General features: G+C 29.4%; 3 protein-coding genes, 1 long non-coding RNA gene and 1 other non-coding gene across 8 annotated transcripts; 2 read left to right on the top strand and 3 right to left on the bottom strand.

The window, feature by feature from the left end:
* Window positions 1-12,784: 12,784 nt before the first annotated feature.
* On the bottom strand, window positions 12,785-23,848 carry LOC112790455 (tryptophan aminotransferase-related protein 2). 2 transcript variants are annotated; one of them, XM_025832866.2, is made up of 5 exons: window positions 23,446-23,848; window positions 16,913-17,216; window positions 14,684-14,964; window positions 13,718-14,016; window positions 12,785-13,280 (listed from the first exon to the last, which is right to left on the bottom strand). In XM_025832866.2, the coding sequence occupies exons 1-5, from the start codon at window positions 23,715-23,717 to the stop codon at window positions 13,093-13,095; spliced, it is 1,344 nt and encodes a 447-aa protein (XP_025688651.1). In that variant the 5' UTR covers window positions 23,718-23,848; the 3' UTR covers window positions 12,785-13,092. The 2 variants fall into 2 exon arrangements, with proteins under 2 accessions (XP_025688651.1, XP_025688652.1); XM_025832867.3 differs by having other exon boundaries at window positions 12,785-13,300.
* Window positions 23,849-29,083: 5,235 nt separating this feature from the next.
* LOC112790456 (galactinol--sucrose galactosyltransferase) lies at window positions 29,084-37,341 on the bottom strand. 2 transcript variants are annotated; one of them, XM_025832869.3, is made up of 7 exons: window positions 36,884-37,341; window positions 35,217-35,560; window positions 34,073-34,671; window positions 32,856-33,033; window positions 32,284-32,651; window positions 31,186-31,321; window positions 29,084-29,353 (listed from the first exon to the last, which is right to left on the bottom strand). In XM_025832869.3, the coding sequence occupies exons 1-7, from the start codon at window positions 37,204-37,206 to the stop codon at window positions 29,304-29,306; spliced, it is 1,998 nt and encodes a 665-aa protein (XP_025688654.1). In that variant the 5' UTR covers window positions 37,207-37,341; the 3' UTR covers window positions 29,084-29,303. The 2 variants fall into 2 exon arrangements, with proteins under 2 accessions (XP_025688654.1, XP_025688653.1); XM_025832868.3 differs by lacking the exon at window positions 29,084-29,353 and having other exon boundaries at window positions 30,401-31,321.
* A 4,162-nt stretch (window positions 37,342-41,503) lies between these two features.
* Window positions 41,504-47,916, bottom strand: LOC112790457 (pentatricopeptide repeat-containing protein At4g21065). Of its 2 annotated transcripts, none has more exons than XM_025832873.3 (4): window positions 45,878-47,916; window positions 45,030-45,234; window positions 44,347-44,601; window positions 41,504-41,918 (listed from the first exon to the last, which is right to left on the bottom strand). In XM_025832873.3, exon 1 carries the CDS (start codon window positions 47,836-47,838, stop codon window positions 46,111-46,113), a length of 1,728 nt encoding a protein of 575 aa, XP_025688658.1. In that variant the 5' UTR covers window positions 47,839-47,916; the 3' UTR covers window positions 41,504-41,918; window positions 44,347-44,601; window positions 45,030-45,234; window positions 45,878-46,110. The 2 variants fall into 2 exon arrangements, with proteins under 2 accessions (XP_025688658.1, XP_025688656.1); XM_025832871.3 differs by lacking the exon at window positions 41,504-41,918 and adding an exon at window positions 42,767-43,166.
* On the top strand, window positions 47,775-51,123 carry LOC140183785 (uncharacterized). Its single transcript, XR_011879889.1, has 2 exons — window positions 47,775-47,911; window positions 50,728-51,123. It is a non-coding gene; the product is annotated as an uncharacterized lncRNA (long non-coding RNA).
* Window positions 51,124-69,435: 18,312 nt separating this feature from the next.
* LOC112794021 (small nucleolar RNA R71) lies at window positions 69,436-69,543 on the top strand. Its single transcript, XR_003198703.1, has one exon. It is a non-coding gene; the product is annotated as a small nucleolar RNA R71 (small nucleolar RNA).
* Window positions 69,544-72,089: the final 2,546 nt, after the last annotated feature.

Consider the following 72,089-nt stretch of genomic DNA (forward strand, 5'->3'; position numbering starts at 1 on the left):
AATAATTTTTATGAAAAAAAAAAGAGCATATATCTATATAATAATTTATATATATCAATAATATATAATTATAATAATAAGGTTACTTGATTCTAAAGCCTAACTCTACGGGTTAGACACTTTGTAGTCCATGCTTGCCCTATATATATTCCTGCCTTTTCATTCCCACGCTATGGTCTTATTATGGACCACCCTGTAATTTTATCCTTTTTAATTTTTATTAATTTTTTTAACTTAGTTATTATCCCATTTGTTATGGCTTTCTTCAAAACCACTGAGTTCAATATTGTTTTTGCTTTCTCAATTACCTGAGTTGGTAATAATAATAGTGAAATTTCCTTTAGCTTAAATAAACCTTATAATAATAGTTCTAAAATAGCTTTTTATTATTTTTTTTCATATACAAAAAGTCATACATTTCTATTCATAACTATTGAATAACAAGTATAAACAATTATTTTTTAATTAATTAATATTAATCAATTATTTCATTATTTATTTATTTATTTATTAATTTAGAATTTAAAATCTAGAATTTATAATTTAAAATTAAAAAAAATTGATTAATATCTTTTGCTGATGTCTAAGATAACATAAAAAAAATCAAATGTACAAATGTTTAAGTAATTTTAACCGTTGATTTAATTAATATATATTTTATAATTGAGATCAACAGTTACTGAAACATTGATATTTTAGATATACTTAAAATTCGTCGAATAATATGAGCTAGTTGATATATATGGAGTATGAGTGTGAGTATGAGGGAGATATTGATGATGACGAGGTTAGTGATTGTTGGAGAAAATGTCACAATCAAGGACACAGAAGAAGAAGAAGATATTGAGATTGAGTTAGAGTTGAAAGTGCAAGTTTGGGACTCAGAAGTCTCAATCTTTCTCATGTGGATACAGTAGTTGGCATTGTAAAAAGTCATAGTCTTTTACATCAAAAAATCTCTTTGGGTATTGGGGATAATGGATCATATCATCAACTCAACTAACAGCAAAATTCAGCAGTGTTTTCTCTGAACTTGTGTCTCTTTCTCTCTCTTTCAATTTCCAATTACTTAGCTTCCTTTGAATTGTAGTTTTCATCATCTTTTTTTTTTAATTAAAAATAAATAATAATCTCAAGTTTTTTCCCGTGAGACTGAGACTTATTAGATCCACCACTCTCTGATTCAGGTTAATTTTATTTATTTATTTATTTACAATTAAAATAAAATGTGTGATGAGGAACAGTCACTATCTCATTGGATTCAATACCCTAAAGCAGTAGTAGTTCATGCTTAGGGTTTCAGCTTTTATTATAATATTTCTTTATTTTAATTATTTTTTTTTTGTCTCTCTTCCAATTAGAAGTACTCTAGAGCAATAGCAATAGCAATCTCTATCTTTGAAACTGTTGCTATCAACAAACAACATTGCAGTGTGTCAAACAGTGAGATATATAGATACATACATACATAGATAGATACACAAAACCCTTTCCCTTCTCTCTATCTCTTTCTCTTTTCATAAACTATGCAGCTACATTCACATATCTACCTACTTGCATAATAATAATAATAATAATAATAATAATAATAATAATAATAATAATAATAATAATAATAATAATAATAATTATTATTATTATTATTATTATTATTATTATTATTATAATAAGACAAATTTTTTAGTGTCTATAAATTTGGTGTGAAAATTGCGGAACTTATCTTTTTATAATAAATTTTAAATATTTAAAAATAATTTATTTTTATATTTTTTAAATTAAATATTATATTTTCTCTCTGTTTAATAAATTAGATAAATATATATTCGCACCATAGCATGCACAGTTAATAATAATAAATACTGGACTAATATTTTTTTAACAATCAAGTATGCGTTACCTATTTTATTAATTAAAAAATAATTTAAATACATAATTAATTAGTAACAACTGTATTTTTATACAGACTTAAAAAATATTTAGTATATGAATAATATTTTTTGTAATAATAATAATAAATATTGTGTAGCTTTCTTATTATTAATTTTGAGAAATAAACGTATTATGAGTAAATATTAAATATAGTTTGGGGATTTGAGAGGTGAAGCAATGAGATTCCTAGAAGTTTCAGTAGCAGAATTGAATTCAAAATCCAAGAAGAAAAATTATATAATATAATAGGGTTAGGGTTTAAATGAAATAAATAAAAGCAAAGGAATTGAAGCATTTACTTGCAAGTTCAGCAGCATTTGCGCAAAAAAAGGAAAAAAAAAAACTTTGATCTGAAAGTCTATTCCAAAAGCAAGCTGTCATTTCAATACATTCTTCAAATGTATGTTGAAGTTAAACAGTTTTTGTTGTATGTTGTTGTTTAATTTATTTTGGGAAAGAGAAGCAAGAAAACATTGTTCTTCAGATCATCAAATTATCCTTATTTTCTTCGTGTAAAATAAATTAAATAATAAATATTTTGACTACTTTAATTTTGTCAGCGCACACACATAGCATCACTGCCACTCTGAACAAACAGAGATCAATAAATCAGAAACATCCTCCTCAGTGATATTGATGCAAACACTAAAGCTTAAATTGTTGGCTAATTTTTTTTATATGAAAAAAATATTAGTATTTTTGTTAAAAATTGAATAATTTAGTGTAATTACGTATGGGTGAATTTTATAGGTAGAGAGTCAATACATAAGGTGTGTGTTGGACATATATCATCATTATAGTAATATGCAAAAATACATATTGAACACATATTAATATTCTAGTCAACACACAGAATATGTTAACATCTTTTCTACGTATCCTAAATACTATAATACACTTTAAATATCAATATTAAACCAAAATACTATCTTCATTTCCGTATTAAAAGTAATTTCTATAAATTGTTTGTCTTTGTCATACAAAGTTCTTTTTTTTTTAATATGTTTCGGTTAAGTATAATTCTTACAAATAGTAATCTACACTTTTTATGTGATATTTTTCCGTTTTAAACTAAGTATTTTACCTTTTATTCTTAAATAATTCTTATGGTATTCGACTAAAAATTAATTTGTCATAAATTTAACTTTAGATTTGTTTAAAAATGTTTCATTGATTAATGAATTGCTTTATATATAAAATTAAATTTAAATTTTCGAAACTTATTTAATAAAAAAAAATTGAATTACGTATTGAAAAATTAAGTATTTTTGTTTTTTTAATTCTTTATATTTATTGAAATATATATATCTTGATAAGATAAAATTAATTATCAAGATACGCTAATTGTTTAAAAAATTTAAGAAGTGGAAAATTAAGCCGCACTTAACTTTTCTTGAAGAAAAATACTTAGATTCCTATACAACAACAATAACAAAAAAATATACTAAGATTCCTAAACCTTCTTCGGCATGGTTATTAAAGACTTTTTTGAATAAAAAACTGATTGAACTCAACTAGAATTTATAATATATAAATAAATTGAATACTCTAATCGAAAGTGATTACAATTATAGCCAGTTGAATAAAAATGATAAATATAAAATCTAAAACTAATTTTAAAACTAAACAAATCAATTTAAGTATTAAACTTAAATTTTTATGACAACAAAACTTATTATACATCAAGAAAAACCTGCATTTGAAGTAGAATCCTTTTAACATTGTCATCAAACCCTAATAACCAAAAAAAAAAATTAAATGAGACTTGAGTTAAGGATTAGTGGTAACAATAGGTAGGGTAGTAGAGTATAATTTTGACTCAATGCTAATTTTATCTGGGAGTTAAAAATAATACAACCTTTTATTCACGGGTATTCAACTCTATTTGCAGATTTTTATAAGAAAAACACTGCTGTAAAGATTTATTTTATACAAATTATGTTTCTATAGTTAAAAATAGCTGCACAGGTATATCAACAATGACATACACTAATATTATTAAATAATAATTTGTATGGTTTAAAATAAAATTTGTATTCTCTGTATGAATTTATATCTTTACTCTATAATTGACTTTTTTATAAATATACTATATTATTATATAACCTAATAAATAGGTAAATTAAAAATTTAATATCAATAATACAATCATCTCACAAATAACATAATTGTCTCATAAATAATATAATTATTAAATATTTAATTTTATATAAATTTTTTGTTTAAATTAATAACACAAACACAAATAAAATCATTATAAATTTATGTAGTATTTTATTTACTGCAACAACCCCATTATTAGTCCTATAACTTAAGATACAATATCATTATTATCATTTATAGTTTAATTATTAATTGATAATCTTAATTAAATATGTAAATTAAAAAAAATAATAAATGAATACTCGTATGGTGTAGATGGTATCGTATGTTATGGTATGTGGGGGGATGAGGTGAGGCAGCTTTTGTGTGGACCTCGAGATGAGCAATGGGCTTGACTTTATCTTTCTTGGAATTTTTTGGTGAACCAAATCTCTTCCATCATCACAATATCTCCCCTTATTTCCGTCTAGTCCCTTTTAATTGCCTATGCCTCCCGTGTTAATTATATAGAAATAAAAAGAAAATATTTAGTTTGGTATTCAAAGTTACATTCGAGTGTCAATTTAGTTTTTAAAATTTCAATTGTCTCAGTTTAATTCTTAATTTTTTTAAATTTAATCACGCTAGTTTCTGTGGTAGTTTTCGTCACATAGTCAATTGAAATAATTGAAACTTTAATGACTAAATTAAGGCTCGAATATAATTTCAGAGATCAAACTGAGTATTTTTTCGAAAATAAATGGCCGATAAAGGATGATTTTTGTAACAATGAATAAAAATACTTTTTGTGACACTTCTTCACTGTTACTAATAATTTATATGGAAATAAATGAAAAAAATTGATGTACATAATGATCAGAGAATGAATATAAATGAGCAAGTAACAAGTAGTGTAATGAATCATAATAAAGCTAAGAGAGAGATATATACATTATTATTTTTGTGTGATGGCTCTAGCTAGCTATATGAACTGTTAAGGGTCAGGGAAAAGTGAGAATAGCAATCAGATTTTGTTGTTGTTTCTCTGAATGAATGCAATAGTTATATATACAATTTTCAGAATAATCCATCAAAATTAAACCCATCATCAATAAGCTATCTTCAAACGTGGAAAAGAAGAAAGGAGGCAGGTGAAAAATGGCAGAAAGGACAAAGAAGCTAAGAGAAGATGCATGTGAAGGTGATGGAGAGTGTTGGGGGGGTCCTATCCCCTCTTCCCCTATTCAAACAAGCCCCCACACCCAAATTCTTTATGTCCTAATAATATCATGTGGTCTACAACACTTGTATCTTCTCTTCTTGTATCATTGAGAAGAAAAAATAGTGAACATTATTCAACTTCTTCTTATTTGTTCTAAAATCAATACTAGAAAATACCAACTTACCGACAAATTTTTTTAGTGACGGAATTTAGTTGTCGGAATTATCAACGAAATTTGCGACGGATTTTTTGTCGGAAAAAACGAAAAAATTCGTACACTAAATATTCTTAATATTTGTACGAAAATACGGGTTATTATTAATTAATAAAATAAGAAAAATATGTGTTGATTGTTAATAAAATATAATGTCATTAAAATAGTATTTATTATAAAAAAATGTACACGTAATAAAATTAGTTATTTTTTAATTAAATCTTAGTATAACTTTATTTAGACTATTAATTTTTTAATATTAAATAATGAAATTGTGTGTATTTTTTTTTATGAAAAAAAATTAAGTGAATTATTCCAAGGTATTCAACACACCACAATTAAAAACACAGGATAAGTAAGATAGATAGATTCTCAAATTTAATGAATGAGCAAAAATAACAATAGAAAGGATCCAAACATTTGTTTGCCTTTGACTGAAGGTCAAAAAGCAAATTATTTTTTGATGTTGAAATATCATTATGTATGTATAATTGATCCATGTTGAAATATATCAACAGTGAAAATAAGAAGCCAAAGAGGTAGCAAGCAATGTACTTTGGTTATTGGGGTGGTGTGAATATAAATGAATATTGTGGTCAACAGAGACAAAGGAGTGTATTGTGAAGCTAATAGTATTTCTAGACAGTCATTGAGACAAGTATACGTGCACATATGATGTGTCAACCTCATTTGAGTCTACCAAAAATATTCCAACTTTCAATCAATATTCAAACTCTTTCAAACACTAGTAGTGATGTAATCCAACCTCACCATTCAACATTCAACATCACCATATAGCCATATAATAACTTTAATAGTTTAATTTTGGTGTACCGATAGTTTAAAACAATTTATATAATTGTATAATTATATTTATTTTTTTAGTGACAGTTATTTATGAGGTTCATGTAAAAAATAGTTATTATTATTAATATAACTTTATGTGATTAAAATATATATAAAATTATTTTATACTGATAATATATTAAAATTAAATTCATAAATTTTAATCCTATAACATGCACGTAATTAATTAAACATATATATAGTAAGAGAAGAATTTTAAATATTTTAAAAATATTGGTATTCTAATAATTTTAATTATTAACTTTAATTTTATATATATTTAACAATTAAAATCTACGGATAAAATTATTGAAATATTAATACTATTAGGATCGGATATCTAAAATTTTTCAATAGTATATACTTACAAGTTTTTCTTTTTAAATATTAATTTAATTTAGATGAATTAATAATATATAAAAATGAAACCACATACAAGAGAAGAAAGGGGGTAATGGCCTCCCCAACCATCAATTATTAATTTTAGAAAAAAAAATATTTTTTTAATAAAATTATTAATTTAATTATAATAATTATAGGACTATTAATTCTTTATATATATATATATATATAACTAGGGATAATTCTTATGTATTCCCTCAAACATGTATACAGTTGCTCAGGTTAAATAGTTGACTGAATAAAGAAAAGAACAACTAGGAATATAATATTAACAAGTGATACAAAAATTGTTATATATGGGGGCATAAGAAAAAGATAGACCTAACAAATTCTTAGTAAAGTTACAATTAATTATTATAATTTATTTCATATGCATCAATCTTTAGATCATTCTAAACTTAGTGGGACAAGTGCGCTGCCTCTAAGAATCAAGCAAACCATGCTTATGTCAGTGCATCGAATCTAACATAATTAATAAAATTAAATGAAATTAAGAGTTAATTAGTTCATTTAGGAATCATATGCACAAGATATATATTAATTAATCTTCAAACATCATTGCCCATATCTAGTGATATCTACTCTTTTTTCCTTACATCTTTTGAGTATATAGTATTATTAATAATTAATTATTAATTATAAAATAATATTCTCTTAAAAAATTGAATTCTAATTGATAGGGTTCAGATTTAGGTATACGTTGCCACATGCACAAGTTCTATAAAGTTTTTAATTTGAAGTGTCTGAAGAGCACGGGTTACTTTATCTAATCTTTCTTTAATTACGACCTTAATTAATTACGATTATTATTTTAATCTAAAAGTTATTAACCTACAAGATTTCCAATAATGATGATGGCCATGATGGCAGCCACTACTACTACTACTTCTGTTCTAAACAAGAAAATTAATTAAACCTATGATTAAGGGTCAAAGAGATGCCCTCATTCCATTCTTTTCCTTTTAATTTAGTTTCCCTTTTATCAAGATGAATCATTCTTTCGTTGCTTACGCATATATGCTTCCCTTTTTCATTCCTCTATCTCTTTTTTTCTTTTTTCCTTTTTAAATGTATATATTATCAAGAACAATGTTAAATGACTAATAAGTATTTTTTACTAATATTTGACTAATTTATTTTAAATATTAAAGACTAAAGATTAAATTTTAAATTTTAATAATATAAAAAGACAGAAATTCATGTGCAGTCGACTTTACATGAAGTTTATAATTGAGAGCCGTTAGATAATTTGACTGATTTGACTAAATTTTTATCTAACAGTTTTCAGCTATCAACTCTACGTGAAGTCAATTGCAGCTAAATTTTCATCATATAAAAATAAGATATTAATCTAAAATATTAACTAATAATGATAAAAAATATTGGCTCCTAATATACATTTTTGTATTATATATCAATAGCACCCTTTGAAACTTTAAAGGGTATGCAATTTCTTATGCAAGGATATTATTGTTAATTGAATCATGTAACGGATCGGATATAATTACAAGAGTTATTCCAACTTCCTATAGGAATATATGTACCTTAATATTTTTTTTATAAAGATTAGTTTTATTTTTAGAAATGATTTTTGAAGCGAAGTAGAATCATTCAATATATGCATATCATATTAATGTTTATTAAATATTCGTTCCCTGTCTACTAAATAACTATATATATATATATATATATATATATATTTTAAAATATTCAACCATTAAAATAATCAAATTTATTATAGTAGAATAATCAAATATGTAATAGATACAAAATAAAACTTATTTATAATAATATAATAATTTTTTTATAAAATATTAAATACATATTTTATATATAATAATTGATTAATATCTGATTTTTTGTATATCTATAACATGACTGATGACAAAGTTAATTTATTACTAGCCAAATCCGATCAGGTGAATTTTATTGAATAATATTAAGATAAGATTGGTTAATATTTAAATTTAACTTAATTTGCTAGAAGAATTTATCTCATATATATATATATATATATATAGAACAACCAATACTATCATTTGTTAACATCTGATGAGATGTTAAAAATTGGACTTAAAAAGGGTGTAATAAATTAAATTCCGAAACTATTTGAAAATAGAATCATGATAACTTTTTTTGAATGGAGTGAATTAATTACTCGACCAATTGAAATTGATTATAAAATCATGATCATTTTTATAAATATATAATGGACAATTCTCAACTTTTAATATTTTCTCTTTTAAGTAAAATTTTTGGGTCTTCTGGAAGGATTCTGATGCATGGGATTAAAGCATGCTTCTCTATTTGAGAAGATATATATATATATATATATATATATATATATATATATATATATATATATATATATATATATATATATATATATATATATTAAATTATTAATTAATTATATATAACAGTAACTGAAATTGAAAAAGGTGGAATATCTTTTAATTTTATGTAGTAAATTAAACTGTGTGCATGAGCCACAGTTTTTTTCTGACTTGAGCGGAAAGAGCATACCAACATGGCAATGGCATCAACCAATTAAGGTCCCTCACAATATAAATTTTGCGCTTTCGGTCATTAATTTCGTCATCATCACTTCAATTATTGCTCCAAAAATCTAATTAATTAATAAGATAATATTCAATTTGATCTTTGAATTCATACGCGAGCCTCAATTTAGTTTTTGAAATTTTAATTATCTTTGTTTAGTCTCCGAAATTTATAAACATGTTTTATATTAGTCTTTGAAACCATTTTTAGTATAAAAACGTTAATAGAGTGCTGTTGTAGACTATCACATATCACGTTAAGACTTGTAAAATGATACAAACATGCAGTTTTGGTTTTGATATTTAAATAGCTTAAAAATGGTATTACTTATTTTGTTAGGTAAAATTTTAATAAACACCATTTAAGATATTGTTTTTGGGTTATTTGAGTACCAAAACCAAAACAACATTATTTTACAAAGTTTAGTATGGCATCCGGCTGTCACGACAGTATTCCGTTAATGTTTGTACGTTAAAAATTGTTTTAAGGACTAACATAAATTATGTTCACAAAGTTTGGAGACTAAATAGAAACAATTGAAACTTTAGAGACTAAATTGAGACTCACACATAAATTAAGGGACCAAATTAAATATTATCTCTTAATTAATCGAGAAAGTTTGGAAAAAAAAAGTTCAGGGAGCAACCAAAACATTCCTTCTTTTACATTAATTAATATAATTAACTATATTTAGTTTTTATCCTCTCACGTCTCTTTTGATTTTTTATACTAAAATTGATTTTAATAATAGTTATATTTAATATTAAAATATTTGATTGTATTAGAAATATATAATGTATTATTCTATTAGCAATCAATGTATTTTCTATAAATAATATTATTTCACTAAATATAAAATTTGTATTCCTGAAGATCATATGCAACTTTGTGATAGAAAATTTTTCTTATAATATTAAAATTCCTGAAGCCATATGCTATTTTTATAAGAAATTAAAATTGCTTATTCATCTCTATTTTATAAGTGTTCAATTCTTATTAACGATGTAATAATTTCTTTTTATAAATATTGTCATATCTTTTAAATTATCTCACATGTGCCTCAATAGATCATGATTTTAAATTATTTTAATATTTTTAGTTAATATTCATATGTATATTTATTTATGATAATACTAGAGAAATAAAAAAATAGTCGTAACTTATCTTATTTAACATTTATTAATTGTCATGACAATTTAATGAATGCTAATTAAGATAAGTTATGGTTATTTTTGGCTTTTTTTTGTTATTAAACATTTTTTATTTATTGATGAATAAATGTCCTTTTCGGCCCCTAACCATTTGTCCAATAGACTTTTCACTCTAAAAAAAATCTAAAAATTTAAATCGGTCCCTATCTACTTTGATATATGTATGTTCTAGTCTCTGATTAGGAACCGAAAAAGACATTTACTCAAAGTAGATAGGGACTGGAACGTACATATATTAAAGTAGATATTAGATAGGGACCGATTTGGATTTTTAAATTTCTTAGGGAGTAGAAAGTCCATTAGACAAATGTTTAGAGACTGAAAAAGATATTTACTCTTTATTTATTGATTTTAATCTGATATGTTAATAATTATATTTAATAATTTTTTTCATATTTCATTTTTTTTATTTTATAATATATAATTTGTATGTAAAAATATGAATTGTGTATAGTATAAGTTATTAAAATATATTTAATTTAACATCTATAATTTTATATGTATAATATTTATAATTTTAAAAATATAATTCTATAATCTACAAATTGAAATTAATTTATTATAATTTATTATTATCTTTTTATATTGCAAGTCATAAACCAACATTTTTTATGTTTTTTATTTTCAATAAATTGAGATTAATCGACTTTTATATTTTGAATTTTTTTTACATAGTATATTGTGGTGATTTGAAAATATTTTTAGGGTTAATAATATCAAGATTTAATCTTTCATTTGAAATAAAGATTAAATAATTATAGATGTAATAAGTTAATAATGAGAGAGAGAGATTTTTTGGATTTAATTCTCATAAAAATAAAATTGATTTTTGGTGTATTAAATAAAAAATATATTTATAAAAATAAATTAATTGTGTCAATTAATTAAAAAGAGTGATTTCCATTCTAATCCATTATAAGTGAGAATGTTATTAATGTGATTTTTGGCCATATAGCATGGCTCATTAAAAATCAACTTGAGTCGATCAAGTGATCAATTTACTTGTCTGTTTAAATAAATGTTAAAAAAATTTCATTTTATTTATACAGCAACCTATTGACAAATAACACATTTTTAAATAAAACTCAAATTTACACCAAATTAAACTTTTAACTTGTCAAAATTAAGAAATACTATATAAAGAAAGGGGCTAATATATCATATTAAAGTAGAAGCCAGGTAAGTAGTAGCTAATAGCAGCACCCATATATGTATGTAATCAACATAAGGAGACAATTAAGCTTAAATTAAGTCTTAAGTTTTTAACTAGTGAAATATCTTTACAACTCTTGGAGATATTTATGTAAATGGTCATTCGGTAATTGGATCCAAATATTTTTGCTGGTTTGGGTCGAGCTCTTGCACTCTTTTGTTTGATTTTTGGGCCTCATATTCTTTGAATTATTTAGATGCAGAATTTAGGATAAAAAAAATAAAGTTATAAGTTAATAATCTTAGGTTGGCCTAATAATTAATTTATTAATCTAATAATTAAATTGTCTCTATATTAATAGCGTAGAGTTTGCACTTTGCAGGTAGTTTCATTGTAAAAGGCACACATTGTCTTTTTTTTTTTAGTTTGTATCAGGTATCTATTATGTTAAAAGTCCAATAATTAATTCTTCAAGTTCTGATAGAAGCACAAAATGAATGACTCTTCTAAACAAACAAACTCTATTATCATTTTCTAGTGAGTATTGAACTCGAGAAAAATGGTTAAAGAACACAGACCTTCATTCATTTGTGCCAGCTTGCATTGCTGCACACGTTTTCTAACTAATGTTGAATTATGATTCATATGGGATAAATTAAGCATACACAAATTCATAAGCATTAATACTGTCAATAGGGCTAATCTCGTAGGGCTTTGAATCCTAATTCATAGGGCCAAGCGCCAAGATAATATCACAATAAAATGCCTTACAACCAAAAGGGCCAACTTTTCAAAAAGCCCATAGAGCTAAAAATCCACATGGACCAAACGATCTAGGGCTAATCTATGGGCCACCTTTCTTTTTTTTTTAAACAAAAAAAAATTAAATTTACTTCCCAATTAATTGTCTAGTGTGATTTTTGAGAAATTGAGAATAATAAAAATACGATGAGATTTTCTATATTAATAATAAAAAATAAATTAAGTTGGGTTAGTTTAGTGATTAGCTCACTAGTCCGCTTAAGTAAGTATCGGAGATTTAAATTCCGCTGGTCAACGACAAACCCTTAAATAGAACTCAGTACCACGACAAATTAGTCCTTAACCTGTCGGGTGGGGAGATACTATGAAAACCAAAATAATAATAAAATGTGTCCTTTGACTTTATTCTAATTGTGATGAAAACTTCATTAATAAAATTAGAATCGGTATGTTTCTCAAGAGAAAACAAGATCAAATTAATTAGTTCACCTAAGCGTGAAAACTGAAAACCCTATTGTTCTATATGTAACAGACAATTCCCCTACATTAATTAAGTCCTAAACATCTTAACCATCATACAAACATATTATCATCATGATTTGGTGCGCAAGTATCTCTTTCCACAAAGCATACATTAACTATATAATGTCGAAACTAACTAATATATTATACATTATACATTGTGTTAATTAAGGTGCAAGTACTACCACTATCGAAAGTTTATAGTAGAGAGTCTGTGTAGAAAGTGCATAAAATTTTCATCTGTATCCAACATGCTGATTCTTACATATTGTTGGCTAACTCCAAAGTGTGTTCCACTTCTTGTCAATATGTTGTATCCTCTAAGAAAGCTTTCGCAGTCTTCTACATTTTTTTCACATTTTAGCCACACAAATGCTGTGAACAAACGTTTCACCCTATCAGTACATCAAAATAAAATTCAATGTATAATAATAATAACTTAATTATTTTGCACTATGTTGTATTTTAAGAAGAATTTTGAGAATATTTGTTTAGAAAGTGCTGGAAATTTGTATCTAATGAAATTTTTGTTTCAAGATAGTAACACAAATATATTAATTAGGTTATATTTTGAGAATTTAATTTTAGTATACTGTCAGTATAAAACAATTTTATACGTACATCCAATCACATGATTAAACGAGTATGTAAAATATTTTACACTGTCAATACATCAAAATTAAACTTATATTTTGATATCGTTTCCAATAGAAACGAAAACAAAAAGTTTTTTTTTTATCCCAAAGGCGAAAATTCTTGGTATTTTGGCATCACTAATGTATGAACACATAATTCTAGTTTATTATTATTACCTGGATGAGGCACCAAGTTTTGATTAAAGAAGGTGCAAAAAGAAGGAGAGAATGTAGGGACACTGAAGAATCCATTACTACGCTGAACTGCTTCTCTGAGTTGTTTCCATCTGTCTGTCATGATTTTGTGGCTGAACTGGAAAAAGGACTCGCCACCGCCTTGTAGTTTGCAGCTGTCGGAAACTGCCCTCAGAACCTTGGCGGCCCTAAGCTGTGAGTCCTTAGAGACTCCTATGGTATTGAGCTCTATGAATTTGGTCATTTTCTTTGCTACTTCTTTGTCTTTCACAAGAGCCCACCTACAAATCCCCAACTACAAATCTTAGTGTAAATTCAAATCTTTCACAAGGACATACCATACTACTAATATGATCATTAGTGTTCAAATCTTTTAGATATTTGCAAAAGATTAATGCGTTTTTTAAAAATTTAATTGATTAAATAGGCTTTTAGGCCAATTCTCTCAGAATTATGCACAACTATCATGGCCGTCACATGATTGAGTAATCTTATGGTGACACTCGCACGAAGTTTGATAGTGATACAAACATGGTGTGTAAAAAGAAAACAGGAACATAGCCATCATATCGTTGAATAATCATATTAACAATTCTAAGACTCAGATATATTAATTAGATAGGTCTTTTTATTGATCTACTTGATTATGCACACGAATTGAAGACCAACAGAAAGACCTATCAAATTACAATGTTTATTAGAATAGTAAAAGTTTAGATATAGTTAATTTGATGTGAAATTGATAGATCAGAACCATTAGATGACAATTTAGTAAAAAAAATATCAAATTATTTAACAACTCTCAATTATCAACTTCACATGATAGTTGAGAATTGTTAAATAATTTAACATTTTTTACTAAATTGTTATCCATCGATTCTCAACTATCAACTTCATATTAAACGCAACTGATAGAATGCAATGAATGAAAGTTAGGAAGAGACAAACCCAATGCGCATTCCAGCATGACCAGTAGTCTTAGAAAGAGTGAAAAGGGTAAGATCATGGTTGGAAGGGGAAGAAATAGGAGTGTACTGAGGCCAGTAATAAGCAAGGTCGTGGACCAGTAGACCCTCAGAGCGGTTGAGCACTGAACGCCTGACGAAGCCATCAGGGTTGTTGGGAGAAGTAACCAACTCAATGTAGGGCCCACTTATGTCAAACTTGTCAGCATCACCACCCCATTTGTATAGCCCTGATTTCTGGTAATCCGTCATTGATGGGTATGACTGCATTTCAACATCTCTCATCTTATGCATTTATTATTAACAAAGCGAATTCTACTGTGTCTATGAAATAGTGTTTAAATTTTGTCTAATTTATTTTTTTAATAAATTTTAATTTTTTTAAAAATTATTTATTTTATATTTTTAAATTAAATATTAATTTTTAATTTTTTTTATTAATAAACATTATCTTTTAGACATCATAACATTTACTCTATAATGATCTCTATTTTCTAGTAAGATTTTTAAATGTCAAATCTACTTATTTTGACTGTCATCACTCATCAATTCAGCACATGCAAACTGTATATTGCATCCACTGTCATCATCTTATTTACGAGTGTTATTTAATTTATACTTAATTATTTTTTTTTTGATAGGATACTTAATTATTTTATACTTATACTAGAATAACATTTACCTTTTAATTATAAAATCATATGTAATCATTTTGTATTATATTTATAATAAGAAAATATGTATCAATTTATTTAGAGTAAAGTATCGTTTTTGTCCCTAACATTTGGGATAAATCCTATTTGTATCCATAACGTTTGTAAAAGTGATTCAATGTTATCCTGCCGTTAATTACGCATCATGAACGCTTTAGTTTGAGTTTTAAAAATCCCTTCTTAAAGTTAGAATACAAATGTCTGGGATAGAATCGATGATCCACTCCGAAAAATAGCTCATCAAAAGTTAAAACTAATTCCTACAACATTTACATAATTCACTTTTTTAGGAACATAATTGAATATAAACACAAATAGTGGGTATAATATTAAAATCAAACACATTCAAGTGAGACCTAATTGAAAATGAATACATCTAAATAAAAATAATTGAAAAATATAATCTGATTTATTAGTATAATTGATAATAGGATAACATTGAATCACTTTTTATAAATGTTAGGAATAAAAATAGGACGATTTAAACGTTAGGACACAAATAGGACTTTACTCATTTATTTAAAATAAATATACAAAAAAAATTTGTTATCTATTAATAATTAAATAAACATAGATAGAGAAAGAAGGCATTAAATCAATTCTGGGAAACAGATATAGAAGAAATGGTAGATTCGTAGTAACAGTTTGAATGCTCTAATTAAATATATTATTTTATGAATTGTATTTCGTATATATAAAAAATTAGTTATTTATATAAAATATATATTAAAAATAATTGAATCTCTAATTTTATATATTCAATATTCAAAGATAGTGTTTCAAAAATCAAATTGAACTAGCCAGTTTGATTTGGTTAATTGAAAATTGACTATCATATCAATCCAGGTTAAGATAAAAACTGTTTAGAAGTAAATCAGTTGAAAGATAAAAAAAATCCAATCAAACAATCGATTAATCAATTGAACCGGTCTTATTATTAGCGGGTTAACCAATCTGAAAAAATAAACAAAAAATTATATATTTTTTATATAAATATATTATTTTATTATATCTGATTTAATTTCAATTGAATCTGTAAATTTCTAACTTTACTACTTTACTGATTCAATTACCAGCCCAATTTTCAAAATTTTTACACAAAACATGACAAATGAACAAAACATCATGTTTATAATAGTTAGAGTGACTATGAAGTGTCGTTAAAATTAAAATTACATTTTTTTACATTTTGGTAACACTTTTTTTAGCAATATTTTTTATGAAGTGTTGTTAAACAATAAAAAAATATTATTTTAATTTTAACACTACTTTTAAAATACTATATCTATGGCAGTGGCAGTAATATAGACATACTAAAAGATGATATAAAAAATTAAAGAATTAAAAGAATTATTTTAAAGGAAGCAAATGAAGAAAAAAAAAAGAAAAGACAATGAATTCAAATAACATAGTATTTTGATCATCATCTAAAAATTTTGCGTTCGAATTTCACTCTTAACTTTGTAAAGAACAAAGAAATGAAGGAAAGAAAGACATACAGAGTAGTAGGGGGAAGCAGAGACAACACTGATGGGTTGAGGAGAATTAGTTGGAGAGAGAGCATAGAGAGCAGCAAGAAAGAGCTGAGAGGAACCCGTTCCAACAACAAGGTGACGATCCTCTGTCACAGCATTTCCCACCACACGGTGGAGCCTCACAACCTCCTCTGCAAACTCAGGTTCTAGAAACCAACAAACATTGCTCACATCTGAGAAGTAACTCATCGATTGCCACCCTGCAATTTTGATCGTTGTTTTCTCTCCCGTTTCTCTCCAAAATGCTTCGTACACTCTCGGGTCTCCACTGCCAATCAAAGCAAATTCATTCAGGATATAATTTTGTTACGAAAAAACGCACTTGAAACTATCTTTATGTAAAGTTGATAGTCGAAAATCTTTAGACGATAATTTTAGCCAAATCTATCAAACCATTTAACATTTTCGACTATCGACTTCACAAAAAACAGCTGCATATGAGTTTTTACTATTTTGTTAAAAGCTAAATTTTTATCATGTTTATTAAAAAGGTGTCAAGTACTTTTAGTTCCTGTCTGCATATAAAATTTAATGTTCCTTCTGTATACTTATTAAATTAATTAAGCTAAAATATTATAAATATTGTGTTGTTAGGATTAATATTGGACTATGCTCTGATTTTGCCAGATAATCCATGGCGTGCCTCCTGCAATATTTGGGCCTCTGGTGCCTTTAAAGAATTCCAAAATTTCTAGACAAAAATAATCCACCACTAACTGCTATCACCATAAAAAATAGGTATAGTCTCATTGAAATGTGATTTAAATTTTCTAAATCACCATTGGTTTTAGCTTTAGAATGAAAAACTCTTGATGAATTATTCAATGAAAGCACCATTTGATGCAGTATTGTATCAAGAATTAGAGAGAATTAAGTAAAAATATGAAAAAATAGAATAGAACTCCCTAGAACTAGAATCAATAGAAAAATTGGAATTTTTAATTACATCATAGCATGTTTATACTATTACATCATACTTTTATTTATAGTATACTTTTTTAATTAGGCTATAAGCTTAATATTAATCCTAATATATTGTTAATAATTAGAATTTTTTAAATTTAATTAATATTTTTATTTGTAAAATTATTTCTTAGGATATTACAATTTAGAATTTAGGATAAAATTTAAGATTTAATATTTAAAATTTAAAATTTAAAAAATAAAAAATAGTCAAACTAGCTGATAAAAAAATTTTGTTTATTGGTTGAACTACATTTTTAAAAGATTAAATAATTCTAAACATAGGATACCTCATTCTTCTTGTAATATTATTATAGTGTTGAATTTAACTTCTGAAATAAAGTAATAACACTTTATTTTGTTATAATGAAATTAAATGATAAATCTTAAACAATTGTGTATATAAAAAAAGAAGAGTGCTAGGAGATAAGTAACTTTTGTGTTTTGTAATCATCAAATGACCATTAATAGTGTTTTTAATAATGTGAAATTATATTTAATAGTAAAAGATTATTCACTTTTTTTATAGTTAAGTGTTGGTCACAAAATATAAAAATTGCTAGTTCTCTAGACTTTCTCATAAAAAAAATTAGGGGGTTATTATTTAGGCTATTTAGTGGCTAGTGCATTTGCATGTGTTAGGCAATGAAAAATATGGGGGTCCATATATACGAAGGAAGAAATGATTAGACAGAATAATGAAGAGGACAAAAGATAGAAAAAGTAGATGGTAGATGTTTGCATTTACAGCTACATACATCAGATTAATTGGGAGGCAAACCCATGCATATACCTCTCAAGACTTTTGAAGACCACAAAACAAGTTGGAATTGGACTTCCATTTTTAATAATATGCACCATTGGACCCACATTTTTGCAGTTCCAGTTGATGCAGATCCAAGATTCTAAAGGACCCATACAGAAATATATATGTATGAAAATTTAGATGAAATTAACGTTACTTAAAATTAATAATAGAGAGCAGTTAAATAAAAATTTAGTTAAATTAGTCAAATCATTTAACTGCTCTTAATTATCAATTTCACATAAAATTTACTGTACTTAAATTTTTACTATATATACATATATATATATATATATATATATATAACATTTTAAGAGAAATATTTTTTTATGGTGTATATTATTCTTTTTTTTAATAAATGAATAATGTATATAAAAAGAAAAGTATAATGCTATGGTAAAAAATGAAATTAGGTATAAATTAAAAATTATTTATTTTATAATAAAAAATATTTAAAAAATAAAAATATCATATACAATGCCTTTTTTTCTTAAAAATTTAATTATAATTTTTATTTTTTACCAAAAAAAATAAATTACGTACTTTCTACCCCCCACTCTCTAACATGTTGATTGGCCAAGATAATAAAATAAGAGTTAACTCTTTTTTGGTTAATTTTTAATTTTAATTATCTTTTTATTTTAAAAATTTTATATTTTAAATTTTAAATTCTAATTTTAGTACTTGTTTGGGTGTTATTATTTTGATAAAAAAGATCTTTTTTTATTTTTTAGCGTATTTAATAGTAAAAATAAAAACACTAGAAAAATAAAATTTTTTTTGAGAAATTATAATTTACATCTTTTTTTAAAAATATTTTTTCTTTAAAAAAAGATATTTTTCATATAATAAATAAACAAAAAAATACTTTTATATTATTATACCAAAATATAATTAATAAATAAATTTTTTTTTATATGAGATATCTAAATATAAAATTAATTTTACTTTTACATAAAATCTTTTAAAAAGATAAATTAAAAAAAGATTTTTTTTAATTCACCCAATCTTTTTTTCAAATAAAAACGTACTAATTGAGGCTTTTGGTCCATCCAATTGAATTGGTACACTTTTCATTCACAACCAATTAGTTGTGTCAGCATGAATTAAATATATCTGTTAATTATTGGTTACACTACTATCCTTTAGGAAATTATCTCTTAATTTTCAGTAATAAAATTTAAATATTAATATTTTATATAAAATATTCACAAATGGGGCGGCCACATAGAAGATTAGAAAAAGAAAAACTCTGAAACTTTAACTGAGACAAGAAAAGGTGCAGCACTGCAGTTTCATAATAATTTTGATGATGGTCACTGCCGAAAGATAAAGGTTGCCTTCAATCAGTGTAAGCAACAAAGCATCAACCATATCATCCCCACTAACTTATTTCCTATTCTTCCTACTAAAAAAGCACCATTACTTTTATTTTCTTTATTTTCTCAACATTATTATTATTATTTTTATGTAGTATGGTAGTAATATTCCACTTTTTTATTAATGTATATACAAATAAGAATTAAAACTCTAACACTTGTTTAGTAAAATATTCCTCCATTTGATGTGGTAAATCTGAATTTTATTAGTCTGTTGTGACTTATAAATTGTTAGTTTACTCTATAGATAAGAGGGGATTCAAATTCTCAATATTTGCTTAAGTGGATGAGTGGTCTGACTATTTGACTAAATTAAATTGGTTAATTAAATTGTGTTTGGACCCTCTAACTAAATTAGGTATTATGAAACATGGACACTTCGCTGAATTATTGTATCCGCGTGTTTACATTCCGGACACGACACTCACCGACACTCGTCCGACACGCGTGTCTGCTGTGTCCAACCGTATTTTAATAAAAAATAAAAAATTCTTCTTCGGACACGCCTGGACACACCTAAATACTATCACATGTCTGCGTGTCCAATCTTATTCTTAACATATATTCATAAAATAAATTTAGATATAATATATATTATTATTTATTAAAACAAAAAATATTTTAAATATTTGATATAATTAAAATAAGACAGTAAAAATAATTAAAAATTTTAATTTATATTTTAATATTAATAAAACATCAAAATATCATTACAATTTATCTAAAAATATTTTATATTTTATATATATATGTGTGTCTCCGTATCATGTAAGATTTTAAAATTTGCGTGTCAGCGTGTCTCGTGTTGTGTCCTGCGTTCGTGCATCATAAATTAGGTATGATATTTTTTGGTGGGTGAAAAAAGAGGGGGAAATAGTGTATTTTTCTTTTTTCCTTACACTATAAGCATTTTAGTGAGATTAACACTTTGGTGGTGTTTCAACTTTAATATTCTTTTATTGCACTATATCATTTTCAGTAAATAACATTTTTCATAAAAAAAAAACTCGTGTCAGAAAGATAGTTAGAAACATAATTATTTATATATATTTTATTATTATTTTAAAATTTAAAAAAAATAATTTTACAACAATTAGTTTTATTTTAAAAATTTATTTCTTGCATCAGATATTAATTAATTATATAATATCATCCTCGCAAATAAAAATGAGGAAGTAACATACTCGTAACTAACAACAGAGACAACGTCCAGTAATAATAATAATAATAATAATAATAATAATAATAATAATAATAATAATAATAATAATAATAATAATAATAATAATAATAATAATAATAATAATATCCATGTTAGACATTTTAATGTGAGGTGTATAGAATTGAATATTAATATATAATTAAACTAATAAAATTTGATATTATATTAAAATAAGACTTATATACTCATGATTTAATATTATGATTTTGCTAAAACCAAAAGTTTGCAATAACAATTTGTTTATTCAATTGTTAAAAACATTAATGCATTAACTCTTACTTTTTTTTTATAAAATCTTTTTAGTTTTGTATTATTTTTAACAATTACCTAAGAAATTCGTTAGATAAAAATTCTAAAGGCTATAGGAAAGTTATCAGGTGTACCTAGGAACACCAGTGTTCCAGTTGTTTTAACCGTTGATTTTAATTAATATATATTATATATATTTTTTATAATTCAAATCAACGGTTAAAATAACTGGAATACCGGTGTTCCGGTACACTTGATAACCTTCCTATATTATAGTTACAATAATGATTAAAAACTTGAAAGCATGAAGTCAAACAACCAAACAATATTTAAAACTGTTTACAAGTCTATACTCTGAATGTCGCTGACATTTTTCTTTATCTTTTGTTCAAAAAATTCAGAAGTAATAATATCTTTACATAAAAATAATATCATAAATTATTAATAATTTAAATAGATATATTCGATTAAACATATTAAATTATCTAACTATTCACATTGCTACGTGTTGCGAGAATCCAATTTTTTGTTCTTGTTGTAAGAGAATAAATTGGGCACGTTAATTGGTAAAGACTACGACTTGTCCCTTTCTTGATCAGAAACAAGTGCAGCAAGCAAAGTAAAGAAAATCGGTCCCAAAATTAAAGACTCAACGCCCCGAGCCAATAACGCACGATATGAAAAGGACTATTCATTCTTGATAATAATAAATAAATTTCAAATCAAATACAATATTTCACATTTTTATTTTGGGTTAACAAGGGTATTTTTTTAAATTGTAATCTAATATATTTTTTTTAAATATAAAGTAATTTAATTTATAGAGTACAAATTGGTCTATAATTTTAAGAGGTACAGAAATTGAATCGTCAAATTTTTATGCTCGAATTGTTTGATTTGTGTTTAAAAAATTAAAAAAATTAGAGTACACAAATTAAATGGTTTAATTTGTGTACTTCAAATTTTTTAATTTTTTAATTTTTTAAATACAAATCAAAAGATCCAACTTGTATACATCAAATTTTTTAAATTTTTTAAACACAAATCGGACCTCTGTGTCTAAATTTTTTAATCACGACATTCTTATGTTTTCTTCACTAAGTGATTTTACCATAAGTAAATTTCTTTTTGATAATTTTTTACATAAATGTTAAAATTTTCAAAAATTTTTTTTATAAAATTAGATATTGCATTTTATCTTAACTTTTGTTATATGAATTTTTTAAATAATTATGCAAATATTTTTAAGAAAATTGAACCAAATGCATAAATTATATTTATTTGTTAAATTAATGTTATCTTTGAGAGATTAAAATAATATTTTTAAAAGACTATTTTATTAAAAAAATAAATCTTAATAGTTTAGTGAAATACTAATTAGCTAATAAGTATTTTAAGAAACTAGTTAATAAACTTTAATATAAAAAATATGTAATAAAAATTAATATTTAAAATTTTCAATATATCTCCTGTACATTTATGAAAAATAACTTTAAAAAATCTTAATTAAAATAACTTTAACAAGACCCTTAAAATAATCAATTTAAACAAAATATATATGATGTACTACTAAGCTAGAGATATAATTATTTATGTTATTTATTTTTATCGATTTAAATATTTCAAATAAGTAATTTTATGATATGATATTAAAATTTTATGTTTAAATAAGTCTAAAGTTGGACTCTGATAAATTTTAGAAATAACAAAAATTAAATAAAAAATTTATGCAAAAATTCAGCAATCCTAAAAAGGCTCTTATTTTAAAAAAATATTAGAAACACTAATAAATAACACTATGAATATATACGATACTAATAAATAAATTAAAAAAAAGTGATTATTACTAATGTTGAAAGAGTAGTAAAATAGAACTTACTGGTCGAGATTGATGACTCTGTTGTTGTTTTTGGGTGGTGGTTGATGATGATCCTCACAAGTAGAAGAAGAAGAGTTGGAGAAAGAAGAAGATATAAGCAAGCGAGGTTTATTTTGAGGGTGGAGATTACTAATTTGCCCCTGACGAGGATATTTGTAGAAGAAGAGATCAAGTTGGGAATCATACATCATTCTGAGTATGAGGCTTACATTGAGAGCCAGAGAGAGCACCAACAAGTGCCTCATGGAGAACAAGCTTTGAAGCTTCGCCATGAATTAAGATTCCAGAGAGAAGAGAAGGAGTTAGTGTTCTTCAATAATCACTCTGCACACTTGCCAATTATATAAATAACTCTCTGTGTGGTGTCATTCAAAAATTATTATTTTATTAACCTAATAAATTTGTTTTTTTTTTCAAAAGTTATTAGTTTCTTATTGTTACACTAATTTTATTTTATATAATTTTTATTTTATATAATCTATTCTTTTTTTTGGTTTGAAAAATGTTAACACTGTGTTGTAAATTTATTTTTAAAAAAATAAACTAATAACTAGAAATACATATAATTAAAATATTATTATAGTTGTTTGTTTTAATTTAAAATACCAAATGTTATATAAATATTACAAATAAATTGTTGTAGATTTGTTTAAATAAACTTTTTGAAGGTTGAAAATTGAAATTAAGGATTTTATTTATGTTTTGTAGTTTTGTTTTTTAATGTTTCTATTATTTAACATTTTATAAAATAAAAAATGAATATAAAAAATAAGATTTTACTTTTTTATTTTGTTACAAAGTTCTAAAAATATATTGAAAATGATTATAATTGAAATTAAGGGTGGCCTAACTCAATTTTAAAAATTTGTTTGTAGTAAAAAAAAGTGATTTATATTTATAAACTCTTTGAAGACATTATTAAAGATGTGAGATTTGTAATAAAAATAAAAATAAACACTTTTTTTTTTCAAATTCAAAGAGAACCTAAATTTTCATATTGCTAGGATTGTGCCAACATGTAGAGTTGTTTTTGGATTAATTATTTAATTCCTCTCTTTTTCTCTCTCTCTCAATAACCTAAAATTCACTTTGAGGGTTGACTTTGTAACTTGTAAGGATGATTTATGTTGGTATTGGAATTTTAAAACTATCATTTTTATTATAGAACTTATATTTTATTAATTATTTAGTTCATAACTATGGATTTACAAAAGTAATACATGTCATTGCTAAATGCATTATTTGCCACGTGGCATATCACATGCGATAAAAGATGCTACAAAACATGCCATGTGGCAGATCACATTTGCTTGAATTATAATAACATGTCCTTAACATGATGGGTTAGCAAACACATGTTTAAGAATTTATTTCACCTGTCATCAAAAAAAAAAAGAATTTATTTCACCTATTTAGAGAAAAAGATTATTTGACAAATACTTTAATATATAGATCACATTAATTAAAGACATATCTATTATAAAAAAATTTTAATATACTTTATCTACTTATATTTCTTTAATCTAGCTTTTAAAAAATATTCTCATGTAGTCATGTAGATTACTAAAGTCTAAAATTTAAAGTCATTTAGGTCAAATTAGAGTTTTGAAAAAGTAGGCTAAAGCCCAAAAATATTTAATAATAATAATAATATATTTAAATTTAAGCCACATTTTAATATTATGAATGTATTTGTTTTTATTTCTCAAAAAAAAAGTATTTTACAACTTAATTTTTTTATATATTAAAAATTTTATATAAATAAAAAATAATTTTCCAATAAAAAATACTTTTAAAAAAAATGAAATAAGCCAAAATAAATGCAAACTAATATATAAATCATACTTATTTAATTTTGAACAATAAAAATATTATGTATATACTAAAAATCACCTATTAAATTAATTATTATTATTATATATTTATCTATTTGTGTATATATATATATATATATATATATATATATATTAATTTAAGATATATTTTATACGTATAACTAATAATTTATTAACAATTAATTTTTTCATGTATATAAAACAGCCAGTTTAAATTAAACCAATACTTGAAATTATAATATAGGCCAAACTTAGCATGCATATATAATTTAGGAAAAATTTCAGATGTACTCAGAATATTAATATTCTAATTATCTTAATCATTGATTTTAAATAATATATATTATATTTTTTATTATTAAAATTAATAGTTAAAATTATTAGAAATATACTTGAAATTCTTCTAATAACTTAACTTAGTAGTTCAATTCAAACAAATTAAATCGAAAGATTTGTCAAGTGATAAGGTGAATCCATTGAGGTCCCAATTTTTGAGCTTCATGCATTGAGTACCAAAGAATTAATGCACGTGATGATAGGGATAAGACAACTACACATGCACCTAGGGCATAAATGCCTTGATTTCTATATTCATCGTCTATCCAGACACTAGGCATATACTCATAATTTGGGACCAATATACATTTTCATATGATAGGAAAACCTTATGGCTATGGTAATAGTCATATGCTAATATATTGTGTGGAGAATTTTGAATGAAGGATTTGAGGCTCAGCTAACTTCAATTTAATTTAGGGGTCATGAATGGAGGGGACCCTTGTCTATATAAATAAGACTGAAGAGGAATTTGGTCCAATATCTATAAAACTATTAGCACTAGCTTTAGCCCCTTTGACTTGGTGTGTGTTGTTTCATTCACACAACTTGCAAACATGCCTTTTCACTCTGCTTCCTTTTTTGGAGTTTTTTGGACCCCGTTATAGCTGCTATAAATAATTGAGATCCTCTAAATTTTAAATTTTTATTTTAAAAGATAAAGAATAATTTCTTATTTTTAAATAATTTTTATCTCATATTTTTTCTTAATCCCACTTATAAAATGAATTATGAGAGATCACACTCTTTCTTCTAAAATAAAATTTAAAATTTAAAGGATCCAAATCCTTATAAATTAATCACCAGTTATTATCTTCTTATCGAATTAAGGTTTTTTTAAGTTGAATATAATTATTAAGACAATTATAAAGTCTTATTAAATATTTACAAATTAAAAAAAAACAAAAAATACATTCACTACTTTAAAAAATTACTTTTTATGGTTATTTATTTTATTTTGAATGACAATAAAAATACACGTTAATATATTTACCAATAATTAGACATTAGTCGTCTTATATTTTGTCGTTAAAAGGTTTTAGTGACAATAATTATACAATTGTCAATAAATACCTTTTCAATAATTGCAAAAAGTGTATAATTGTCATTATAATATATAATAACAACGATAAATATATAATTTTCGTAAAAATATAAGTTAAATAAGACATATAATGATTATATGTTATTGTCACTAAAAATAATGTTTGTTGTATATTTTTATTATTTACAATGTTTTAAAAATATTAGTCAATATTTAAAAAATTACTTTTTATTAAATATTAGCCAGTATTGCAAAAAATTTTTTTATCTTAAATCCTAAATCGTAATTTTAAAATATAAACCCTCAAAAAAATGAAAATTAAAATAATAATTTTACAATAAAATAATCAACTAATATTTACTAATTTAAAAATCGATTCATATATTTATTCTTTTGAATTATGCAAGTCCCTAAGAACCCAACAAACATATAAGATCAAAAGGGAAGGGTCATAAGCTAAGTTGAAGAAAATGATAGAATAGATATAGAGTTGAACCAGCGGTTGACATTTCATCACGAAAACAGTACAAAGAAGCAATCATATGGTTCCAATGGCCATAGTTGGGTGTATTATTGTGGTGCTTAATTCAATTGCTAAACCTCACGTGTCATGGATATAGCATTACGAATTATTATAAACATTTTTAAATTAAGTTAGATTAGTTGAGTAATTAGTTCACTTATCTGCTTAAATATTTATTAAAATTTAAATTCTATTTTATGTATATAGTAATAACTCATTTAGTAATGACAGATTTGATACGAGACAATTTAATTTTTAGCTGGTTCGAATTAAAAAATACTGTAGAAAAAAAATATATTCATGTTTAGTTTTTAGAATGAAATCCATTTCTAAAGTTAAAAAACAAACATGCTTGAGCAAATGTATTTTGTATAAGACAAAAAAAACAATTATTTTGTATTTTTTTATTCTTTTGAAAAAAATGGAGAATACTTAAATAAAAAAATCTTAAACATTGTATGCGTTCACAAGTAAAACACTTTAAGCATATTTATATATTAAGGTAGATTTTTTAATTTTTCTATTTTCCTTTAATATAAATAAATGCACGTAGTGTTTGTAGTAATGATTAGGGTGTGGCAACAGGTATGGAGGTTAAAATAAATGTTTGCCTAATTAATGGGGACCCACGGTATGATGAGTTTGAGATCCCAGCACTTAGGAATATGATGATAAATTGATAGACCATATTATATATACTCTAATTCTCCAGAACATGCTCAAATGATCGTTGTTTAATTTGTTGAGTGCAAGAGAAATTAAATGTTAGTGTTTTATGATATTATTCCTCTTCACGAGTAAAGAAAAGAAATAAATCATTAAGCTATTAATTAGTTTAATTTGTATTCACAATAATTATTATGTTGGTAATGCTGTTGAAATGAAAGCAAAGAAATTAAAGAAAGTAGGTCCAATTATTTCTTTATTTGATTGATTGCAATACTGCGATCAGTGTTGGTAGCTTTTGTAACGAGAAGATAGAATTGAACAAGAAATTTTGATACAGATTTTGAAATACAAATATTAGTAGTTTGCTTTGTATTTTTATTTATAATGTTTTTAGCATTTAAAATCTTATTAAAAAAATTAAAAATAACGAGAATAAATTTTTATTTTTATTTGTTCAATTCATAGAATCTTAAATAAAAAATATTAAAATAAAAATATAAATTAAACTGATTTTAATATTTTTTAAATATTCACAAATCCTATAGTTACTTCAATATAACTAAACATATTTATATTTCTGCATATTAAAAATATAATTATTCATTATGTCTCATTATTTTATTCATCTAAATTTTAGAAATAACTAAACATAATCTTTTGTCACGGTTTAGTATAGAAGATCTCTTTGAGAAAAATAGAATTGGATGAAGAATGAAGATCTTATTAAATTTAAATAAACATGTATATTACACATGCATAATAATTTTTTTTTATAAAAAATATAATCTTCACTTTTTACTAAAATTTGATAAGATAATACTCAATTTGTTTTTTAAATTTATATACGAGCCTTAATTTAGTTCCTATAATTTTAATTACTTTTATTTAGTCTCTAAACTTTGTGAACATAATTTATGTTAGTTTTTAAAATAATTTTTAATATATAGAACTACAAACGTTAACAGACTGTTATTCTACGTAGATAGCCAAATGCCATACTAGAATTCTGTAAAATGATGTTATTTTAATTTTGACATTTAAATGACTCAAAAATAACATTATAAATAATGTTTATTAAAACTTTACCTAACAAAACAAGTAATACAACTTTGTTTGTAGGTTATTTAAATGCCAAAACTAAAACTGCATTATTTTACAAATTTTAGCGTGGCATCTGATTGTCCATACAAGCATTCTATTAACGTTTTTGTACTAAAAGAAGGGTAAAAATCGTCCCAAAAACTAATACATATAAGCCACGTTTACAAATTAAAGACTAAATAAAAATAATTAAAATTTTAAAAACTACATTAAGACTTGCGTACAAATTTAAAGACTAAATTGAATACGGAGTCAAATTTGATTCCTCATTGTAGCATTATTCTATGAATATGTCTCATGTCTACCTTTTGTGACGGTTTGAGATATACACATGAATATGTCTCGTGTCTCAACATGAAGCAAACCGGTCGAACACCTGTTGGAAGCAAGAACGAACACCTGTCGGAAGCAAGAACGTATATAGAATAGTCAAAGTCATTTCGGTGAATAAATTCTACGACATTTTCATGTGATGATCAACTCCAAACTAAGGTTTTTAATTTGGTCAAAGTTTTTCGTATTGAAAACTTCAATTCCTTGATTTCATAATGCTTATTTATTTCCCATCACTCCTCCTATCCTTTTAAATTGTAAGTGAGATGTGTTAAATTTTGTAATATTAGCATGTCATATAAGATTTACCAAAATATTAAGATTTGTTAGTGAATTCATTATTAAGAAGTAGTTCCTTAGAAAAGAAAAATCCTTAGTAACGATTTCAGTTAACTACTTCACCCTTCAAAGAGATTGTTAATAGTAATTTAACCCAATACTAATGTATTACACTATTTTCCCATGTTAAAATTAATTTGTGGTTTTTTGTACACGCATGTTTAGTATAATTTAAATCAATTTTTAGTTCTCTTAATACTATTTATAGAAATAAAATTTAGTGTACAATAGAATTATAATATACTTCTGTTATTATGTCAATATTATTAGAATATCATAATTAGGAAACAAAATCAGATAAATATCAAAGAGAATTAAAAAAAAATCAATATAATTTATTAAGATATTATTCTATAACGAGCGTACTATTAGTGTACTTTTAGTCTATATAAAAACCTTATAATAAAAAATAAAAAAATATGAATAATAAAATAATACTTTTTTAAATAATTATTCATTTCTTTCCTAAACTATTTGTACTATGGTAACAAACATACTACGATAATATTAAGGGAATTGATATTACACTCTTGGTATAAAAACTATTTCAAATAGATTTCATGTTATATTTGATAATAAAGAAAATTTAATTGAAGTGCAAGAGTTTTGTGAAGACAATTAATTATGCATTATTACATTAATACAAATAATTAATTTTAAAACTTATTATTTAAAAAAGCCATTTACATGAATCCAAATTAATCATAACTATAATCTGAATGAATGACTATGTAAAATTAACAACCATCACATATTAAAAACAAAAATCCCATGTGAAATAAATCTTTTGGTATTAATATTTAAAATAAAATAATACAAAGAAAATTATCTCTTTTTTTTCATTTGATAAAGAGAATAAAAGATAAACAAACTTTTATTTACTTAAACTTTAGCGTTAATTGATGCTGAAAACTCTCACACAGTTAACTTTACGTAAAGTTGATAACTAAGAGCCATTAGATAAAAATTTAATCAAATCATTTAACGACTCTCAACTATCAACTTCACGTAAAGTTGATTACACCTGAATTTTCACATTAATTAATACATCAAAGGATCCCCAATTGAATCTTATAAGGATCAAAACAAATACTCAAGCATTGACAATTTTGGTTCATGAATAGGCCATGGAACATGAACCCTAACCATGTTATCCTCATAATCAAATTCCACATCCACCCCATTAATCTTACAAACAATAGGTTTCTTTGATGCAAACACTCTCATTTCCCCACAACCCTTTATTCCAATTTTGACCCTGCTTTGTTTATCATCAAACACAAGTGACTCAATTGCACCACCGGAGTTAAGCATGTTCACTAACCCAATTGGTGCAAATTGAATTAGCCTCTCATTATTATCATTATAATTATAAGATGATAACACCCTAACTGGTGAAACTGTCATTAGTTCAAAGCTGAATGGTTCAAGTGAAACTTGTAATTTGTCTGAATTCTTCATTAGCTTCAATTTGTTTTCCTTGAAGAGATAAACTGCAAAAATTTCCACACCGTTGATGGAAATTGGTTTTTTATTATTAGCATTAGAATTATTATTACCATTGTTCCATTCAATGTCTTTGGGGCTTGCAAAGCATGTCACTGTGTTTGAGAATTCACAGGCACTCTTGTTTCTTCTTGTCACAGGGCACCAACCTCCTCCTTGGCAATTGAATAGTCCCAACACTCCAGTGTACTACAATTAAACAAATTAAAACAAAAGTTATGTCATATAATTGATATTAGAAATTAAATGGGTGCGAGTCACTATAACAATTAGCTTAAGAAATAGGTTTGATTATTTTGTCAATCCCTATAATTTTATTGAATTTTTAATTAAATTTCTATATTTTTTTCAATTGAGTCCTTATACCATATCAGATTTTATAACTAAGTTCTTATCGTGACAAAAACGTTGAAATTAATCGTATTTTGTTAAACTATACAAATATTTAGTCAAGTGTTAGGCATATTCGTTTTGTTTAATAGAATATTTTGTTAATTTCAACGTTTTTATCACAATAAAAACTTAATTACAAAATCTGATATGCTACAGGGATCTAATTGAAAAAAAAAAGAAAAAACTTAGACACCTAATTAAAAATTCAATAAAACTAAAAGAATCGAAAAAATAATTAAACCTAAGAGATAAGAATTGCTTTCCTTTTTAAATAATATATGACTTTATATAGTCATGACGCTTAGGACTACACAATGACTTAAAGCATGAATCTTGACGACAATTTAGACTTGTGTGTAGTAAGAGGGCGAGACTACAATAGTTTTTAAAGTTTATCTATCTTGTGTCTTTAGGGCACATGTTAAAATTACAAAATTAAAAAAGTTTTTAATGTATTTATTTTGTATTTATTAAATAAAAATATTTAAAACATCACACTAATAATAAGCTTATCATATGTCCTAAGAGCACATGTTAACTAAACTCTAATTTTTAACCTAGTTCATTAAATAGACCTAATTCAGTCCAAAAGTTAACTTGAGAAGCAAGATTTGTCTAACACTCTTTTATAGTTATTATGAATAGACCTAATTTTTAACCTAAGTACAAATATTATTTCTCTTTTATAGTTATTATAAATCGACTCGACCAGATTAAGTAACATAGTAGATAATTAAAGTAGATGATTTTGTGATCACCTTGTTGAGGTTCCAAATCTTGAGCATTGTTTTGCCATCATGCAATGGATCCATAAACAAGCAATCTCTAGTAGGAAGTGCATAATGTTGGCACCTCAAGATAGAGCCGTTAGGCAAAACAAGAGTCTTAAGCAACTTGAAGTTATGGTTGGAAACACAATCACTAACATAAATTGGTCCACCAGAGATGGCTCTTGAGGCAGCATGGAACTCAGCACAGGGGTGAGTGGATTGGAACATGTCCCAATCTGGCTGAATGAAATTCCCCATCCATAAGCTGTTGTAGGCACAGTGTACCATGTGACAACCTTGTAGCCAGTATGTGCCGTTCGGGTCGCCCGTCGGATCCGTACACCAAAAATCATCTCCTAAACAAATTATCACAAAAACAAGTATAGTAAACGAATTTTTAATTAGTCAATATTAATTAATTTTTGATTATGAAATATTTAAGATATATAGTTAGAATTTAGAATTTGTGATAAAAATTGACTTCTTAACTAAACTCTTATAATAAGAATAACAACGATAAATTCGACAAAATTTTATGTTGACTATAGAAAGTTGCTTACCGACTCGGCCTAGCGAAATGGCTTGGGTGCCCAAAAGGAAGAAGTCATTGCAATGCTCCATGCTAGCAATGACTCCATTGCCTTTGAAATGCTTCTTCACAGAATCTGTAAGTGCTTTGTAATAAGCTTTTGCAAGATCCACACGACCACCGTATTCCTCGCATAGCATCTCAAGCAACTGCATTCAAATAAAACAATAAAACATCATCGTCTATCATGCCTCAAATCTAATTAACTAATTTCTCTTTCTATTTTTCCAACAATTTTTAAAAAATAAAATTTTTTTCTGGGATGGTAAGAACACTCTTTTTATGTGGCTCAAATTTTGGAGGCCCAATTCAGACTATGAATATTTCTTAGTATAATTTGTGGACTTCATCATCATTTTTTTATCCAAATACCTTTTGAAATCTAGCACTTTTCGTACCATAATTTGAAAAAATATATTATTTTATCAATAAGATTCCATTTTTATTTAGTATATACAGATAAAAATACGAATGAATATAATATTATTGTAGATTTAATATGGGAAAAGTCTAGGGAGCCAACAACTTTTGTGTTTTCTGACACGCACTTAACCATCAAAACAAAAGTGAGTGATCTCCCACCATTAGATGTAATCTCACACCATTAAAAATACAATTGATGGCCAATTGATGGTTACAAAATACCAAAATTGCTGACCCCTAGCATTCCTCTTTAATATGTACACGTAACATTCTTTAATTCGACAAGTTCCTCGTATACTCACCAGCCGGATGCTATATTAGGAAGGAGACACACACATTTAAACAACCCAATTAGTACTTGAGTTGAGAAAATAGTGGCTCCCGTCAATTTTCAACCCTGCAATTACAAGTTTACAACCACCGTAATTGGCTATATATGGTTCTTCCTAATTACACTAATTAATGCATGATTGCCAAGAGAATAATACTATTATGCTTATTTCCCCTAACAAGCTATTATTAATTTCATATGCAACTATAATAATAACATATCCTAACTAACCATCTAATATTTTTCACAAGACACAATATACTATGATCATTGAATCTTATATTAGAATCTTAAAGATTTTTATAAGGTGTCTATTATCCTTATAATGTGCGTGGTTAATTATAAACAACATTTAAATTCAAGCATGGATGATATATAATAAAACAAAGAAAGATCACCAAAAAAAAGAAGAAAGAATATTGGAGAACACTTACATGTATAACATCAACCTTAACCCCATCAATCCCCACAGATTCCAAATGAGAGTGAAGTCCCTCATACAATTGATGCACCAAATGAGGTGGTACCAACCCAACACCATTATTCACAATTTTATCCACAGCAAGATCCTCCATTGTCATTTGCAAACTTTGTGACATCTTAGGACCAACAACCTTAGACATAGGCATTCCCTTCACATTGGGCCTTATCCCACCCCAATACCCACAAAGCGCATGCCACACGTAAACATGTTCCACACTCTTGAATTCTTCCTTTAGGTCCCTAACAAACGCACCCATCCCTTTCTGGTCAGGGTCTACAATTCCTTTGTAGTCCCTGAATTTAGAATTCTCTATGAATTTAATCAGCCTACATGGCATTTGTTCGCCGGCCGATGTTCGGTTCATGCCTTCTTGTTCATCTGTGATTGGATCGTCGTCGTGACAAATTGATTGCCATCCGTCGTCGATTAAGACCATACCCGGAGGGCACCCTCCCTCTACAAGGCCTTTCACACCTTCCCATACCCCTTTAGGGTGTACCTTCAAGTAGAAGGCATCCCATGTACACCAACCAAACTTGTCCACAATACCTTAAATATGTAACCATTTAAAAGTATAATGTCAGAAATTCAGTTATGTATTATTGTAAAAAGGTTTAACTTCGTGTAGCAAATATGCCAAAAGTTGTTGTAAAGAGAAATATATAATTAATTTGTGTAATACAATGTTATACCATAAACTAGTAGAATTTTAAAGACTACAGACAATAATCATGTTAGCTAGGTACATATTCAAAATTTATTATTAAATAAATATTAAAAAATAAATAAATAATATATGTATTTATATACTTTTTATAATTGATTTGATTTTTTATGTGCAGATCACATTTATTTAGAAAATTACATTATGTTTTGATTACATATTTAGGCATGATTTGATAATATTTTAAAAATTTGATTAGTTGGCATTTTAATTTATAGAATCATTAGTTTCCAATAGATTGTGACTTTGGTGAAAAAGAATTTAATAATCCCAAGCTAAGCAACTCAATTTGAAAGACATTTAAATTAAATTAAAACCCAAATGAAAAATTGAAAGAAAAAAAAAGTTAGTTAAATTTACAGAAAAGTACCTGGTGGAGTTTTTTCTTCAAGGAGCTTGAAAGTTCCCAAGTGAAGGCGTATGATCTTGATGGCTTCTTTGACCAAACGGAAAGGGTCATGAGAAGCATGAATATACAAACACCTTCTGAAGGTGGATTCACTGACACGTGTCGATCCACTCTCAACGCACATGTCCACGTAATCATCCAAACCCGGTTGAAGTGAGGCTCGGAAGGAACCTTCTAGAATGGGGAGCAGGAGAACATAGGGTCTACCATAGTGGTCATTCTTGTCCAACATTAACAACTGAGTTTCATGCTCCACTTCGTGTCCATTGCTTCCAACCCAATGTGTTGTCCACCATACCTTAAACCTGGCAAATTTTGCACACATGAATCAGTACAATTTTTGCATATTTTTCAGATTTTGCACATATAATTTTAAATCAGCATTTTGACAACAATAGTTTATACCCACATTTACATGTTTTTCATACAAAAATAATATAATTTATATTTATATTTACTAAAATTTATATACATAAATAATAAATTAATATAATTTGTATCTATATTTTTAAAAATTTACACAATAACAATTTAGTATTTATATTGACTAAATAATAACTAAATTATTTAAAAAATATGAGCTCCTAGAGTTTCTCTTTAAATATTTAGGTTACACATTTTATATGTAAATCATCTAAAAGGTGATAGTTTATTAAAATAAAACTCATGTATATGCAAGATCACTTTGAAACATAAACTTAATTAATTGTCATTAAAAACTAATTTACCCTCGTGGTTGTTCGTGATAAGGTAACGACTAACGAGAGTTCGAGATGAAATTTTAAAGAGGGAAAATAAAAAGTTTAGGTCTCATATTTAATATTAAGGCAACTACTCAAATGAAGATGCTAAAAACATCTTTTTATGAAGATTCTTGTGTTAAAAGTGTACTTTGTTTGTTTAGCCACACTTTAAAAAAAATAACACTTTTGCAACACATCAAAATCAAACCATACATTTTATCATCTAATGGTAAAAAAGAAGTATCTTCATATGAAGACAATAGTAAAATCTTCATGGTAGTATCCACCTAATATTAATATATGTATTTTAACTTTATGTAAGACACTGACACTGACACATGTATCGAGTTAGCGTGTCGTGCTTCTAAAATTTATGGTAGATTTTATGGTGTCTTTTATTGTTATATCTAAATTGTTTTAACTTATTTTTATAGGTAAAAAATAAAATATATAAAATAAAAATAAAATAATTAAAATTTATTAAATATTATTTTTTTACCTTTTTTAATAAGTTAGGCATCATAACTTAAGTACCATAGCATTCATCAAAATTTATATCTCACGCATTATGTAAACAATAGACATATGTCACTCTATCGACCAAAAAATGATTACATTTTTAATGCTTTTCTTATATAAGAGGTCTTTTATAAAATTGTGTGAATTTTTTCATAATTTTTTTTAAAAAAGATTTTATGTGAAACTTATTTTTAGCGAACACAATTTTTATGAATATACAAGAGGTCTTTTTTAGTTTTTGTTTTTTTGCTGAAATTATTTTTTAAATAATAAATTCTAAACTTCTAGATTCTGAAAATTAAACAAAAAAACTATACCAAAATTCATGTAAATATAATAAAATTAAAATATAAAATAAGTAATGACCTGAATATGCTCATGAACCTAATGTCTTTGAGCTTGCCAAGTGGAGCCACGTGGCGGCACCTAGATTCGGTGGCATCAAAGCCCACGAAGCAACCAACGATGTTGTTGTTGTTTGCATCCGATGAATATGGCGACAGTGTTGCTACTATGTTGGATGGAACCTCCCTCAGAAAAGGTTCTCCATTTGCAACAAAGTTTGATCCTTCTAACTTTATACACAAAGCTTCTTTTTCATTCTTACTACTATCACTTCCACCACCATCCACAACCTCTCCTATTTCTTCTAATGCACCATTATTTTTGGTTAAGTATGGTGGAGCCATGTTGAATAGTTAAGAGGGTAATTATGTAATTTAGGTAAAGGGTTAAGGTGATAATGAAATGTTTAAGCTAATAAGGTTTGGACTTGTGAAGAATTTGAGAGGATCAAGAGTGATGAAGTATATAATTGTTATGAGATTTGCGATTGATAGTAATGGATAGATAGTGTGGGAAGATTTATATAGAGAAACCATGGTTTTAGGATTTTTTATTTAAATAAATAAAATAAAAGTAATAATAATCAAAATAAATATTTTTAAAAATATTTATCAATTTGTATTTTTCAGTCATATCTCGTTTACATTATAAATGAGATATGCACAATTTTATTTTGTTTACAGTGTAAACAAAATATAACTAAAAATACAAATTGATAAATATTTTTAAAAATATTTATTTTTATAATTATTATTTTTATTTTATTAATTTAAATAAAAAATCCTGATTTTTAAGAAATTAGATCTAACTAAACCATTCAACTGGATTAATTAAAAATTAGTTTTTAAATTGATATAATTTAAATAAAAATTTAATTAATAATAAATCAATTAAAAAACTGAAAAATCAATTAAACTATTAATTAATTAATTGATTCAATTTATATATATAAATATATTATTTTATATATCTATTTTAATTTCAGTTGAATTTTTTTAAACTCTTAAATTTTTTAATTTTTAATTATTCAGTTTTTAAAATCTCGAAAAATGTGTTTTCTACTTTATTTACATATAGTGGGTGGGAGACAACCATATTAAAACGCATCATCATCTAATACGCTTTCCTCTTCATTTTTTTAGATGTCATCACTAAAGATAATAATTAATTAATTTTATATATTCAAATAATTTATTATGTATATATCTTAATTATTATATTTATACTGTAAGAAAAAAAATTAAATATTTTTAAAATATTAATATTTTAATAATTGTATTAATTAATTTTAATTATAAAATATATATAATATATTAATTAAAATCATTAAAATATTAATATTTTAAAATTAAAATTACTGAAATACTAAAATTTTAAGCATATATACAAATTTTCCCCATACTATATAAATCGTGAACTCTAGTTGATGGTGGCAGTAATAACATTAACATGCGCTCGAAAAATTGAGAACAAAATATTGAAGACAAAAAATAATGGACACTTCTGGAACGATCTGAGGGTTAGTAATAAGGTGGGTTCTACAAGAGGGTCTACCTGCATTGGATCAAATATTTAAAGTACTATTGGTTAAATCTTTTATACTTAATTAATTAATTCAGGTTACCAATTCTAGCTCGTTCCATCAAGAACTCTCGTTTCTTTTCTAGATGTTTCTATATTTAGCTTCATTAGTGTTAGTATAATAAGTATAATTATGATATTAATATTTTTAAGGAATTTTTCATTTATTTAATTTATGGGCATGAACGTGAGTCTCCTTGTCCGCGAATCATCAAGCTTCAGATTCTTCATCATCTTCATTCGTTGTTTTATTCATTTTTGTAATTTATATTTATTATTTGATTAATTAGTTAGTTAACTTTTATAAATTGCTAATTACTTGGCATCTGAAATTTCGGATCCAACTTTCCCCGTGAAATGTACTATTGGTTCATACTGCTAATTGCGGCGTCTCATGGAAACTAGAAATTTCCAGTGAAATCTAATTTGCCGAGAAAAAAAAACCGGTATAATAATATAAAAATTAAGTATTAAAATTAATTATTATGTATTTATATATAAATTATATAATTTAACTTATTTTTAATATATATTTTATATTAGTAATTAATTTTAATAGATGATGATAATAATAATAATAATAATTTACATTTAATTAATTAAATAACTATTACAAATTTATATATAAAAATTATTATTAAAAAATATTTTAGTCAAATAAACTAAAATATATATTATTTAACTTTTGTATAAAAAAAAGTATATTAGAAATAAAAGGGAGAGTATCATTAAAAGAAATGTTATTTATTATTATTATTATTATTATTATTATTATTATTATTATTATTATTATTATTATTATTATTATTATTATGGAATAGTTTAAGAAATAAAGTAGACTAAAATATCTTAAGATATACATACTTATTTATCATAGTTATAGAAGTAATTAATTGTATGCAAATTGGTTCTTTAAGTATATTACATTTTGACATATATAATTAAGCATGGATATTTAACTAAGTTGGGTTGGTCTAATGATTAACTTGCTAGTCCGCTTAAGTAGGTGTTTGGGATTTGAATTTCGCCTTGTACATGCAACAATGTATTGGCTAGTAGCAAATCCTTAAATAAAGTTAAATACCACAGCAGATTAATCTTTAACCTGTCAGATTAGAAAATACTGTGAGAACTAAAAAAAATTAAGCATGGACATTTACAAGGGTATACAGGTAAAAGAAATACCTCATACATACTTGATAAGATCGTGGGTATAATTCCTTAATCTCTTATTCAATGTAGTTATTGTTACAACTTACAAATACCAAGTTAATTAAGTAGTAAACAAATGCAATTTGCCAAAAGAAAACACTATTTACATGAACAAAAAGTAATCATATTCTTTTGTAAAGTTATTAAGATAGATATGAAGGATAGTACATATAAAATGTTGATCATTCGGTTGGGTTGAGGCTTGGCTGAAAAGGATCCCATGATCAGTGTACTATTTTGTGTGTTGTGTCACTTGCAACATGGAACATCTATTAGGTTATATTATGGGATACAAGGGGTTACTGCCGAGTGCCACATTACGTTACACCTGCACTTCATAAGAATCTTTCTGAACTACGTGCATGTGAGTTTTGTGTTTGTTTAGTTTAACTTGTTTTTGGGACAAGTAAGGTTTGGTTAGTACACATATACAGATGCACGCAAAGTCTTGGTGATTATTTGTCTTACAATAGCATTTAGGTTCGAAATTTGACTGAGACTAAGGTAGTGAATAAAACTCTTAAAGCATTACACGTGTGAGTGTCGTGTAGGTGAATTTTTAATGTTTAAAGTTACGAGCTATCCCATCCATTTGAAAAAAAAAGAATAATTGGGTTGCCTACGATATCTTTCAGCATGACAAGTTAATCACTAATCCATTATAGATCTAACTCTATTTTAAAATCTACCCTCAGCTAATAAGTTGCTGCTACATACAAAAGACGAAAACCAGTTCCAAACTCTGTTATTTGTTTCATATATATATATATTTTTGGGTAAAATGTTTCATATTGTTATTTGTTCCAAATTCAGCATGAAGATCAACCGGTTCTACTAGTCTTTTTTTTTACAGGGAACCAGTTCTACTAGTCTGAATGAACCCATTCTGTTTAAAAATGGGCCTGTAATATTTGGGCTAGGCCCAAGAACCGTGATGAGCCTGGAGCTTACAACTTAAAAAGGCCCAATAACTTCGACCAAATGACTCCCATGCTAAACTATGCAGCAGACAGCGGAAGCCTAGACCAAGTGGCAATATGATTGATTGCCTCTTAAACAAGCTGCACCAAGTTCGAACCCCAGCTGAGACTGGGATGAGGTTTGATAAAACCTCAATGTGTGGGTACGTGGGTGTGTGTGTTGTGATATCTAGAATTGGGAGTTGTCTAATCCACTTGACCAAAAAAAAAAAAAAAACTATGCAGCAAGATAGGTCAACAAATTTACCATCAAGTCCAAAAAAAAAAGAAAAAGTTTTACCATGCTTTGGTTGATTATTGGGTCTACAAAGCGTGGAATATGCTCACTAAAAAACACTGCAATTGACAGCGTTTTTATGAAGTAAAATTCCTGATCACTGGCCAACAGAATTGAATAATAATGCAGGAATTAAACCTCAAATTAAGTAAGTTGTTTCAACTATCTCAAAATGTACATAAAACAACAACTGTATTTTTAATGTGCAACAAATCCTACAAACTACATCTTCCTTTGGAATATCAGTTGTAGCATATCGAAGAAGAAAAGTGAGCATGCATTAGCAAGAGATTAAAACATGAAACGAAGCTAAAATTAAATACTTATCTTTTTTCTTTATCATCATCAAAACAAATACTCATTAAAATTGAATTATATGCTTCATCAGTTCAATTGGTAAATAGTGCCTCAATATAAAAGCAGCATTCCATGTGAGATCCATGTCTATCTATCAATTTTCTTCGCTTTAAAATTCATAATTTGATAAATACTCAAAATTTAAATAATTGTGTGCAGGCTTATGTGCTTTTTTGAATTTCATAAATTCATCTAGTGAAAGTAAGGTCTTATCTCAAAATCAATGGGAGAATATTAACTCAAACATGATGCCCAAAGTTTCAGACCTTGAGTCTTGTATTGATTCAAGAATACTAAAAATTAGAATCTAATTCACAGCTAAAAGATTTGCTATCTTAGTTACAGAAATCACAATACATTTGCATAGCAGCATTGCAAGTGGAAAGCATCAAAAGTTTGCAAAATGCTATCAACCATAGGTCCTAGCTCATAGCTATACATGGAATGCAAGAATGGTCATAATTAACAGATGTAACTAAATGTCAACAATTGGCATTTTAATCAAAAGGAATAAATTAGATTTAAAAGAAACCCAAAACCCACAAAAAGCCTCAGTAAACATACCATGCATCAGTCCCAAAGCCTCAACTTCATCACCAAATTTTATGATTCCTTACTCAACATGGCCAGTGGCAACTGTTCCTCGCCCCTTGAACAAAAACAAGTTATAAGGAAGTTGAGGTAACATTCTGGAAAATATACCTTAAATCAATAGGTGACCTTACAATATTCAAGAGCAATCCAGAACAGATTTTCATGAGCACTAAACAAAGTTGATAAAAAATATATAAGTAAATTTTGCAGCTGATTGATAAAGGAGGGGAAAAAGCAAGAGTGACTATCGTCGTGCAATAATTTTATAATAAATAACGAGTCACTAATAATTCAGCTCAATAGTATGCTTAAGGAGCGAGCAGGATCAGTTGAGACCACCGTAGTGGGGTGCCCATGATTTGCAAATCTCACTGAAAGGGCGGCAACACAACTTGTTTTAACCACAATCCTTTCTGACTAAGCATGTCATACTTCCTCTCCTTCCCTGCCGCCATCTCCTATTTTAATAGAGGGCTTTCTTGCTTCTAAGGTCTACCCAATTAAGGCTACATATGATCGGCATAAAGGGATCTCTCTATCCTCTTTCATATGTATAATAACTTTCTTTTCGTATTATTAATATTTCCTCTTATAAAAAAATTCCTTCATTACTGCAGTTATTAGAAACTTAACCACTCCTTAAGAGTTCTTAGTGATTTTCTACATAAAATCTCATCAAAATTTCAAATTAACAGCAATAAAGAATAAAGCAGTTATTTCCTAAATCGATTGAGGTCAAACGAATTAGTTGATTGACAAAAAGAGATGCAAGAATGCTACCTTTAAAAGTGTTATGCATAACAAAAGTGATTAAATACTCACATTCAGCATCAGCATTAGTTTTTAAAAAATAAATCAACCAAATCAGTAGAAAATTATCTATCCAATTAGTGGAAATGGAAGTTATTGGAACCAGTTATTGGCAATTGATATTCATCACAAGATGCAACATGACCAATTTGCCTATGAATAAAGCATTTCGGCATCATCAAGATAACAACCACAATCAGTCAATATCAAGAAATTATGGACAAACCTGGATGATGTTGGTTCTCCACCAGATAAATTGACTTCACGAAGAGGTGGGTTTATAACATCACAGGGGGAAAAATAACAAAGATTTGCATAACTTTGAAATAAATCAAAGTAACTATAATGAAACTAAGATGAACGATTCGATTCACAACCAAAACAATAATTAGAGCTAACATTTAATCACTAAGTATGCTGTCCAGAGAGCCCCAATGTAAAGCATATAGTCCCTTACATGCCCCCTACTTGAACCCAATGCCTCCTTCACTACCTGAACACACTCACAAAGAAACAAAGTCACAAACACTTTGTGAGCAAAATGCAAAAAGATAAAAGTTGCCAATTTTGCGGATAACCAACACCATAAAAAGGAGAACCGGAACCAAATTAATACAAATTAGAAAGAAATGAAGGATCGGGCATTGATAAAATATGGTTGTACTGATTGCTTGAGTTGGAGAGCTTAAGCTTGAAGTTTGGTGATGACAAAATAATACAATTACTGAAACTTTAGATACCTAGATAATAAATTCAAAAGTTTATATAAAACAAAAAGGCAATCTTATATTATAATAATATAATTAAAAGACAACAATAATTTATTTCAATTTTAGCTATTGAAGTTTAGTGGTTTAAGTTATAAGATTTCGATATTTGAACAAATAATAAAAAAAATGGAAACCTTGAACAAATAATCCTAAATATGAAAACCTAACTATAACATAATCTTTGCATGATTAATTGTAAAAAAGAAACATCAAATATATCAAGTTTGGTGCAATAGGAAAGAAAAAATTTACCAAAAATGTATGCAAAATGACAATTCCATCAATTTAATCATGCCAAACATACACAAAGCTTCAGCTATCATCAATTCACAAAATGAGAGAACTTCAACCTCCATCAGCCATCCACATCCCCAAAAAATTACATCTTGCATTAGAAAAGTGGAAAGTTTCTATAGAAACAGCATTTATTAGTTATTACAGTTGTAATTATTTTAAAATGATAATACCGATGACATAACAATGGCCACAATGTGAAAAAGATTAAAAACAAAAGCCAGAGTGCAAAAAGCTCCATGAAGAAAATAAAAGTAAGCCACATAGCCATAAATTCTATTATACCACAAAGCCAGCCAGCTAGTGAAACTTGAAAGGCAAAAGCACATGAATGATGAATCAAAGAAAAATATCCCCCAACCATAAAAATTGTAAACTCTCGAACAAAACCAAGTTATTTTGAAACTTAATGCAAAAAAAAAAAAAATTTCTGTTGCGGCAGAATCTGAAAAATTTTAAATGAGCTGCATAATTTGTTACAGTAAAGATGGGAAGACAGTTGGATAAAAATCGAAAAGCATCAGATCCAAATCAAACACCAAAGACAAGAAGCAATAAGAACAAAATGGCAAAAAAATAGAAGCAAACAATGGATGAATCATGAATTACCCCTATACTCGTCACTGAATCAATTTGGAAGGCATTACGGATGGCCTCAGTGGAAGCTGTGTGGCCACCACCAGTGTCACGCATGAGGATCAAGACGTTTTGGTCTTTTCAGCTCAAATCTCTATGAATAACATTCCACCATCAGCTCCATGATCATCGTGACGGGACGAAGAAATCTCATAGTTCAAACTCTTATTGCTTCCGAACACCTTATCAGCCGATGTCTTCTTCGCAGCAACCATCCACAACCTCCATCTGAGAAAGAACAACACAAACCAAAGAGGGGAAAAAACCCATCATAAAATAGGGAAGGAATAACTCAACTACTTCCAACAATCCAGACAGAAATCAAGACAAAAATTTTCACATGTCAACCAAGAAAGCAAAAAAAAGAGGGAAAAGAACGAATGATTCACATCAACTGAAAACACAGCATAACACAACACCCAAATCATTTTATATATATAATGTGTGAATTCTCCTAGTTGAAAAAAACATCACAACAAATTGCAACAATTCAGGAGGCTAATCGAATACCAAGTTTTCACACACCAACCAAGAAACAAAATACGATCAAAAAGACATAAAAGTTCACAAAAGATACCAGTTTACCTGGAATCCAACCTCAATGTTGAAGATAAAAAATAATACAATAAGAAATTCAAAGATGTAGAAAAACCAACCTGGTTGGACGTCATAGCTAACACGAGGAAGACCGGACACGAACTCGAGATGGTACAGATTCGAATATCGACAACGCCTTCTCCGGTGGAACCACCAGCGTGACAAGAATGAGCAATCGATCCCCCAAAGCGAGGAATATGAGGGGAAAAAAAATCAGGATGCATGCAAGAACCAATGGATGGAATGATTCAAATGATTTGTTCCCTTGTACCCCATTCATATACAGAACCAATATAAAAAGGCAGTCAGCGATTGAAAACTCAGAAGATAATCAAAAGAATGAGAAACGAACAAAAAAAAAATTCAAATACCAATGCAATGGAAACCAAACAAAACAAATTAAAATAATTGATGGAAACCATGGGAAGCATATCTGTAAAACAATCATCCAAGAGTTGCTTCAATCATGAAAATTTTGGAGTTTTAAAATAAACTGGAATCGCAACTGAATATCCCAAACAAAGATCAACAAACATATATCTCAATAACATATCTTAATGGAACCAAAAAGCAATCCAAACAAAGATCAAGGATAAGGCAGCAACACCCACACAGAGTTTTTGGATTTGGAGGGAAAAGCTATCTGAACAAAAAAGTGGAGAGATTCGTAATCTGATTTTTTTTTTGGCACTGAACTAACACCTCTGGCATTGATTCATTAAATTCAATAAAGGAAAATAGCGATCAACAACACATGTATTGACTAATAAGCACAGATCAGAATTCAAGTCAAGGTATCATTACTATGTACAATAAACACATGTATTGACTAATAAGCACAGATCAGAATTCAACAACACATTACTGTACTGTACCAAGTACAATAAATAATCGAGTGAACAAATACCTCAAAAAATAAACGTGGTCCCCCCCTTTCATATCCCTTTACTCAAACCGTTAACTTCATACAACCAATCTATTTATCCATGACCAATATAATCAGTTTACTTCATACATTCATGTATCCGATCAGAACGGTGCCATAGCTGATTAATGAGTTTCACTCATGATCTTCAATCATGTCCACATCGTCACTGAACATTAATTCGAATGTTTCCATGGCCAGAGCAGATACCATAGCTACCAGTGATCCTTGCAAGAGCAGTCACCATTTTTGAAATGATGGAAACGTATCCTGTCCCTTACTATGATCTCTCTTTGGTATATCTTAGACACTAGTTTCATAAACTCATGACAGTCCTCACAAGACCTTAGATTCTTCACAATCCGGATTTTGGAACCCTGCCTATTCCTGATTAGTCCATAAGCAAGAGCTAGCTTCTCACTATGATGAAGTAACTGAATGGCCTTATCCTCATCATCCATCTCAAGCAACACCTCTGATACTCTCGGATTATACCCTTCCTTTCTAATTTCATCTACAATCTGATCCAATTTGTCATATATTTTCTCTGCTTCAGGGTGATTATAATCTCCCATAGAAAATTCACATACAGTGCCATCAACTTCAATCCTACTACACCCTGGAGGCTTAGTTAATCCCCTTCTGTTCATCAACTCTCTCACCTCTGCTTTGTTACACCACTTCCCTGCAGACGCATAAACATTGCTAGTGAGTATGTAACTCCCACTATCATCATCAGCAGTTCTCCTTCGCAGTTTGAGGTGTTTCACGAGACGCCCTGCTCTGTCGGTATCCCCATGAAGTTTGCAGGCCCATATCAGGGTCCTCCAAAGAACTGCATCAGGCTTGATAGGCATTGTATTAATGAAATCCTCGGCTTCCTTCAAACGCCCTGCTCTCGCGAGGAGGTCCACCACACAGCCAAAATGCTGAATTGTAGGCTCTATACCATAACGTTTTGGCACATCATTCAAAAACACATAAGCTTCATTAACCAAGCCTGAATTCCTACACGCTGAGAGAACCGCTGTCATTGTCCTCTCATCAGGTTCTATCCTACAGGTTTCCATCTCAGCAAACATCCCAATAGCTTCCTGGCACATTCCATGGCTAGCAAGGGCAGAGATCATTGCGGTCCAAACAAAAACATCCTTGTCCACAACATTGTCAAACACGTTCCGTGCACTCTCCAAGCACCCGCTTTTAGCATACATATCAACAAGGGCAGTGCCAACATTCGGCTTAGAATCAATCCTCTTCTCCTTCACAATCATGTGCACCTTCTTCCCCACACTCAAAGCTCCGGTTTCAGCACAGGCCCTCAAAACAGACATCACCGTGGCATCATTGACCTCTATCCCAGCCTTCAGCGTGCTATCAAACAAGGCCAAGGCGTCGACGTGGCGGTCAGCGTTGACAAGGCCATCAATCATTGAAGTCCAAGAAACCACATCCCTAAGAGGCATTCTATCAAACACCTCGCGAGCAAACCCCAACTCGCCAAATTCAGAATACATATGGATCAAGGCGTTCTGGATATACTGATCCGACCCAAAACCCGTCTTAGTGATGAGAGCATGGATCTGTTTACCTTGTGGGGTGAGTTTCAAGCGGGCGAGACACTTGAGGAGGAAGGGGTAAGTGAAGTTATCGGGTTGGGGTGGTTGGTGGTGGAGCATGGAGAGGAAGAGAGAGAGGGCGTGGAAGTGGTGGGTGGGGTCGGGGCTGCGGGAATAGGCGCGGATGATCGTGTTGTAGTAATAGGAGTTGGGGCGGGGGATGGAGCGGAGGAGGAGGCGAGCATAGGAGAGGTCGCCGCCGGGAGAGAGGGCGGCGAAAGTGAAGAGCTTGGAGACGTTGCGCGCTGCGTCGTCGTTTTGGGTGCCCCCTTTCAGGAGTTGCGCGTGGAATTGGAGCGCGTCGGACATGCTTCTCAGCTCCATCACAACACCACCCACTCATGCTCACTAGTCACCCACTCATGAGTCGGACATCTCTTCGTTTGGAATTACCAAGGTACTCCAAGTACTGATTTACTGATTTATTACTTTAATCGGTTAAATTGTACTTAAACTGAAAAAATTATTTTATAATAAAATAATAAATAAATTATAAATAAACATGTCAAATATAATTATAGTCAAATATAAATTTTAAAATATTTTTTAAATTTAAAATATTATATTAATTAAAATTTAATATAATTTTTAATTTTATTAATTATTATTTATTATTTATTAATTATTATATTATTATTAAATTCATTAAAATAGTAAAAAACAAAAAAAAATTATTAAATTAATCAAACCAATAACAAATATTTCTTTATCTATTTATTTAGTTAATTCAATTAATTCAATTCATTTATTTCTTTATTAAAAATAAATATGACAAATTTATTTCTTTTTCTAATAAAACACTAATCATAATGAATAAATAAAAGCTCTACCAAATTTTTAACAAAATTTTTAATATAATTTTAATAAAAATTAACAAGATTTTCAGCTAATCACAATTTTAGCAAAATCTTAGCATAATTTTAATAAAAATTAATAATCTTTTTTCAAAAATCAATAAAAAATTTATAATATGGTTATAGAATTGCATATTGAAAGTTTAGACTTAAGAAATTCAATTGAGCATTGAACACTGACCTTTACCCACCGAGCATACTCACACATATTATATGGGTATATACTATAAATTTTTAAATAATATTCAACTTTAATTAGGACTTAAATTCGGATACAGCTTTTAAGAGGCATATAGATATATTATCTGTGATAGACCTCCTATCACAGATATAGACATACTCTAACGCTACCGTGTCGATACTCGAACTTACTCAATCTCTTGAGTTAATACCAAATCAGTCTAACCCTCAATAGTTAACAAGAAAACTAAGAATACAAGAGAAATGAAGTTTTGGTGGAAGAACACTTTATTACTGAAGAAAAAATAGTACATTCATTTTAGCGGGAAAATAGATTCATGAGGAATCAACAATTCATTTCTATTAGTTGGGAGAAAACCCAATTTTAATATATTAAGTAGATATAAGTATAACAAAAATCAAGAGAAAGTGAATGACAATAAATAAGATTAGTATAAGTTAAATTAGTCCCAACTCATAGGATAAACATTCTGTAGTTACTGCTACTACTAAAAAAACTTGCAGCTAATAATCTTAATTTGCTAATGAATCCAAGCGTAATAATTTCATTTTAAATGAGAAGTTGTGAGAAAAAATTTTATTTTGTAGCTGATATATAACGTATTTTTTAAATTTTTGTGTGAGTATTTTCCATGCGATTCCAGTACATCCTCATACATGGCATGAGTCATTTACTAGTGTTCACATTAAAGTAGATATTATATTATTTCACACTATAGGAATATCAAACATAGGATAAATAAATATTTCTTTGATCAAAAGTCAATTTTTTTGGATCGAATTATCTATAGTCAAAGTTCATATCCCCCACACAAAAAAATTACTATTTATTATAAGTAATTATTTTATTTATTATTTTAAAATTTGATTTATTGCTTAAATAATTTATGATAAATATTTATTACTTCATATTTTGAACATAAAATATTTATTAAATAATAATAATATATGAATAATATAAAAATATATAACAAATTGAATATGTTATAAGTATAATTATAAATATAATAACAAAATAATAATATTATAGCACATTGTGCGGTTTATATTGGATTTGATAGGTTATGAAAAGTAGATCCGAAATTCGATCCAATCCAGCGGTTTGCAGAAAATATAATTCAATCAAATCTAAATTAGTGCGATTTTAATCGGTTTTTGGTTTTGATTGGATTGGATAAGCGGTTTAATTTGGATCGGTTTAGATTTGAACACTCCTATACATACGTACATCTTTTTATATAATTCAGTTATTCTAAAAAAAAATTTTTTAAAGGTGATTCTGGAATCACTTATTATAGTATTTAAAATATAATTGAATTCGATTATGAAATCATGTTATTTATATATAATGTATTTTTTTAATTTTCGTGTGAGCACTCCCGTGCGATCTCAGTATGATCCCGTGCATCGCAGAGTCATTCACTAGTGTTCACACTATAGTAGAGTACCTAAATTTAGAAAAAAACTAAATTTTGGGGAATTTTTTAGCGAGTTGGTTGAGACAATTTAAAAATCTAGAATCTCTCAATTTGATATCAAATTCATTCTCCGCTCCCATTCTTTTTTCTGTTGAGAATTTAACAAATTTGACAGAGTTAAATATTGAAGGTAACATTTTCAATGATTCAATATCCCACAGTCTTACAAAACTTATGGATCTACAGAGTCTGCATTTTCCCTCTAATTATTTTGGTGATGTTATTCTTCAAAGTCTTGGTCAACTCAAAAAGCTGGAATGGCTTTTTCTTTCTTCTAAGTTCTAACTACTTACAAGACACAATAAACGATTAACAAATTCGTGGTCCTAGCTCATGAGCCTCGTATACTTGGATCTCTCGCTTTATCAAATAAATGGATCATTGCCAAGTTCACTGGGCAAACTTGAATTCTTGGCAAAATTTCAAGTACAATTTGAATCTTTCATCATTGATGTGGCTACATTTGAATAATAACAGATTTCAAGGAAAACTTTCTTCCTCCTTGTCAAACATGAAAAACTTGACATTATTAGATGTTGGGAAGAATCAACAATCAGGTTTCATACCTTCTTATGTTGAGTTTGGAAAACTTTAAATATAATGATGATCAAACATTATTAATTAAAAAAATAGTTAATTTAATTTTAGCTTCTAATTGTTTGTTTAATGATTTTGTTTAGTGTGCAGATTTTGTTAGTGGGTCAAAAGTCACAGAAGCGCAATGTGATGAGAAAGTATTCAGTTCTTGTGCAAAAATATTCCAAACTATATGGCTGAATCGTTTAAATGGACATCAAAACTATTTGGGTTAAGTATCATGAGAATAACCCAAATTAATTTCTTGTTGAGAGACCAACAAGCCTTGGTCCGAAATCGAAAGAAGAAAGAAAGTAGTAGAGCATGCCTTCCTCGGTTGCCTACCTTAATGGGTTATGGAATTCAAACTTTGATTAAATTAAATTAATGCCTTGGTAATTGAAAAGGAAAATTAAACGTGATTTGATTGTATTAAATGACTCCACACATTTCTTTATGCATAGGGAAATGGAAATAGAAATTAATTTGTTTTAATATCATTTATTGCTTCCTTTGAAAGTTTTCCTTTCTCTTCTCTCTCCTTTCTCTCTCTTTCTCTCTTTCGATCATGTCAAACAAGAAAGAAGAAGATAGAAGTTAGAAAAGCAGTGAGGCTATGAAGAAGCAAAAGGCTAGGTTGATGATAGCCTTTGCAAAAGGAAGATATAAAGTATGGCGTGGCTAAGATTTTTGCCACAAAAGACAAGATGTGAAAAAGAAGCTTCAAAATCTTCATACCAAGAATAGAAGCAATCGGCCTTGGTCAGAGAAGAAGATCTCAGTGGCAAAGTTCTTTTCCATTTTTGTTCATCCAAGATAGAATGTAGCTACTGGAGCTACATGGAGGAAGAAGCAAATATGGAAAGGAAGGAGCTTTCAAGGATCAAGGATTCATCAAGGGTTAGAATTCATTCTTGGGGCCAAAGTCAAGATGAAAGGCTCAGATTGATGAAGCTTGATAAGAAAGGATGAGAGAGAGGTACATGCATGTTGATTTGCTTTCGGTTCTCCCTCTCTCTTCTCTGTCCGAACCGGTTATGTATTGGAGAAGAAAATGGTGGCTTGGTTGAACCGGTTTCAACCTTGGAAGCTTCCCCTTCTATAATAAGAGTGAACGGCCAAGGGTTGAAACAAAGAGAGAAAGCACAGAGTTCTCATAGCTACCCTAAGCTAACAGAATTTTTCTCCTTCAATGGGTTTTATTTTGTATTCTTTTCTTTAGTTGTGTCTGTCTGAGTCTCATGGTAAAAGACAAATAGAGTGAGGCTTGTAAGAAAAAGCCAGTGAGAGAAAAAAGGCAAAGAGAGCAAAATTAAAGAAAAAGCCATAGTTGTCTAAGAGTTCCTTTGTACATCTGTGTTGTGTTTCATGATCTTGTGGGGATTCCCTTGCAAGTTGGGTTAGTACTTTGCAGTTGAAAGATTGGTAGGTGACCAAATCAAGTTCAATTTTGGGGATAGAATTTGGACTTGTCCCAAATAGAAATGGGTAGTTCCTAGGAAAGAATTGGTGTATGTAATCAGTTGATTATAGTGAAATTCCGTCACTGTTGTGATGGAGACTGGATGTAGGCTGCATTGCACTTAGCAGCTAAACCAAGATACTTCTGGGTGTGATTCTCTCTTTCTCTCTTGCTCCATTTCTGTTTCTGTTGCGTAGGAGACAAAACTAAAAATATCTCCTAACTAGTTATGAGACAAGAAAAATGACTCTTGACTTGTTATGAGACAAAAAGGAGAAATATCTCCTGAAATTATATTAAAAAGCAGGAAGTAATACTTAACAAAAAATGGCTAAGATTCAACCCTCTTCTCTTAGCCACTAATTACCATCATCTTAGAATTGCAGTGAACTTCCATACTTTCAAATTCTTAGAACGAGAAGAAATTGGTTATATGGTGGCATTCCTTCAAGCCTCTGTCAATTTGATGCATTGCTAATCTTGGGCCTTGTTGAAAATAAATTAGTAGACCCAATTCCTCATTCCATTGCCAATATTATAGGAAATGGAGCTCAGTACCGCGACAGATTAGTCTTTGGTCTGTCGGGTCGAGGGATACCGTGGGAAACCAAAAAAAAACTGCAGCATATAATCCATCATCTTCAGCGGAATGATATTATGAAGATGTGAATCAAGTCATCAAAAAAAGAGAACTTGATTACATTCGTAATTTAATATATGTAGGCCAACTTTTTATAGAATTTAAAAGAAGAAAACCACATAAGGGTTTCAAGTAATTCCATACATAACAGCACTCTTCAGTTCAACACTGGATTTATTATGCAATATTTGTGAAGGATGCAACATTTCTCATCACCATAAACACCTTTGAAATTGTTATTGAATCAATATACCTTGCCATATTCCTAATCTATTCCCCCAAGAAAGCCAGAATATTCATATAACTAACTCTTGTCTCCCATATTTCTAAATTATTATAAAGTTGATAATTAATTTTATTTTTAATGTGAAAGCTTTTTACAATCAAGATTATTCTGTTGTTGAATGTGTTTGAATTTGGAGCTATAGTTCTATCAACCTTATACCTTACAAAAAGAGACAAACGTGTTACAGTTATAGGATGGTTTAACCTCATTTTAAACATTTGTGTATTTGCTTCCCCTCTTGGCAGCTTGGTAAGAATTAATTAATTAATTAATACTTATATAATTAAAAAATATTTTTTATATTTCAAAAAGAATTAGTAGTATATTTGCTTTGGATATGTGGAGAAGATTGCTGATAGGATCTATGTTTCTTGAAAATAATCAAATTGAAGAAAATGATGCAAAGGAAGTAGTCATGTTTATAAGCTTGAAGATTGATTTCCACATCCTCATCCATGTAGCAGTTTTTAATGTTAAATAAGATTGTTGTGCTTCTAAATCATTAGAGTTGTGTTTTCATTGAGATATGTTTAAATAATTCTTTTGTTTTTGTATCAATTACTACTCGTATTTATGTTAAAATTGCAAGTAACTTTTATGTTTTTAATGCTAAAATATTTAAAGAAGTTGATCCATATTACAAATGCATAATATAAAAGTGAGGTAAATTTGAAAAATAACAACAATCTACTATAATTAGTAGCATGAGGAGGATTTTAACTTAACTAAGAAATACACTATATATATAAGTATAACAAGAGAAAGTGAACGACAATAGATAAAGTTAGTACAAGTTAATTTAGTCTCAACTCATAGGATAAACATTCTATTATTATTGTTATTACTAAAATAAAAATAAAAATTGTAGCTAATAATCTTAATTTGCTAATAAATCCAACCGTCATAATTTTATTTTAAATAAAAAGTTGTGAGAAAATTTTTTTAATTTTGCATCTGATATATAACGTATTTTTTTAATTTTCGTATGAACATTTTCCGTGCAATCCCAGTATGACTCTCGTACATCACACGGGTCATTCATGTCAACACGGTTTGTCTAACATAGTCTTCATTACATAAAGTATATATGTTGTTAGTTATTACTTATTAGTAGTTATTACATACCATGATGAAGAGAGGCGCAGCGAAAACATTAATGTTAAAAACGAGTCAAATCCATCCAATGATAGCAAGACGCTTGGAGCATAAAATAAGAAAATTAGAAGGTACGCCATTTCTACAACAACTCCAAAGGTGCTAGTGATGATTATTAGAAGAGCACAATTTTTCTTCAGCAATGCATAGTAAATCCAAAGCATTGCATTAAAGAGTGTAATCACATATGGATTGATTAAAATCCCTGACTGGTTTTGTTTTTACAGATTTGGTAAAAAGTTGGTCTGCATACATATACACAAATATTAATTAATAATAATAATAATAATAATAATAATAATAATAATTCTAGAAAGAAAAAAAAGAAGGATTATCCGGAAGTCACACTACAAGGAAGTCACACTACATTTTTACATTGGAGTAAGGAACACTCCACAAGAAGTCACACTGCCTATGATGCCAAACCAAAAAGCCCAAGATTCAGCCATCTCTGAATTAGCTTTGAATGAATTATACTGTATTTTCTTCTCTGGAGACTCACCCTCAGTTCAAAGCTTGTGTCTCTCTTTCTCTCTCTCTCTCAGAACGGATATGCTTCAGGTCTCTCTTTCTCTCTCTCTCTCAAAGCTTGTGTCTCTCTTTCTCTCTCTCAGAATTCCTAGTTACATTTTAAAAGAAATTAAGGGGATGTATTTAGTTTTATAGTGTAAAAATAATAAGAGCCATTGTATATGATGGCATAAGAGATAGAAGCTAGTATCTTCTCCTTTTAACATGGACAAAAAAAGCATCACAAAAGGGTAAGTTATTTATCTAATATCTAAAACAAACCAACAGGGAATCTCACCGACCAACAAAAGATACTATCATGTCTAGTTACTTGTGGAACTGTCTAGTTACTATCATGTCTAGCTACTTGTGGAACTGTCTTTTATGTTAAAGAAACCCAAAAAAAAAATTAAAATGAACACGTACCTTAACCTTCTATGGGGCATAAAACAGGAAGATAGCAAAGTAAACAGTTTCTACAACAATTTCAAAGGTGTTAATGGTAATAAGAAGAAGAGTAGTATCTTTCTTAACCAATGCGTAGTAAATCCAAAGCATTACTAAATAGTGCAACCACATATGGAAGTGACTGAAATCTCTCGCTCGTTTTCTTCTTATATATTTGGTAAAAGGTCGGTCTGTGTGCACATACATAAATATTAATTAATAGTACATTTATTTTGGCGGGAAAATAGATTCACGAGGAATCGACAATTCACTTCTATTAGTTGGAAGAAAACCCAATTTTAGTATATTAAGTAGATATAAGTATAACAAAAATCAAGAGAAAGTGAATAGCAATAAATAAGGTTAGTACAAGTTAATTTAGTCCCAACTCATAGAATAAACATTCTGTAGTTACTGCTACTACTAAAAAAAATTGCAGCTAATAATCTTAATTTGCTAATGAATCCAACCGTAATAATTTCATTTTAAATGAGAAGTTGTGAGAAAATTTTTTATTTTGTAGATGATATATAACGTATTTTTTAAATTTTCGTGTGAGCATTCTCCGTGCGATTCCAGTACGATCCCCATACATTGGACAGGTCATTCACTAATATTCACACTAGAGTAGATATTATATTATTTCACACTATAAGAATATCAAACATAGGATAAATAAATATTTCTTTGATCAAAAGTCAATTTTTGGATCGAATTATCTATAGTCAAAGTTCATATCCCCACACAAAAAATTACTATTTATTATAAGTAATTATTTTATTTATTATTTTAAAATTTAATTTATTGCTTAAATAATTTATGATAAATATTTATTACTTCATATTTTGAACATAAAATATTTATTAAATAATAATAATATATGAATAATATAAAAATATATAACAAATTGAATATATTATAAGTATAATTATAAATATAATAACAAAATATAATATTATAGCACATTGTGCGGTTTAGATTGGATTTGATAGGTTATGAAAAGTAGATCCGAAATTCGATCCAATCCAGCGGTTTGCAGAAAATAGAATTCAATCAAATCTAAATTAGTGCGATTTTAATCGGTTTTTGGTTTTGATTGGATTGGATAAGCGGTTTAATTTGGATCGGTTTAGATTTGAACACTCCTATACATACGTACATCTTTTTATCTAATTCAATTATTCTAAAAAAAATTTTAAGGGTGATTCTGGAATTACTTATTATAGTATTTAAAATATAATTTAATTCGATTATGAAATTATGTTATTTATATATAATGTATTTTTTTAATTTTTGTGTGAGCACTCCCGTGCGATCTCAGTATGATCCCGTGCATCGCATGAGTCATTCACTAATTTAAGAAAATATCTTTATTATATAGTTATATAAAATCAATATTTAATACATTATTAAACTACTTATCAATTATCAATCGGAAATATTTTTAATCATTTTAATAATAATAATAATAATAATAATAATAATAATAATATGATAATTATATGATAATAGCATCTGTTATTAATAATTAATTTATATTTCTTTAAATAAACTTATTTTAAAAAATATCTTTATTATAATTATATTATAATATTACAATTAATACTTCTGTAAATGAATTCCACACTTTTTGTCTTCACCACACATCTCTGCATGCAGCAATTCCAATATTTAATTAGTTCCTTTGGATTAATAATAATAATTAACATGTGAAATAAACGAACTATGAAAAAAATAAAAAAATAAAAAAATATTTTACATTAATAACAAAATCTAATTATAAGTATATATAAAAATGATTTTTTTAAACATTATAAAAGTTAATTGTATGTTTTTTATTACACCAGTTTGTACAAAAAATATTTTTTAATTATATAAGTATTAATTAATTAATTAATTCTTACCAAGTTGTCAAGAGGGGAAGTAAATATACAAATGTTTAAGATGAGGTTAAACCATTTTATAAGTGTAACACGTTTGTCTCCTTTTGTAAGGTATAAAGTTGATAGAACTATAGCTCCAAATCCAAACACATTCAACAACAGAATAATCTTGATTGTGGAAAGCTGTCACATTAAAAATAAAATTAATTATTAACTTTATAATAATTTAAAAATAATAATAATAATAATAGATATGGGAGACATACAATAGTTAGTTATATGAATATTCATACCATGGCTTTCTTGGGGGAATAGATTAGGAATATGGCAATATATATTGATTCAATAACAATTCCAAAGGTATTTATGGTGATGAGAAATGTTGCATCCTTCACAAATATTGCATAATAAATCCAAAGTGTTAAACTGAAGAGTGCTGTTATGTATGGAATTGCTTGAAACCCTTCCGTGGTTTTCTTCTTGTAAATTCTATAAAAAGTTGGCCTGCATCAAAAGATAATATAATATTATTTAATTAATTAATATTTTTAATAATTAATTAATTGTTAGAAAATATTTGTTATTAAAACAAAAAATATAGTATATCAATATAATATAGAAACAAAAATCATACTTCCAATCAGTACTAGTAGTAAATCTGTGCACTTGCACGACTTTAAAACGGATCTCTTTTTTCAATTTAAAGAATAACTATAATATTATTATAATCAATTTATACTTTGTATGTAACAAATCTAATTAATGTGCAAATAGTATTATTCCAATTCACTTTTTTTTTTATAAAAATTAGTTAAATCAAATTAGAGGTATTTAACCGTTGCAATTTAAGGAGGAGAAATTCATCTTTTGCATATATATTATTATATTTGAGTAAAATATTTCTCACATAATAAAAACAACAATATAATTAAACTTATTTAAACTATTGTACTATTTTAAGATAACTTTAATCCTTTTTATTATTTCAAAGTATTTAAAGAGATTAAAAAAAACATAGAAGTTTTGAAACGGGAGAATAAATTTCTTAATATCTTTACACAATAATTTGATTGTTTCTAAAAACATACATAATTGTTTACAGTGAAGACTATGATGAGACATTCGCACCGGTAGAAAAGATTAATACCTTCCGAATACAGCTCCCCCTAGCTGTGAATTGAAGCTGGCCTCTAATGCAGCCAGATGTTCTGAATGCTTTTCTCAACGGAGACCTGGAGAAGGAAGTGTATATGGATCTGCCACCTGGAGCTGGATATGAATCCATGAGTGGAAATCTAGTTTGTAAGCTGCGAAAGTCATTGTACGGGCTGAAGCAATCTCTACGTGTCTGGTTTGGCAAGCTGACAGCAACAATGAAGCTGTTTGGTTATAAACAATTCCAACGGCGGTGATTGTTCATAAAAAGAAGAAATGAATAAGAATCCACCAAGGGAGAGAGAAAGTTAGTGAGAGAAGCTCTCGAGTGCCTCTGAAACCAACGACCACTCCTATGAAAGAACAGAGTACGGTGAATGAGGAGAATACAAGTGAGAACAGTCAAGAGAAAACTCAGGCAGCAGAACATAAAGCCCTATGAGAAGGGTAAGCCAACGCAAATCTCATATCGTGCTTCACTTCTGCGGCATGAACCAATGGAAGTTGACAAAGACTTCAACTGGTTGGAAGAAGAGAAGGCTATGGCTCCAGTATATACAGAGAAACAAAAGAAAAGAATAGAGAAGCATCCCAGAATTGATATTCCATATGAAAGATGGAAGCAAATATGCCTAGGATGCCATTGTCATTAAACCACTAGGTAGACGATTCTATCTTTATGAGCTGAAAGATAGACGATTATGGCTTTGGGGTGCACCAGATTTTGAGCTTATGGATCTTCCTTTAAACTACTATGTTATTATGTTATTAGAACAGAGGAAAAACAACTGCGTCAAAAGATACTTAACGATGGTCCATGGGTTGTTGTTGGGCACTGTATTGCTACTCAGAGATGGAGTCCAAATTGGAATCCCTACAATAACAAGCTCACGAAGATTGCCCTTGGGATTAGAGTACCCATACTTCCAATGCATTGCTACACTACACCACACCGTAGATTTTCTGATAGAAGTGGATAACTTGATAGGTTTCTGTCTCACTCTTAGTACTCATTCAGTACTTCATATAAGGTTTATTGTTCGGTAACTGTCTTATCTCATTCTGTATCCTTGCTTGTTCACTGCACTCTCCTAAGGGTTTAATTAAGACAGTTTTATCCTTCCGTTCGTGCGCCCTCCCTGTCTGAATGAGCTCACTTCACTCTAAAAATAAAATGTATAATGTAAGCAGGTCTGCAACTTTCTTTTCTTTTTTGCCGGAAATAGAAATGGGTCGAACCCTCATTGCTGTACCATCTTGTCTAGTGAGAAGCAATTTCGAGCGCCTACATAACCTACCACTCCAACTCAACAAGAAGATAGGTATCAGACCATATGTAGTTCATCCGGACATTTTTACCCAAGTTAATCAAGAAAGAGCGCACCGACTGCCCACCACTGGAACTTGGATTAAGAAGTTCAAGAGGCATCCTCCATTCATATCGATTTATGGAAAACTATATCATTCATCAAGAAAGAAAGATTTTTCCAAGAGGGTCCCCTATGAGATAGGGGTCTTGATTCCCATTAGTCGGGTCTTCACTCCTCCTCTAAAGCCCTGCCCCCTCTCTTAAGGAACCCCCAAAAAAAAAATATTCTATTTGAAAGGAAATCTGTGGATGTTGTTGTTATAAAGGCTTCCCAATCCTCTCAGAATTGTAGAAAGATAGGGGATGGGGGTTCCATAGGAAGAAAGTGTGGGAGTAGGCTTTGGTAGGCATATCTTTAACTATTACACATTGTAAGTTGTTTTTTACTAAATTAAATTATAATTATTGTCTTTCATATACTTTAAACATTTTTAAACATGATACGGTCAATAAAAGTTAGATATTAAGCACTACATTTATCCATATGCTCATCCAAAATACTATTCAAATATTTCCTAAAAGCAAGTTGTAGCTCCCGTCTAATTGTCAATGGGCTAATATGTTATGCAACAGGCGTAAGCTATATGAACACTTGATATTCTTATAAACAACATCCTGCATAACGTGAAAAAAAAATATGTATTCAATACAATGAAACTAACATCCACACAATGGATCTAAGCAAGATTCTAAATATAAATTAATATAATATCTTTTATTAATTACACAATTTTATATGGATTACGTTGAACTCTGAATCTTTCATACATGTAGTATGAATTCTTGAACTACTAATAGAATCCTGTACTTTTTTCAAGAAAAAAAATTAAATAACATTAATATAGTTACACAATATAAATAATACACATTAAAAGAATTCAAAATCTCAAACCATACAAACAACAAATATATTAAGATTTTTATATAAAAAAACAAAATATGAAAGCTTTATTTTAATTAGTATACCCAATGATTTGATCTGAAAATAGACTGAAAAACATTTAACTTGTTAAAATTCACATAAAATAATTAAAAGTAAAACAAACTCACTTGCATTAATGAAAGTTTTTCAAATAACAGCAGATTCACCAATAATCATGTCAGTCCCATGATCTAACAAAATTCTCTCTCCAATTTTTGCAGCAAATAAATGTGTAAATGTAAGTTTAAGAATCAAAGAGCTTACACTATCCTAAATGGAAGACAAACATCCTTTAAGATAAAAACTCAAAAAAATTTTTGCTAAAAGCAAAAAGTGAGGATATCAATTTTTTATATGGTTCCAAGAATTAAAGAATAATATCCATCTGTCTAAAAGCCTCTCCACTTATGGACCAAACGGATCTCTTCACTTTAAGAAATTCAAGATAAAGTTAATCCCATTCTTTCGACATTCTTGTTCAACATACTTATTTTTCTCGTAAGATAGTAACTTGGAAACAAAATAATAAGATTGATGGAATATAAAATTATAGGAATATAATTACACACACAAATAAAATACCGAAACATCCTTAATATCATATCTCACAAATTATGTCTCTTTTTTCATTGCACTAATACTGGATGCACTTTTTGTGTTTACACTGCACAAAATCAAATAACAACAGATTAATTTTTTTTACAGGATGAACTACAATTTTCTTTTGCACTATGATAGTTATGTTCCGATTCAAAATAGCTTGTAAGTAAAATTGAGTATTAAAAGGGATGAAAATGTATCATACATATGTTTTTATTTTTTTCATTTTATTTTTCATCTATTTTCCTTATTTGAGGCACTCAACATTTGGACAAACTAACTTGATAATGTCAATGAATTTGAACGAATATTTAATTGTTTACAATGAAATTATTAGAAATTTCTCATTGCAATTTGCATGGAAAAATTAAAATAAGACGTGAAGCATTGGCCAAACTCATAAGAATGGTATTTTTTCATTTTACAACATAATGACGATATGATTATATCGTACTACTCTATAGCAATCTAATATATGATGCAATGAATACAGAATTTAGAACTTCATCTGTTACAACATCAAGGCTTCGAAGTTAGAGACTTAATCTTTCAAGAATCATCCTCTCTCATGGGATCTCCCAGCTTCCAAAAAAAATTTAATGGATTCTAATATATTTCAACCCTTAGTATCTGCGTGTTTTTCTTTTTGGGATGACTTTTTTTTATGTAATTAAAATCATCAAGTTCTCAAACAGCATACAATCCCATGTTCTGCATCACAGTATAATCTCTAACCACTTTTTAAAACAAAACTATCCAAATCAAAACAAACAAAAACAACAACATAAATAACAATAAAATCAATAACAAATCAGCTATATTATAGGATTCCACCTATCTCTTCCACCCCATTTGCTCGGATTTCTCTTTCCTTTTCTCATGTATCTCGCTAATATAACACCTCATTCTTCATCTCATCAAAGTTTAAAGTCTTATTTTGAAAAATAATGCTATTTCTTGTTCTTGATATAGTCCATATTTTACAAAAATAGAGACTCTCATACCTTTTTCACTCTTTGCTATACCCGCCACTGGCCAAGCTTCAAAGCATTGTTTAGTTGTTCCTGGCCATATTCAAATTTGTCTCTAAGCTCCAATAATGCAGTCCATAAATTCCACGCTAACCTGCAAGAAAAGAAAAAGCGATGCATGTTCTCTATCTCTCCCCTTGGATCATTTGAATCCCTCTCTACTCTCTTTTTCACTAAGTATCTATCCTCAAGTCATTGCATCCTTATTTCGTGTCTACCTCTCCTTTTCCTATAATTGGCTCCACTATTTTATTTCTCATATCAGCTCCTCAAATTTTATATTTTTTTCCCTAAATATCATGTTATTGTTGTTGTTAAGAGACAACCTCCCATGAAATAATTGATATTACCCACAAGCAATAAAAGTATAGAACCTTTCAAATTTCAACCATCAAGTGTTAGAGAAGAGTCCGTACATCCTTTAGGGGTGAGCTATGTATGGATTCAAGATTTTTGTGCACATAGATCTAGATAATTTCTCTCTCCATTTTAACTACATACCAAACTCATCCTAAAGATAGCAATAAGATTAATGGTACCACATATAGAATGAAAGTTATACCAAAGAGTCTTTGATTGTCTCCACAAGTAAAGCTTGAAAAGAAGTGATTGCATCCTTTCTTCAAATTTTCACCTGTACCCTTTCCATTTCCAGCTCCTTTCTTTCCTTCCTTTTCCGAAGCTCCCGTTCTCTCTCCCTCAATATTTTGAATATAATTAACATGTCAAAAAAGCTATTCAAAATAAACTACTGAGTGAACGCCAGGATATGACTAAAGCAATAAATCAACACAAATAATAAATGCAGAGAATGAACTACATTATAAAAAAAAGTCATCTCTGAGATGTATCACAAAAGTGCTATACCAGCCGCTCCTCCCTTTTGGTTTTGTTCTCTCATTCTGCAGCATGTTCAGCAGTTTTTAATTCAGATATATACTTATTGAACAAAATCTCCCTATCCTTGTGTCTCACATATTTATATCTTGGGTCATCCCTTAAACAAGATTTTTCTTTCAAACTAAAAATGCTGTAATCGCCGCTGCACTACAACAAAACCTAGGGTTCCTATTTCCTAATCCTCAAAATGGGTTATGATTTCGTTTTCAGTTAGGTTCTGGCTTAAACTGCTTCCTTGGAGGTGAACTTGTGATTCCAATAATTTTGCATCTTCCTTGAGCAATTTTACACAAACGAACAACACTCCTCAAAAGGAAGGCAAAAGTGGATGAACATAATGTGCGCATTCAATAGTTCAAAAGGTTTACACTTGATATACTGAGACCTAATATTCTTATTCTTCAGCTTGATATATTGATTAAAAAGATCAAAAGTAGAAGAAAACTTTTTTAATTTAATAGGAACACATAACCTAAGCTCCATCACTATCAATATCACTATGGTTCTTTGGTGCGCGAAATTGTGAACAATACTTTTCACAACTCTCATAATCCCCGGTAAAGAACCCCAAAAACTTGGTGTTCAATACCATGGCATAAACACAACTTCGCACAACTAACCAGCAAGTGCACTGGGTCGTCCAAGTAATAAACCTTACGCGAGTAAGGGTCGATCCCACGGAGATTGTTGGTATGAAGCAAGCTATGGTCATCTTGTAAATCTTAGTCAGGCAAACTCAAATGGGTATGGTGATAAACGCATAAAACATAAAGATAAAGATAGAGATACTTATGTAATTCATTGGTAGGAATTTCAGATAAGCGCATGAAGATGCCTTCCCTTCCGTCTCTCTGCTTTCCTACTGTCTTCATCCAATCTTTCTTACTCCTTTCCATGGCAAGCTTAAGCAAGGGTTTCACCGTTGTCAGTGGCTACCTCCCATCCTCTCAGTGGAAATGTTCAACGCACCCTGTCACGGCACGGCTATCCATCTGTCGATTCTCGATCAGGCCGGAATAGAATCCAGTGATTTTTTTGCATCTGTCACTAACGCCCCGCCCTCAGGAGTTTGAAGCACGTCACAGTCATTCAATCATTGAATCCTACTTAGAATACCACAGACAAGGTTAGACCTTCCGGATTCTCTTGAATGCCGCCATCAGTTCTAGCCTATACCACGAAGACTCTGATCTCACGGAATGGCTGGCTCGTTTGTCAGGCGAGCACTCGGTTGTCAGGCGATCAACCATGCATCGTGTATCAGGAATCCAAGAGATATTCACCCAATCTAGGGTAGAACGGAGGTGGTTGTCAGTCACACGTTCATAGGTGAGAATGATGATGAGTGTCACGGATCATCACATTCATCAAGTTGAAGAACAAGTGATATCTTAGAACAAGAACAAGCGGAAACGCCAGCTTTTGTGCCAGTTTGAGCGTTTAACTCCCATTTTGGTGCCAGTTCCGGCGTTTAACGCTGGAAATTCTGAAGGTGACTTTGAACGCCAGTTTGGGCCATCAAATCTTGGGCAAAGTATAGACTATCATATATTGCTGGAAAGCCCAGGATGTCTACTTTCCAACGCCGTTGAGAGCGCGCCAATTGGGCTTCTGTAACTCCAGAAAATCCACTTCGAGTGCAGGGAGGTCAGAATCCAATAGCATCTGCAGTCCTTTTCAGTCTCTGAATCAGATTTTTGCTCAGGTCCCTCAATTTCAGCCAGAAAATACCTGAAATCACAGAAAAACACACAAACTCATAGTAAAGTCTAGAAAAGTGAATTTTAACTAAAAACTAATAAAAATATACTAAAAACTAACTAGATCATACCAAAAACATACTAAAAACAATGCCAAAAAGCGTACAAATTATCCGCTCATCACAACACCAAACTTAAATTGTTGCTTGTCCTCAAGCAACTGAAAATCAAATAAGATAAAAAGAAGAGAATATGCAATGAATTCCAAAAACATCTATGAAGATCAATATTAATTAGATGAGCGGGGCTTTTAGCTTTTTGCCTCTGAATAGTTTTGGCATCTCACTCTATCCTTTGAAATTCAGAATGATTGGCTTCTTTAGGAACTCAGAATCCAGATAGTGTCATTGATTCTCCTAGTTAAGTATGATGATTCTTGAACATAGCTATTTATTGAGTCTTGGTTGTGGCCCATAGCACTCTGTCTTCCAGTATTACCACCGGATACATACATGCCACAGACACATAATTGGGTGAACCTTTTCAGATTGTGACTCAGCTTTGCTAGAGTCCCCAACTAGAGGTGTCCAGGGTTCTTAAGCACACTCTTATTGCCTTGGATCACAACTTTATTCCTTTCTTTTTCTTTTTCTCTCTCTTTTTTTTTGTATTCACAGCTTTTTCTTGCTTCAAGAATCATTTTTATGATTTTTCAGATCCTCAGTAACATGTCTCCTTTTTCATCATTCTTTCAAGAGCCAACATTCATGAACCACAAATTCAAGATACATATGCACTGTTTAAGCATACATTCAGAAAACAAAAGTGTTGTCACCACATCAAAATAATTAAACTGTTATAAAATTCAAAATTCATGCAATTCTTTTCTTTTTCAATTAAGAACATTTTTCATTTAAGAAAGGTGATGGATTCATAGGACATTCATAACTTTAAGGCATAGACACTAAGACACTAATGATCACAAGACTCAAATATAGATAAGCATAAGCATAAAATTCGAAAAACAGAAAAGTCAAGAACAAGGAAGTTAAAGAACGGGTCCACCTTAGTGATGGCGGCTTGTTCTTCCTCTTGAAGATCCTATGGAGTGCTTGAGCTCCTCAATGTCTCTTCCTTGTCTTTGTTGCTCCTCTCTCATGATTCTTTGATCTTCTCTAATTTCATGGAGGATGATGGAGTGTTCTTGATGCTCCACCTTTAGTAGTCCCATGTTGGAACTCAATTCTCCTAGGGAGGTGTTCAGTTGCTCCCAATAGTTTTGTGGAGGAAAGTGCATCCCTTGAGGAATCTCAGGGATCTCATGATGAGTGGGGTCTCTTGTGTGCTCCATCCTCTTCTTAGTGATGGGCTTGTCCTCATCAATGGGGATGTCTCCCTCTATGTCAACTCCAACCGAATAACAGAGGTGACAAATGAGATGAGGAAAGGCTAACCTTGCCAAGGTAGAGGACTTGTCCGCCACCTTATAGAGTTCTTGTGCTATGACCTCATGAACTTCTATTTCTTCTCCAATCATGATGCTATGGATCATGATAGCCCGGTCTATGGTAACTTCGGACCGGTTGCTAGTGGGAATGATTGAGCGTTGGATAAACTCCAACCATCCCCTAGCCACGGGCTTGAGGTCATGCCTTCTCAATTGAACCGGCTTTCCTCTTGAATCTCTCTTCCATTGGGCGCCCTCTTCACATATGACTGTGAGGACTTGGTCCAACCTTTGATCAAAGTTGACCCTTCTAGTGTAAGGATGTTCATCTCCTTGCATCATGGGCAAGTTGAATGCCAACCTTACATTTTCCGGACTAAAATCCAAGTATTTCCCCCGAACCATAGTAAGCCAATTCTTTGGGTCCGGGTTCACACTTTGATCATGGTTCTTGGTGATCCATGCATTGGCATAGAACTCTTGAACCATTAAGATTCTGACTTGTTGAATGGGGTTGGTAAGAACTTCCCAACCTCTTCTTCGGATCTCATGTCGGATCTCCGGATATTCACCCTTTTTGAGTGAAAAAGGGACCTCGGGGATCACCTTCTTCAAGGCCACAACTTCATAAAAGTGGTCTTGATGCACCCTTGAGATGAATCTCTCCATCTCCCATGACTCGAAGGTGGAAGCTCTTGCCTTCCCTTTCCTCTTTCTAGAGGTTTCTCCGGCCTTGGATGCCATAAATGGTTATGGAAAAACAAAAAGCAATGCTTTTACCACACCAAACTTAAAAGGTTTGCTCGTCCTCGAGCAAAAGAAGAAAGAAGAGAGTAGAAGAAGAAGAAATGAAGGAGATGGAGAGGGCTTTGTGTTCGGCCAAAAGGGAGAAGAAGTAGTGTTTAGGTTGTGTGAAAATGAAGGAGTGAAGAAGGGTTTATATAGGAGAGGGGGAAGGGTGATGTTCGGCCATGTATGGGTGGGAAAGTGGTTTGAATTTGAATGGTGAGGTAGGTGGGGTTTTATGAAGGATCGATGTGAGGGGTGAAGAGAAAGATGGGATTTGATAGGTGAAGGGTTTTTGGGGAAGAGGTGTTGAGGTGATTGGTGAATAGGTGAAGAAGAGAGAGAGAGTGGTAGGGTAGGTGGGGATCCTGTGGGGTCCACAGATCCTGAGGTGTCAAGGAAAAGTCATCCCTGCACCAAATGGCATGCAAAATTGCGTTTTTAGCCAATTCTGGCGTTAAATGCCGGGCTGGTGCCCATTTCTGGCGTTTAACGCCAGCTTCTTGCCCTTTTCTGGCGTTTAACGCCAGTCTGGTGCCCCCTTTCTGGCGTTAAACGCCCAGAATGGTGCCAGACTGGGCGTTAAACGCCCAACAGCTAGCCTCACAGGCGTTTAAACGCCAGCACGCTCTCCTCCAGGGTGTGCTGTTTTTCTTCCTGTTTTTCATTCTGTTTTTGCTTTTTTCATTAATTTTTTTGACTTCTCATGATCATCAACCTACAAAAAAAGATAAAATAACAAAAGAAAATAGATAAAATATAACATTGGGTTGCCTCCCAACAAGCGCTTCTTTAATGTCAGTAGCTTGACAGAGGACTCACATGGAGCCTCACAGATACTCAGAGCAATGTTGGAACCTCCCAACACCAAACTTAGAGTTTGAATGTGAGGGTTCAACACCAAACTTAGAGTTTGGTTGTGGCCTCCCAACACCAAACTTAGAGTTTGACTGTGGGGGCTCTGTTCGGCTCTGTTTTGAGAGGAGCTCTTCATGCTTCCTCTCCATGATGACAGAGGGATATCCTTGAGCCTTGAACACCAAGGATTCTTCATTCACTTGAATGATCAACTCTCCTCTATCAACATCAATCACAGCCTTTGCTGTGGCTAGGAAGGGTCTGCCAAGGATGATGGATTCATCCATGCACTTCCCAGTCTCTAGAACTATGAAATCAGTAGGGATGTAATGGTCTTCAACTTTTACCAGAACATCCTCTACAAGTCCATAAGCTTGTTTTCTTGAGTTGTCTGCCATCTCTAGTGAGATTTTTGCAGCTTGTACCTCAAAGATCCTTAGCTTCTCCATTACAGAGAGAGGCATGAGGTTTACACTTGACCCTAAGTCACACAAGGCCTTCTTGAAGGTCATGGTGCCTATGGTACAAGGTATTGAAAACTTGCCGGGATCCTGTCTCTTTTGAGGTAATTTCTGCCTAGACAAGTCATCCAGTTCTTTGGTGAGCAAAGGGGGTTCATCCTCCCAAGTCTCATTTCCAAATAACTTGTCATTTAGCTTCATGATTGCTCCAAGGTATTTAGCAACTTGCTCTTCAGTGACATACTCATCCTCTTCAGAGGAAGAATACTCATCAGAGCTCATGAATGGCAGAAGTAAGTCCAATAGAATCTCTATGGTCTCATTTTGAGCCTCAGATTCCCATGGTTCCTCATTGGGGAACTCATTGGAGGTCAGCGGACGCCCAGTGAGGCCTTCCTCAGTGGCGTTCACTGCCTCTCCTTCCTCCCAAAATTCGGCCATGTTAATGGCCTTGCACTCTCCTTTTGGATTTTCTTCTGTATTGCTTGGAAGAGTACTAGGAGGGAGTTCAGTAATTTTCTTGCTCAGCTGACCCACTTGTGCCTCCAAGTTTCTAATGGAGGACCTTGTTTCAGTCATGAAACTTTGAGTGGTTTTGATTAGATCAGAGACCATGGTTGCTAAGTCAGAGGTATTCTGCTTAGAACTCTCTGTCTGTTGCTGAGAAGATGATGGAAAAGGCTTGCTATTGCTAAACCTGTTTCTTCCACCATTATTATTGTTGAAACCTTGTTGAGGTCTCTGTTGATCCTTCCATGAGAGATTTGGATGGTTTCTCCATGAAGGATTGTAGGTGTTTCCATAGGGTTCTCCCATGTAATTCACCTCTTCCATTAAAGGGTTCTCAGGATCATAAGCTTCTTCCTCAGATGAAGCTTCCTTAGTACTGCTTGGTGCATTTTGCATTCCAGACAGACTTTGAGAAATCATATTGACTTGTTGAGTCAATATTTTGTTCTGAGCCAATATGGCATTCAGAGTGTCAATCTCAAGAACTCATTTCTTCTGACTAGTCCCATTGTTCACAGGATTCCTTTCAGAAGTGTACATTAATTGGTTATTTGCAACCATTTCAATCAGTTCTTGAGCCTCTGTAGGCGTCTTCTTCAGATGAAGAGATCCTCCAGCAGAGCTATCCAAAGACATCTTGGATAGTTCAGAGAGACCATCATAGAAAATTCCTATGATGCTCCATTCAGAAAGCATATCAATGGGACACTTTCTGATTAACTGTTTGTATCTTTCCCAAGCTTCATAGAGGGATTCTCCTTCCTTCTGTCTGAAGTTTTGGACTTCCACTCTAAGCTTACTCAATTTTTGAGGTGGAAAGAATTTTGCCAAGAAGGCATTGACTAGCTTTTCCCAAGAGTCCAGGCTTTCTTTAGGTTGTGAGTCCAACCATGTTCTAGCTCTGTCTCTTACAGCAAAAGGGAATAGCATAAGTCTGTAGACCTCAGGGTCAACCCCATTAGTCTTGACAGTGTCACAGATTTGCAAGAACTCAGCTAAAAACTAATGAGGATCTTCCAATGGAAGTCCATGGAACTTGCAATTCTGTTGCATTAGAGAAACTAATTGAGGCTTAAGCTCAAAGTTGTTTGCTCCAATGGCAGGGATAGAGATGCTTCTCCCATAAAAGTCGGGAGTAGGTGCAGTAAAGTCACCCAGCACCTTCCTTGCATTGTTGGCATTGTTGTTGTTTTCGGCTGCCATGGGTTCTTCTTCTTTGAAGATTTATGTTAGGTCCTCTACAGAGAGTTGTGTCTTTGCTTCTCTTAGCTTTCTCTTCAAGGTCCTTTCAGGTTCAGGATCAGCCTCAACAAGAATGCTTTTGTTCTTGCTCCTGCTCATAAGAAAGAGAAGGGAACAAGAAAATGTGGAATCCTCTATGTCACAGTATAGAGATTCTTTTAGGTGTCAGAGGAAAAGAAAAGTAGAAGACAGAAGTAGAAAATTCGAACTTATCAAAGAAGATGGAGTTCGAATTTTGCATTAAGGAATAGTGTTAGTCCATAAATAGAAGGATGTGAGAAGAAGGGAAGTAATTTTCGAAAATTAAGTAAAGGATTTTGAAAACATTTTTGAAAAACACTAATTGATTTTCAAAAATGAAAGTGGAAGAGAAATCAAGTGATTTTTGAAAATAGATTTTGAAATTAAAGATCAAAAAGATTTGATTGAAAACTATTTTGAAAAAGATGTGGTTAAGAAGATATGATTAGTTTTAAAAAGATGTGATTGAGAAGATATGATTTGAAAAACATTTTAAAAAGATTTGATTTTGAAAATTAAAAACATGGCTAACAAGAAAAGATATGATTCAAACATTAAACCTTTCTCAACAGAAAAGGCAACATAACTGAAATGTTGAATTAAATCATTAATTGATAGCAAGTATTTTTTAAAATGGAAAGAAATTGATTTTGAAAAAGATTTGATTGAAAAATTGATTTGAAAAAGATTTGATTTTGAAAAACTTTGAAAACTTGAAAAAAATTTGATTTGAAAACAAAATCTTCCCTCTTGTGCCATCCTGGCGTTAAACGCCCAGAATGGTGCACATTCTGGCGTTTAACGCCCAAAATACTACCCTTTTGGGCGTTAAACGCCCAACCAGGTACCCTGGCTGGCGTTTAAACGCCAGTCTGTCTTCTTCACTGGGCGTTTTGAACGCCCAGCTTTTTCTGTGCAATTCCTCTGCTGAATGTTCTGAATCTTCAATTCTCTGTATTATTGACTTGAAAAGACACAAATTAAAATTATTTTTGGATTTTTAATAATGAAGAAAAATGCAACTAAATAACAATGCATGCAAGACACCAAACTTAGCAGTTTGCATACTACTGACACTAATGAGAATGCATATGAGACACATAAAACACTCAAGTCAATAGAATTCAAAGATCAGAGCACGAAATCATCAAGAATTACTTGAAGATCCTTAAGACACATGAATGAATGCATGCAATTGACACCAAACTTAAGATGAGACACTAGACTCAAACAAGAAACATAAAATATTTTTTGGTTTTTATGATTTTGTAATTTTTTTTGGATTTTTCGAAAATTAAGTGGAAGAAGAAAATAAAGGTATCAAAATTCTTAATGAGAATTCTAGGAATCAGTGCAATGCTAGTCTAAGACTCCGGTCCAGGAATTAGACATGGCTTCACAGCCAGCCAAGCTTTCAAAGAAAGCTTCGGTCCAAAACACTAGACATGGCCAATGGCCAGCCAAGCCTTAGCAAATCACTGCTCCAACAGCAAGATTGATAGAAATCAACAAGCTCTTGTGATGATAAGTTGAAACCTCGGTCCAATAAGATTAGACATGGCTTCACAGCCAGCTAGACTTCAACAAATCATCATGAAACTCTAGAATTCATCTTCAAGAACTCTGAAAAAAAATACCTAATCTAAGCAACAAGATGAACCGTCAGTTGTCCATACTCGAACAATCCCCGGCAACGGCGCCAAAAACTTGGTGCTGTTGCTGGATTTTGGCACTGATGTTACCGGACCAAAAGCTTGCTCAAAACTTGAACAATCCCCGGCAACGGCGCCAAAAACTTGGTGCGCGAAATTGTGAACAATACTTTTCACAACTCTCATAATCCCCAGTAAAGAACCCCAAAAACTTGGTGTTCAATACCATGGCATAAACACAACTTCGCACAACTAACCAGCAAGTGCACTGGGTCGTCCAAGTAATAAACCTTACACGAGTAAGGGTCGATCCCACGGAGATTGTTGGTATGAAGCAAGCTATGGTCATCTTGTAAATCTTAGTCAGGCAAACTCAAATGGGTATGGTGATAAACTCATAAAACATAAAGATAAAGATAGAGATACTTA

This window comes from Arachis hypogaea, chromosome 3 (genome assembly GCF_003086295.3).
Source record: "Arachis hypogaea cultivar Tifrunner chromosome 3, arahy.Tifrunner.gnm2.J5K5, whole genome shotgun sequence".
NCBI classification, from domain to species: domain Eukaryota; kingdom Viridiplantae; phylum Streptophyta; class Magnoliopsida; order Fabales; family Fabaceae; genus Arachis; species Arachis hypogaea.

What these genes read in the sequence shown, in the direction of transcription:
- LOC112790456 (XM_025832868.3), bottom strand. Translation starts at nt 37,206, where the DNA reads ATGGCTCCACCATACTTAACCAAAAATAATGGTGCATTAGAAGAAATA. An exon ending in TTAAGGTTGATGTTATACAT is followed by an intron (nt 33,034 to 34,072) that starts GTAAGTGTTCTC and finishes ATTTGAATGCAG; the next exon opens with TTGCTTGAGATGCTATGCGA. An exon ending in AGATTTGGAACCTCAACAAG is followed by an intron (nt 31,322 to 32,283) that starts GTGATCACAAAA and finishes GTTTAATTGTAG; the next exon opens with TACACTGGAGTGTTGGGACT.
- LOC112790457 (XM_025832873.3), bottom strand. Translation starts at nt 47,838, where the DNA reads ATGGAGCTGAGAAGCATGTCCGACGCGCTCCAATTCCACGCGCAACTC.
- LOC112790455 (XM_025832866.2), bottom strand. Translation starts at nt 23,717, where the DNA reads ATGGCGAAGCTTCAAAGCTTGTTCTCCATGAGGCACTTGTTGGTGCTC. An exon ending in CTGCTTCCCCCTACTACTCT is followed by an intron (nt 14,965 to 16,912) that starts GTATGTCTTTCT and finishes GTTGAAATGCAG; the next exon opens with TCATACCCATCAATGACGGA. An exon ending in CATGCTGGAATGCGCATTGG is followed by an intron (nt 14,017 to 14,683) that starts GTTTGTCTCTTC and finishes GGGGATTTGTAG; the next exon opens with GTGGGCTCTTGTGAAAGACA.